At 30.2% G+C, this 72,089-nt stretch overlaps 2 pseudogenes; both read left to right on the top strand.

Annotated features, from left to right (window-relative positions):
- Positions 1 to 4,754: 4,754 nt before the first annotated feature.
- On the top strand, positions 4,755 to 44,780 carry LOC142322743 (cytochrome c oxidase subunit 3-like; annotated as a pseudogene).
- A 4,983-nt stretch (positions 44,781 to 49,763) lies between these two features.
- LOC142322744 (cytochrome b-like) lies at positions 49,764 to 50,541 on the top strand (annotated as a pseudogene).
- Positions 50,542 to 72,089: the final 21,548 nt, after the last annotated feature.

Raw genomic sequence — 72,089 nt, forward strand, 5'->3', positions numbered from 1 at the left:
AAGGACATTTAAACTGTTACAAGCTGCGCTAACCTTGAGTACAGAATTGCCAACTGACATAATAGGGAGAAATAAAATTTACCTATGCGTGACTTCTACCTTCTTAATTTTAGGGTTGCGTCCTTTTTGAAACACCTAATATAGTATATTAGATTGACTTATACCTGATAAAAGATATTCATTTTCATGAACCTATGAATCAAACGAATCAATTCTTTCAACAATTGCATTTATCACGTCTTCCTGTTTTATAGTAAAATTTTTAAATTTAATTAATTCCTTAAGTACATCTAATTTGCTTAAGCAAATTCAACATGAGCAAGTGTACCTCTATTATCTCTTAACGTGAAGATGTACCTTTTATCTAGTAATTGACGGGCTAATTCTTTATATTCATTTAATTGTTAATTTAGTATTGGATAAATAAATTTTATTTTAGAATAATAATTTTTTTTAGTACCTTTTGTATCAGGGTTAATTAATTTTTTAAATTTATTTTAATTTTCCCGAATAGTGAAGATCTATCTTAATCTGTATTTTATTGTGGAATAATTATTTATAAGTTTGGGATTGTTTCGATATGAAATTCATTTCTTTTTATATGTGGTTATCTGGTAGATTGATTTAATCGAGAATTTCTTTTTGTTAATTTTATTTTTTTTTTTCATTTTGAAATTTTATATTAAGGTGGATAAGCTCTTTTTTATATATATAATTTTTTTTTTTCTTGTTGGATTAGAATCTTTAATCATTTAAAGTTCGTTGTAGATTAAATTAGGTTTTTTTATATTTATTTTTTTACTGGATTTTAATTAATTTTTTTATTTTTAATTATGATTAAATTAGTAGATTTAAAAATTTTATTTATGAATTAGGCAAGAAATAATTTCGCCTGTTTATCAAAAACATGTCCTTTTGTAATTTATTTAAGGTTTGGCCTGCTCAATGATTTAAATAGCCGCAGTATTTTGACTGTGCTACGGTAGCATAATAATTAGTCTTTTAATTGAGGTCTGGAATGAATGGTTTGACGAGAATTATACTTTATTTTTGAAATTTAGTTTGAATTTTATTTTTAAGTTAAAAAGCTTAAATTTAGGAGAGGGACGATAAGACCCTATAGATCTTTATTTTATTTTTAATTTTTTTTTAGTTTATTTTTAAAATTTTTATTAATTAAATTTTGTTGGGGTGACAAATACAATTTTAATCTTTATTTTTTTTTTACATTTTTTTATGGAGTTTTGATCCTTTATTTTGATTAAAAGATTAAGATACCTTAGGGATAACAGCGTTATAAATCTGGAGAGTTCTTATTGATAGATTTGTTTGCGATTGATAAATTAGGATAAATATTATTGTAATTGTAATATTTATTTTATATATTCTAAAAAATTTTCTTGTTGATTTTTCTTCAGTTATTTCGGTTGTCATTTCCTTTATTTCATTAAGTTTAGTAATTATTTCTGTTGTTGGATCTAAATTTCTTATTATAACAGAAATTAATGCAACTAATATTCAGATTAAAAAATTTTTGTTCTTGGTTTGAATTTTTCATTTGATGCAATTCTTGATATATATATATATATATATATATGAATATAATTATTAGTCCTCCTACTGTTGTTAAGAATATAATATAAAGATATCATGATGATTTAATTATTATTGAATTATTTCTGCACATTAGGGCTGTTTGGAAAATTAGTATTGATCCTAGTGATATAGGGTGTTTAAGTATTGGAGATATAATAATGTTTGATAAAATTAAATATTTTGTGAAAATTCAGTAAGTATTTTAATATAAAATATTAGTTTTGGATACTAAAGATGATTTTTTCTTTACTGATTTTGTTTAGATAAATTTTTTTTAAAATTATGATTTACAAGATCATTGTTTTTTTTAAACTATCCTAAACTTTACTTATGATAATTATTTATTTTTTTGGTTATTTTTTTAGATTAATTATTTTTTTATTTGTTCGTAGGCATTTTCTTTTATGTCTTTTGGGGCTTGAATATTTATTACTTTATTCTTTTTTTAGCTTCTATTTAGCTTCAGTTAAATTGAGTATGAGGATTATCCTTAAAATTAAGTCGAAATTAATTGTAATTTTACTTCTTTACACTATTTAAGAGAAATTGATTATTCAATAACTTTTATTTGCAAAGTAAATGTTATATTTAACTATTCTCCTTAATTTCTTCATTCTAGTATTCCTATTTTTCATTCATGTATAAGTCCTATAATTAGGATTAAGATTGTAACTGTTGATGAAATTAGTCATTCTTCTATAATTATTATTTTTGTTGAGAATATTGGTATGATTATTGAAATTTCAATGTCGAAGATTAAGAAGATTGTTGCAATTAAAAAGAAGTGAGTAGAAAACGATTTTCGTGTTGATGATATTTTTGAAAATCCACATTCAAATGGTGAATTTTTTCTCGTCTTATTTTATTTTTTTTAGAGATTAATATTGTGAATATTATCATTATAATAATGATTGATCTAGTGAAATTATTGTTATTGTAATTTTGATTATCTTTTTAATTTTATTTAATCTATTAGTTGGAGGCTAATTATACTTTTTGTACTAAAAAGATTATTATTATTTTCCTCATCAGTAAATTGAAAGATATAGGAATAATCAAATTACGTCTACAAAATGTCAGTATCAGATTGCTGCTTCTAAGCCTAGGTGATGATGTCTGGCTGAAAAATGTATCTTTATGCATCGTACCATTGAGATTATAATGAAGGTTGTTCCCACAATTACATGAATACCGTTCAGGTAAAAAAGATACACGAAAGTCGCAAATTTGCTCATCTATTAGACGCACAGGAATGAAAAATTGTAACCGCAAAATGGAGGCTTCCAGAAAACTATTATTCTTGATCGACAAATTATTTTAGGTTAAAACCACAAAATCAAACTATACGGACGATTCCCTCGATATATTATGTAATTAAGACGAATCTGAGGTCATACTCGGCTTTAATTTCTTTGTCGTATAGTATCCGCATTTGAAATTACTTTTTACGGGTGAAGACAATCCTTTATATGCCCGCTGGCAAATAAATTAAATATTAATAGAATTTTTTTGTTACTATTATTAAATAATTCGATTTAAAGTAATTTAATTTTAGACTGAATTAATTTAAAAATTTTTTAATTATTTTCACGGCCTTCGAAACAACTAAATAATTAACCGGTATTAATTTGTACTCATATTAATACAGTAAAATAAGCTTCAACACGATCGCCCCCTACCACTCTAGCAAATCTATAAAAATGATTATTCTACTGAATAATCGTGAAAATTTTTCCGTCAAATCTGATACAGAAAGAAGTATAACAAATAATTTGATTTTATCAAATATTATTAGTTTTACGCTCTTCTACACGCTTTTGTTTCTGCGCTAATCTTTTCATTTCAGAGTCCTTACAGTTTCTAGATCTACCTTGGCATATTAACTACATCTAATGCGTTTACGGAAATACGCAATAGAAACTAATCGACAGCCTGCCTACGACGACTGTTCGAAGACTAATACGCTAAATTTTCAAACGGCATGAAATAAGCCTGTCAAGTGTAGGGTAAATTGTTCTACAACCGAAGAAAAAATTGAGATTTTTTGTTGGTTTTTTTCTCAGTCGATAATAAATACAAAACTCGAAAGCTTGTGGATGGTAGTGAAGAATGGAAAACATTTTAGCATATTCCGGCGGCTAATATATATATATATATATATATATATATATATATGTTTGTATATTATTGAAAAATGGAACAAACTAAAGCTAGAAAGAAATGGCCTATTTGAATTCGATTTAAATTGCGATAAAAAAAATTCCAAAGGTTTATGCACGTATGGACTGAAAAAATATTTTTAAGTTAATTACTTTAACAACGAACTATTATTTAATTTCTTTACATAAAACTAATTCTTTAGCAATATCGCGCGCGCGCAACACACACGTAATCTCACTCGATAGATTTAATAATTTTTTCTTAATGTTTCCTTTCCCCTTATATTTATGACCGTTATTACGAAAAATACATTGACGTTGCGTAATTTCTTTGTAATAAGAATTTATAAAAAAATCACACGGATATGTTATAAATTAATAAATGAAATAAAAGGTTTTCTTTTATTTAATAATAGAAAAAATACATTTTGACACATTAGGTCATCGTAAATAATTTATGGCTAACAACTACGCGTTTTTGTTTTGTTTTTTTTTTTTGCTTCATCTGAAAACAAACTATCATTCTTTTGATTATATTTTAAACTAACTTTACCAATCGTACGTATATGTTATAAGGAGATCTATAGATTATCAACTATTAGTGAAGTGAATAAAAACCAGTATTTACTTTTACTTGCAATTATACAAGTGTTTACTTGCAGTTCTGTGAATAAACAACGGTAAACCAAATACTTGACAAGTATTCTCTTTACTTGTAAAATAGGGAAGTGAATAACCTTTACTTATCAAGCGTTTACTTGTAACTATACGCAATTACTGATTCCGGTCAGACTTTACTTAAAACGAGTGAATAAAATCCTAAGTTCGGAAGAGTATTCAAGTATTTACCGGTAGAATTTCAAGGTAGCTATTTAGTAACCTTATCAAACTTTCTAGATTAACTTTTTAGATAGGGAATCTTGGAGAGCTGCATCAAACCAGTCAAATGACTGAAGACAAAAAAAAAATCAAACTTTCATTTAATTTTTTATACTTGGTATGGCTGCCTTTGTCAACATTCGTCAACCAAAAACTTACAAAGAAAGGCGAATATTGAGTCCAAGAAGATATGAAGAACTAATTCGTTTTACAAAAGAATCAGTTGAATTTTTGACGAACGCTTTTTTGGAAGAAAGTAATGAAAAGCGAGGAGGTGCTCTGTCATCGCAACAGAAGATAGAAGTATTTTTGCGGTACTTATCAGACCCTGGATTTCAAAACTGTGTCGGTGAAGACTTCGGGATTCACCGTTCTACAGTATGCAAAACTTTCGATTACGTTCTGAATAAAATAAACGAAAAGGCATCTGAGTGGATTCGTTTCCCACAGAATGCTCATGAGTTAAATGAAGCCAAGAGAAAATGGAGTTCTCGCTTTAAAATGCCGAGCGTAATAGGTGCTGTGGATTGCACGCACTTAGAAATAAATACGTCACTTTATTTGAGGTCTATAAATATCTTTTCTGACAAATGATATCGGTGAACATGTAACACATAACGATTCGTAATGAATAACAGTTTACAGTAAAAATGGGTTTTTGTCAATATGAATAGCCTTTTGAGTGGTGGGAATTTTTATAAAACGTAGTTTTCTGAATATACGTTCACTTATACTAACATATGTTACTGACAACTACGAATGTTACAAGTGTTTACTTATAAGTATAAGTAAAAGGTTATTCACTTAGTCTCAAGGGTTTACTTTACTTGACCGGTATTTATTTTAAAGTAAAAAGTATAGTTTATTCACTTCACTAAATATCTGTAATCGGTTCAATCGATGATATAATAGGTAATTTCTCCACTATCTTAAGTACTTGTTCTGTTCCGTCGAATAATAATACTGTATTTGCATTTTTAACAAAATATTTTCTTAAAATTATGCGTATTAATTTGACTTTAGTATATCAAATATTATCTACAAAAGAATAAGAGGGAATCAGCTTAATAGCATTAGAAAGAGGAAACGTAAGCTTTTACACGACACTTTTTTGAAGATAAAACGCAGGATATTCAAAAGATGATTTCAAAATTAAAAAAAAAAAAAACTTAAACGAAGAAGCAGTAAGAAAATGAATCTTGATAAAAAAATTAATTAATTAAAAGCGATTGAATATATCCGTCAAGAAAAAAGTACAGATACTTTGATAAAATGCTAAAAAAATATTAAAAAAGTGAAATTAAATAATAAATATTAGAATAGCAGTAGTAAAGGAAATATACGAACGGAAAAAAGCGTATCCTAAAAAAAAATCGTGCGATTTGAATCTTTTACATTTTGAAAAATATCGAATATAAAAACTTAAGCTTAATTTTATATTACGTGTTATTCGTGAAGTTTTTACGTCCCCCCTCGGGATGCACAAGGTTCACTGCTAGCACACGGTGGTGGTTATGCGGTTCCACAGTTCGACCGCTGTAGCCTGAAGAGGAGGCGCTTACACGGATTCTTTACGATATCCCACACAAAGAGATCTGGCGATCTCGGAGGCCTCTAATCGAGAGAAAAAAGCCGGTTTTCACACATCGAGATCGGTTTGTTTCCGTAACGGTGTTCTCTAAAAACAAAAAGAAGTGGACCGTACTTCTCCCTGGAAATTGCAGAAAAACATTATGTTTGGAAGAGAAAAACAATTCAAAAGCGGTTATTCAAAAATATTTTAAGCGTATATTTATGTATAGACTGAAAGGAATGCGGAAAATCATTTGTAAAACTTCATCGACAAACAAAATTTTTTGATTGTATTTTAATCGAATCGGTGGGATATTTTAAGTCTTTCAATTTATTAAAAAAGGCAGTAGAAACGTAATACGGCCCTTCTCATAAGCCGTCTTATTACAAAGAAATTACGCAACGTCAATGTATTTTTCGTAATAACGGTCATAAATATAAGGGGAAAGGAAACATTAAGAAAAAATTATTAAATCTATCGAGTGAGATTACGTGTGTGTTGCGCGCGCGCGATATTGCTAAAGAATTAGTTTTATGTAAAGAAATTAAATAATAGTTCGTTGTTAAAGTAATTAACTTAAAAATATTTTTTCAGTCCATACGTGCATAAACCTTTGGAATTTTTTTTATCGCAATTTAAATCGAATTCAAATAGGCCATTTCTTTCTAGCTTTAGTTTGTTCCATTTTTCAATAATATACGAACATATATATATATATATATATATATATATATATATTAGCCGCCGGAATATGCTAAAATGTTTTCCATTCTTCACTACCATCCACAAGCTTTCGAGTTTTGTATTTATTATCGACTGAGAAAAAAACCAACAAAAAATCTCAATTTTTTCTTCGGTTGTAGAACAATTTACCCTACACTTGACAGGCTTATTTCATGCCGTTTGAAAATTTAGCGTATTAGTCTTCGAACAGTCGTCGTAGGCAGGCTGTCGATTAGTTTCTATTGCGTATTTCCGTAAACGCATTAGATGTAGTTAATATGCCAAGGTAGATCTAGAAACTGTAAGGACTCTGAAATGAAAAGATTAGCGCAGAAACAAAAGCGTGTAGAAGAGCGTAAAACTAATAATATTTGATAAAATCAAATTATTTGTTATACTTCTTTCTGTATCAGATTTGACGGAAAAATTTTCACGATTATTCAGTAGAATAATCATTTTTATAGATTTGCTAGAGTGGTAGGGGGCGATCGTGTTGAAGCTTATTTTACTGTATTAATATGAGTACAAATTAATACCGGTTAATTATTTAGTTGTTTCGAAGGCCGTGAAAATAATTAAAAAATTTTTAAATTAATTCAGTCTAAAATTAAATTACTTTAAATCGAATTATTTAATAATAGTAACAAAAAAATTCTATTAATATTTAATTTATTTGCCAGCGGGCATATAAAGGATTGTCTTCACCCGTAAAAAGTAATTTCAAATGCGGATACTATACGACAAAGAAATTAAAGCCGAGTATGACCTCAGATTCGTCTTAATTACATAATATATCGAGGGAATCGTCCGTATAGTTTGATTTTGTGGTTTTAACCTAAAATAATTTGTCGATCAAGAATAATAGTTTTCTGGAAGCCTCCTTTTGCGGTTACAATTTTTCATTCCTGTGCGTCTAATAGATGAGCAAATTTGCGACTTTCGTGTATCTTTTTTACCTGAACGGTATTCATGTAATTGTGGGAACAACCTTCATTATAATCTCAATGGTACGATGCATAAAGATACATTTTTCAGCCAGACATCATCACCTAGGCTTAGAAGCAGCAATCTGATACTGACATTTTGTAGACGTAATTTGATTATTCCTATATCTTTCAATTTACTGATGAGGAAAATAATAATAATCTTTTTAGTACAAAAAGTATAATTAGCCTCCAACTAATAGATTAAATAAAATTAAAAAGATAATCAAAATTACAATAACAATAATTTCACTAGATCAATCATTATTATAATGATAATATTCACAATATTAATCTCTAAAAAAAATAAAATAAGACGAGAAAAAAATTCACCATTTGAATGTGGATTTTCAAAAATATCATCAACACGAAAATCGTTTTCTACTCACTTCTTTTTAATTGCAACAATCTTCTTAATCTTCGACATTGAAATTTCAATAATCATACCAATATTCTCAACAAAAATAATAATTATAGAAGAATGACTAATTTCATCAACAGTTACAATCTTAATCCTAATTATAGGACTTATACATGAATGAAAAATAGGAATACTAGAATGAAGAAATTAAGGAGAATAGTTAAATATAACATTTACTTTGCAAATAAAAGTTATTGAATAATCAATTTCTCTTAAATAGTGTAAAGAAGTAAAATTACAATTAATTTCGACTTAATTTTAAGGATAATCCTCATACTCAATTTAACTGAAGCTAAATAGAAACTAAAAAAAGAATAAAGTAATAAATATTCAAGCCCCAAAAGACATAAAAGAAAATGCCTACGAACAAATAAAAAAATAATTAATCTAAAAAAATAAATAATTATCATAAGTAAAGTTTAGGATAGTTTAAAAAAAAACAATGATCTTGTAAATCATAATTTAAAAAAAATTTATCTAAACAAAATCAGTAAAGAAAAAATCATCTTTAGTATCCAAAACTAATATAAAATATAAATCCCAACCGTCTAAGAGTAGAAAAAGCAATATTCTTCATCAAATCATTTTCTAAACGAGCGGCACAAGTATCGCAAAAATAAATAAAATAATTAAATCGAATAATTAAATAAACACCAGAAGTCACCAAAGTAGAAACAGGGGTAGGAGCTGCCGTCGCCGAAGGCAACCAAACACAAAAGGGGAACCGAGCGCTTTTAGTAAAAGAAGCAAATAAAACCAAATTAATAAAATCACCGTCAAAAAAATATAATGAAAAGAACCAAAATTAATAAATAAACCGATACACAAAATTAAAAATACATCGCCTGCACGATTTATTAATAAAGTAATAAGACCAGAACATAAAGAAACTCTATTTTGATAATAAATAACTAAACAATAAAAAATTAACCCGAGACCATCTCAGCCTAATAATAAACAAATAAAATCAGGAATTAAAATAAAAAAACCGTACTTAGAATAAATAAAACAACCAAATAATAAAACCGAACTAAATTTAAATCACCAAGACTATAAAATAAAACACAACTTCTAATTAAAAATACAAGACATAAAAAAACAAGAAATTCAATCAAAAAAACATAGAAAAAGATTTTTAAAAAAAACCACTCAAAAAAACGAAATCATATTCAAACAAATAAATACCAAAGAAAAAAAAAGATTGTAACAGAAAAACATAGCCTATTCTCAAAAAGATCTTTGACATCACAAATCAAAATTTTAAATTAAAATAAATCAAATATTATATAAAAAAATTAGGAAACAATGAAGAAGCAAAACATAAAATTCACGAACATAACAAGAACTAATTAAAATTAAATCACCGGAATAAAGACCGTGCTGAGTTAAAGAAAAAATTATTACTTTATAACAAGCAGGAAAAATAAAAATAAAAAATAAAATCTTCATCTTAAAATAGAAATAATTAAACTAATCTCAGAAAATAAATTCAATCTAGGAGGACAAGAAGACGCAAAACAAAAATCAAAAAAAAACTTAAGTAAAGGTAAATAATTAAGCAATCCCTTAACGAGAAAGAATCTTTGTCTTCCCGATCGATCGTAAATAACCCCGACATATGTAAATAACAAAAGCACGAGCGACCATAAAAGACGATGAACCGATTAATCCCAAACCAGTTATAGTAAATAACCAGACTTATGTGACAAACAGACGAAGAATAAGCAACAAGAACCTTTAAATCTCTTTGAATTATACAAAATATTCTAACGACCAAATAAACAAATACTAACAAAAAAATAACCGTAATTAAATAAAAAAAATAAATATAACCTAATCGACGAATCCAACCATACCCCCATACTTTACTGGGGGTAAAGCCCCCCCATACTGGGGGTAACCATACCCCCCAACTTTAATATTACACCGGCTAAAATTATAGAACCTGAAGTAGGGGCCTCTACATGAGCCCGTTAATACCCCGACTAAACCTAAAGTCAAAACAAAGAATTCAAAATAGATAAAAATAATCTTAAAAGCTAACAATTTAAACCATCAAAATTAGAACTTAAAGCTACCCCTAACCTTAAATCAATTTAATATAAAAAACAAGGGTTCAAAATATAAGAAAATAAACTTAAAAGCTAACAATTTAAAGCATCAAAACCAGACCGTAAAGCTACCCCTTATGCTAATTCAATACAACAAAAAAAATCAGGAATCCAAAATAGATGAAAATAAACCCGGAAAGCTTAATAAAATATTCTCAATTTAAATCATAAAGATTAACTCTTATAATAATAAATTTGTTTTTAAGAAACCAAATATAAATATTTAAATAAGCGCATGTAATTATCTTATTAAACTGAAACTTAAAATTAAAGTTAAATCATGAGGGTTTTTTTGTATAAAAAAAAATTGGTAAGAATTGACTCAACGCTTGGAGTCAAACCAAAACCGTCATGTTAGTAGGTTGTTTGATCCAGCAAATTGATGTTTTTGTGCCTTGTAATAAATTTAAAACAGAAAAATTCAATTAAAAAAATTAACGGTAAATATTTTTTAAATGTTACGAAGAAAATTTAAACACGGTGAATAATTATTTATTTTTTTAAATTAATGAGTGTAAATTCGGGCTATTAACATTTTTAATTTAATAAATTATTTGAATACATACATAGAAACAGAAAACATCTGCAGATTATTGTTTCAAAAATTGTAAAAAAAATTAAAAAAGTAATTACTCACCTTAATCAGTAATATCTCGACAAAAAGAAGTAAACTGGATGACGTTCCCTCGAGTCAGTAACAAGTCTTACAAATTGAGTCTACGAACACACGTACTACACTTTCCCGTACACTTACACAGCAGAACTGCGGGACACACATATTTCTCTGTCATCCCCCACTATGGCAACGAATGTCACGACATCTACAACAAAATTATTCCATCTAAAATTTTTTTTCGCTTATACGTTGTCCATCCATCAAACGTCCTCTAATACCAAATAAGTTATTTTCAATCTTGCGGAACTTATAATTACATTAAATATTAACGAAAATAAATTTCCATTTTAACGATACACGAAAGAGTTATAACAAAATTTACGCTTATTTAATTAACCTATTACTACGTAACTAACTTATTACGTAATCATGCTCAACATACAATACATGTAAATGCAGACCCGCACGCGAGCGCACATAAAATCTTGTTATTAAGTATTATTATTACATTTGATGGAGGAAATAGAAACGGATAAAAACGCGTACTGCCGGGTTCATTGTGTACTCGATCGTTTGTCATTTTATTCAAAATAAAAAGCTTAATAAATTAATAGGTAAAGATGTTTAATTTTTTTTATTTTGTAAAATAAAAATTTAGATTTTCCAAATTTAATTAATGTAAGTTTACCCGTTTCTGAGAAATAATTTTTTTTGTTGAAAATCACAAAGTAGCGTCCAGAAGGAAAACAAAATAATTAACCTCGGTTCTACATATATTGACATCTTTTCGTTTGTTCCCGATAACCACAAAACCTACTGAAACTGGAAGGTTACCAACCGCAGTTTAAATAATCAATCTCACTACTATGTAAATCATAAAACAAAAATAAAAATCTATAACTTCCTTTAACAAAATTTAATGCGTTGTATATATTAATATCGACTTCTTCAGACAGTAATTATGTGATTTACTAAATTTAATTCGTTATCTATAAAATATCAATTTGTATTAGTATCATAATATACGTAAAAGTAAATTAATTTGATAATAAAATTATAGGAAATGACGACCGTTACAATTCACCGGTGCTAAGTAGAGGATAAAAAAGATTTCGACCATAAAGTTAAGGGGTAGTGTGCACGAACGTATATACGTATACACACTTAATAAAATCTTGTGGAACCTGTTAGCGAGCCCGACACTGCCCAGGCGTCCATAAATGGGGTTCCTCCACCAATAGAGATTTGGACGGTGAACACAACTTAACCTAACTAATAATAATGTTTATGCAGTTATAATATAAATTTAGTTGAACCTGAAAAAATACACGACAAGGAGATATGTCTACTGATAAAAAATCTAATCAAAGTAATCTTAATTAAAATTTTTATATTAATCCTGAAACTGAAACGCACAAAAGTACACAGAAAAATATAACCTACTAGGGGAAAAATAGCAAAAAATGGAAAAAGTAATTAAAAGTAGTAGAAATAACAAAGATGGACCACTGAATGTGAAAATAGGAGGAGAAAGGATTATCGAGGTAGAAGAATTTTGTTATTTGGGAAGTAGAATTACTAAAGATGGACGAAGCAGGAGCGATATAAAATGCCGAATAGCACAAGCGAAACGAGCCTTCAGTCAGAAATATAATTTGTTTATTTCAAAAATTAATTTAAAGGTCAGAAAAAGATTTTTGAAAGTATATGTTTGGAGCGTCGCTTTATATGGAAGTGAAACTTGGACATTCGGAGTATCTGAGAAGCAAAGATTAAAAGCTTTTGAAATGCGGTGCTATAGGAGAATGTTAAAAATCAGATGGTTGGATAAAGTGACAAATGAAGAGGTGTTGCGGCAAATAGATGAAGAAACAAGCATTTGGAAAAATATAGCTAAAAGAAGACACAGACTTATGGGCCACATACTAAGGCATCCTGGAATAGTAGCTTTAAAGCTCCACTACTATATGTAGTGGAGCTTTGAAATAAGCAAAGTAGGAAATAAGTATTAATTCTTGACAATGTAGTGGAGCTACATATAGCTCCACTACTATATGTAGTGGAGCTATATGTAGCTCCACTACATATAGTAGTGGAGCTTTGCTGATTGAAGCAAAAACTTTCATGAATTGAATTAATGAACTGTGAGTCTTTACTGTGTGGGTTGATTTTGAACTAAATGATTTTATTCAATCGAATGAATAATATTACAAAAATAATAAAATAAAATTTACATTATATAAAATAATATTAAATAAATTTAAGAAATTTTGTTTAACAATAATGAGCTTCCCGTGGAGATCGCCTGTGAGGTTGGAGTTGTAAGGTACCTCGTTGCAAGCTAGACTTATCATCACCATCAACTAATAATAAATGGGGTGCTCCTGTGGCGCTGTTTTGGGAGCACCTTCAATGTGCTGTCCACTGTCACAACATATTTAATTTCTAACTTGTTCAGTACAAACAAATAACATACCCTGTACTACATCAGAGCATATCATATTCCCTAAGCGCTCAAAAAACCTGAATAACACATCATTAACTATGTCATAGCATATTAAATTTTCTAATTTTTCAGCAAAAATAAATAATACATCCTGAATGTATTACTACTTGCTCAATTCCTTGCCCAAATCCTACTTGCTCGACAAAAAATTAAATACAGCACGCAATACGATAGCTTACAAGATATGCTGCTAAATCAACAAGAAGCTTGATAATGCATCCGTAACTGTGTCAAAGTATATAGTATTTGCTGCCTCATCAATAAAAGTAGTTAGTACACCCTGTACTATGTGAGAGCAATATAACATTTTCTCTCGTTCAGTAAAATCATAAATAATATATAAATTATTTATATAACAGTTACCACTTACCGACAATCTTTAATAGTAATGTTCCAGCGCTTTCAGATTATTAATCCATCCTCAGGAACAATGATGTGTTATACTTTATTTACGTCACATATCATTAATTATACTGAATTGAATTTTATAAAACTTTGAATATTTGTTTGATTAATATTATTCAAACATATATTAAACAATAATTTTAATTCTCAGGTCGGTAATACTGCTTCATACTAATAAACATAACAATTGAGACCTTCATACTGACATGATGCATAATGTTGACTTTATTTTACCTTTTGACGATCGATTGTTATAATTACATTTTTATAAAATTTAATTTAGTATAATTAATGACATGTAAAGTAAATAATTATAGAGCATAACACATCATTGTTCATGAGGATAGATTAATAATCTGAAAGCGCTGGAACATTACTATTAAAGATTGTCGGTAAGTGGTAACTGTTATATAAATAATTTATATATTAATACCAACGGGTTAATAAAATTCATATAAATAATAAACTCTGTACTAAACCTAAGTGAGCTTATTACGTTTCTAACTTTTTTTGTAAAAATATAAATAATATACTTTGCAATATGTCAGAGAATAAATAGGATGTACTTGCTGCTTGAACTGCAAGATTTGAAAGAATAAATCCTGTAATTTGCCAGAGCATACCGTACTTCCTACTTCTTCAAAAAAGTTAAAAGAAAAATTAAATACTATTTAATTTTTCTTTTCACTGTGTCGAAATATAACATGTCGATTACCAAAAAATGTTAGTAATATACTTTGTACGATATATCTAACCGCAAGACAATTTTAACTTGTTTAATAAAACCCTACATAATAACCCTGCACTGTGAAAAACTAACTGATTTACCAACGACAAAGAAAACAAAACTCAAACTCAAAGTAAGTAACTTTCAGAACCACTCAGGCTAAAATCAGAATTCAATTACTAAGCGAATTTGCAAGCAAATTGGTCTTCAAATTTCTTATGAAAAAAAACTAATTAATTTTCCAAAGAAAAAGAAAAAAAGAACTAAATTCCTTAAAATTTCTGACATCAACAAAGTAAGTAGAGTACAAAAATGATTTGCTATTCAGTACCCGCTATATATGTATTGTTACAAAACTTAAAATCAAAACAATTCTCATAGGGTCATTTAAAAGAATAAAGTATTTTGTTTTTTAGTTCTCAAAACTCATTGCAGTTCCTATATAAAATTTAATTTTATAAAAATAACGCCGCCATATTGGTTAATCAAGCTAATGTAAAATGCATTATATTTTTACTAAATAAAATGTATGTCTGAAAATTATTATTAAATAAAATTAAATGTTAGAATAGACCTTAATAAAATATAAAAATCATCCTACATATCAATAACTCTTACAAAATATAACAGTTTAAGAATCCTGATAATAAGCTTTATAAAATTATCCGATTACATTTTCAACTCGTTTAACTAAAATGTAATAACTTATCTTTAATTAAGTATTATTAGCTTAAAAAAAAATTACCAAATCTATGTTTCATGCATATATATATATATATAAGAGTAATAAAGTTATTACTTACTTTAAATAACGTCCTAAATTGTGTTCAACAGTTATTTTTCTAGAATATTCTATAAAAAAAAAAGTTCATCATTATAAACCCACGTACATACACCAAAACGTTATCGAAAGTGAAATTGAGTCGGTAGATGGCATCATAAATACTTTAAAAGAAATTATTCATCATTTTACATATAAGAAATTTAATAATAATAAAAAAATGATATAGCTTGAAACACACATGTTCATAAAATATTTATGATAATTAATAAATAAACAGAATAAAATTGTTTCTAAATCTTATTAAGAGATTGAAAAATTTATATACATTTTTAATTATGATGTGTTTACAACAAATTATTCCTTCAATTAAGATTATCTTAAGTCAGCTAAAAATGTTTAATATCAAACAAAAACAAGATCGATAAGTAATAATGTATTAGTTGTCAGCTAATTAAAAATATCGTTGAATTTAGCTTGGGCATAATTATAACAATTATTTACTAGCACAGTAAAAGTAAGAATCTGTAAATTTTTTGATTTATTAATCATGAGGTTTAATAAATTTTTGAATTTCACTCATTAAATTGCCGTTCAATAAATCTTAATAAAAACAAACTTGGTTTTGTTTTTCTAGGTTAAAAAATTTAATCACTATCTTCCGTACAACTTAATCTTGAATTCTTAGTATTTAAAAATGCATTCACAAAATATACAAATTATTATAGTTAATTTTTCCTAAAGTGTGTGTGTGTGTGTGTGTGTGTGTGTGTGTTATACTTTTAAAACTGAGTAATAAAAAGTCCTATTCTATATCGTAGCAGAATTGAAACTGTAAAACGGTTAAAAGTTGAACCTTCAACACGCAGCAATTCTTCCCTCTCCATGTCTAACCGATGTATCCTTTTTCTTCTCTGCGTTCATTGCACGTATATCTTATATAACACACTTTTTGCCCTTGAAAATTAACTAAGCATTTTTTTCATTACCTCCACAATGTGGAAACCGGTAAAGAAAATACCTCCTGTTTAAATAATATACCTCAATGCTATATTAATGTTTTTTTCTAAGAGTAAAACGTTCTGATATTTTATCCGAGGCTACTCTTCCATTTAAAACAAAAAAAGCTACTTTAACACATTTAAATTAATCTATAAAATTTAAAATAAACTGTAACCGATCTTATATCATGCGGTCTAATTTTACGATTCAGCGATACGGTCTTCTTATAATGAAAAAAAGGAATTCTAATAAAATTTATTCAATCGTCTAATTTATTTGTTTCAGACTAAATAAAAATAAGATAAAAATAGAAGCAGAAATGATATCGCTACAGATAGAAATAATTACGTGAGGCCAAGATTTGAAATTTTTGTCCGATTTATTAAAAAATATTTTTTTTAAAACTATTTTTAAAATAATACAGAACTGACCGAACTGTTTTGAATCAAGTTCGGACAAAATACAGACGGAAATTTAAACACGGTTGAAAAATAAAGCACGATAATATTTTAAACAAACTGTTATTTTAGTAGAAGAAGTTTCTTTTATACGCATCGAATGTAAGGGCAACTAATGCTAAAACTGCTAGAAAATCTTTCTAAATGGAAATAATTGTTTCTCGATAAGGAAAACCAATCGAAGATAATTTCCCAATTTCGTATTACTGATAATAACCGAAACCTTATCGACCAGTGATTCCCAAACGGTATGCTGCGGCCTCTTCATAGGGGCGCTTCGAAATATTGTAAAACCTCCATTACAAAGATGCTTAACAAATATTAATGCGATTCGCCTATCCGAACCTGAGATAAATTTTTGATATAAGAATAACAAAACGGTGGACAGGAGCGAGAACGAAGGAGAAAGTGTCTCCTTCGTTCGAAGGAGCAAATTGAAATTAATTTTTATCGCAGAATTCTTCAATTCTACGATGAATCGTATTCATTTAAAAAGGATAGTTTAATTTATCATAAAGAAATGAATTTGTTATTTTGATTATATTTTTTGAGTTGACAAATGGAAAACGTACTCATACTTCAGCAATATTTCCACTGTTCTGTCTTATACGAACGAGTTGAGTTACTTATAATCTAAATAGATTTGATAAGATAGGAAGTAGTGGGGCTACTGCTGTCCATAGATATTACCTCCTATCCATAAATAGATAGATTCATCTATTTTGTAGAGGAAATTCCTCTGGTAATCCTGAGAAAAGTTTTTTTTATAACTTATGTGAACGGAAAATTATTTAGTCTAAATAAACGATTTGAAGGGTTGTAGAGTGATTTAATGTGATTCTTTTATTTAAAGGATTTTGCGCAAAACTCGTTAATTAATTTGTTTTACATATCATTTCTATTTCTTCTAATGACTGTACGCAAAATATCTTATAAACTAATATTACTTATTAAGAGTAATATTTACGAATGTAATGATGTTTAATAATTAGACAATCCATTTAGCGATCGTAATAAACATTTTGAATCGGTATATCGATATATAAAATATATATTCGTTTTTTGTGAAGACAGGAAAATATTTCATTTCTCATTGTATAATTCCTAGTAAGCCTGAAAAAAGGATTTCTTATTGAATTTTTTTTTGTATTTGTTCGTACAAGAGTTATGTATATAAGATAATACGTACTGTAAAGTAAAACTCTTTATCATTACACTGCCGCTTGCTAAACAAAAAAGAAATTTCAGTTAAAACTGGCAGTGTAGTCAAAACAAAAATACAGACGCTATTATATGTAATGTTTTCAAGGTCAATAGCATATAAAAAAAACTATACAACAAATTACTTGTACGTGACCACTGTTCATACTTATTTGATACTAGCAGAAGCGGCAATGCTTTTATAGAGAGAGAGAGAGAGAGAGAGAGAGAGAGAGAGAGAGAGAGAGATATTGATAGAGAGAGAGAGAGTTTAAATGAACGCAATTGAAAATTTGATAAAACAAATTAAAAAACTGAACTTGACAAATTTACCTTTCACTTATTCTCCTTCCCCTTTTCCCTTTCCAACTTTTTCCTTTGACCGTTTTCCCTCACCCCTCTCCCAGTTTCCTTGTATAACGTTAAGTCAATGCCCCTCCCATTATTTTATGTCATACCTTATCGGACCTTCCTCTTCCTGTTTATTTGTTATTATTCACAGTATTTATCTTTTAATTTTATTATAATATAAAAATATATACCGTATTTATTCGAGTACCCCGCGCCACGATTTTCTATCTATTAATTTTCATTACCCGTTTTCATTTGACGATGAAAAAATATAATTGACAACATTTTGTCGTCGATGTCTATCTTTTTACTAGTTGGAGGGTTTTAAATAACATGTAAATCAATACCGGATAAAAAAAGACAAATAAAAATGATTTGTTATTAAAATTTTAAACAATTTTTTTTTCAATAGACTTTTCTGTTCCACACCTATGTTAAAATTGTACAATTTGAACATTCCTCAAATAGCACATTTTAATAGGTTAATATTAAAACCGGTGGGTAATATTTAGGAAAAAGGGTAAGTTACGTCAGACTTCAAAAAGAGTGTTGTAGTCACGATACCAAAGAAAGGAGGAGCAGATAAATGTGAAGAACACAGAACAATTAGCTTAACTAGCCGCGCATCAAAAATCTTAACTAGAATTCTGTACAGAAGAATTCAGAAGAGAATGGAAGAAGTGTTAGGAGAAGATCAATTTGGTTTCAGAAAAAGTATAGGGACAAGGGAAGCGATTTTAGGCCTCAGATTAATAGTAGAAGGAAGATTAAAGAAAAACAAACCGACATACATGGAAAATATAGTTAAAAGAAGAGATAGACTTATAGGCCACATTAAGGCTTGCTGGAATAGTCGTTTTAAAATTGGAGGGAAAGGTAGATGGGAAAAATTGTGCAGGCAGGCGACGTTTGGAATATGTAAAAGAAATTGAAACGACTGGCAATAAATAGAGAATATTGGAGAGCTGCATCGAACCAGTCAAATGACTAAAGACAAAAAAAAAGATATTAAAAGTAAAAATATAAAATAATAAATAAATAAATAATAAATAAAGTATAAAATATTAAAAGTAAAATCGGTTTCATATATTAAATTGAGGGATATTAGAGGGAATACAGAAGTGCGGATCTATATAAAATTTAAATTATACCACTCCTTCGGTCACATGTCGGAGTAATAGTGCGTCTCAGCCATTTATTCGGAGGTCCCGGGTTTGAATCCCGGCCACATAGTCTACAAAATTTCCGTTTTATATTCCCACGCAGAAGTTTCTATCTTATATGGTGAATTAATCATAAAAAATCTGATGCGGACACTACATGACTTCCTTGTTCGCCTATTGAATTACATATACACAGTTATTTAAATGAAAAGTACGTAAAATTTTATTTCATTAATAACTTTTGAAAGGTTTTCTTTTTTTTATTTTATTGTTATTACTGAATTATTATTTATCGTAATTTTATTTACAATCAGATGTTAATAATTATTAACAAATCAATTTAAAAAAAATGATAAAAAAAGGAGACGAAGTCGGATTCGTACCGAATTTAATTATTTCATTAATTAAAATTTAATTTTTCTATAACTCTGGAACCGATGAAAATAAGTACCACTTATCATATATCATTGAAAAGCTATCGATGAGGGCTTTTTACTGGAGTTAAGAAAAAGTCCAAAATTCAAATTTTATTGATCTTGCGTTTTTTTGAACGCTTTTGGTCCAGTCGACTGCAATCAAAAGAGGAGATAGACAACTAGACGTTACACCAGTCCTAAATCCAAAACTTCAACATCCTACAGCTAATCGTTTTTGAGTTATTCGAGATACATACGTACGTAACTAGTCAAACACACCGAAACTAGTCAAAATGAATATTTCCGTTGAAATATGAAAACCGAAATTTGTTCTGATCGTTATACTTCCTTTACTTCGTACAAGGAGTAAAAATTAGAAGGACGACACCTATGTGTCACGATAAAAAATGATTCTGGTCAAACTACTTTAACTTTGCAACCGACAGGTTTAGAAAGGCGAATAAATAAAAAATCAAAGCATGAATAATCTACTTCTTGACCGTATACTTCAGATTTTAAAAATCATCAAATTATAAAAAAGATCGGCGAGAAAAAACATTTTAAAAAATTTTAAAGTATTTCTCCGTGTTTGATCGAGCCCATAGGGGAAATAAAGTTTATCAGCGACTGCAATAACCCACCGGTTTGGTCTAGCGGTGAACGCGTCTTCCCAAATCATCTGATTTGGAAATCGAGAGTTCTAGCGTTCAAATCCTACTAAAGTAAGTTATAGGTTAGGATTTGGATACCGGATCGTAGATACCGGTGTTCTTTGGTGGTCGGGTTTCAATTAACACATCTCAGGAACGGTCGAACTGAGACTGTAAAAGACTACATACACTTGATGTACACTCATACATATCATCCTCATTCATCCTCTGAAGTATTATCTGAAAAGTAGTTACCGGAGGCTAAACAGGAAAAAGAAAGAAGTGAACTGCAATAAAATAGTTTAAATCTTAAAATTTTACATTTAATTTCTTTTTTCCGATTTTGCTAAACGGAAATGTTCCATTTTAAAGGTAAAAGGCCACTTTTGTCTTTAACGCTGCATATCTCCCTATCTAAGCAACGTAGCGATAAAATAAATAAAAAAAAGGGTTTTCATCTAGACGATTTAGCTTTAATGATAAATTGTGAAGTCTTTAATGTAGCGTCACAGTTTTTGGCTTTTCTTCATTTTGTGCCGAGGCATTGAAATCTATTGAAAGACTGTGACCGGACCGAGTATCATCCGCTCTCAGCTTAACCTAAGATATGCAATGTTTAAAAATAATAATTGCAATTGCCGTTTAGAAAAAAAGCATCTTAAAAACAGTAATTGTAATTATTGTTTTTAACAGATGGTAAATTTAAAAATTTTAGGAGGCTCTCTAGTAACACCGGAACGGCCAGCAAAGCGGTTCCTGACCGTCTTGTTATATTTTTTTATGTGCGATAACACTTGCATCATAATTTTTCATCCTAGTAATATATTTATATAGCTTCGTTTCCTTCCCGTAAAGATTTTATTACAATCTATTTTTTTTTTATTTTAATGGATTTATTTTTAATAAGTTAAATAAGAATCTTTTTTTTTTTTAAATTACTTTACAAAACAGATAAACTTTATCGTAATATTTAAAAAAAAAAATTATAAATATTAAGGGAGATTAATTATTATTTTAAATAAAATGTAATAAATATAAAATAATCCACAAATCTTGATTTAATTTAATTATATCGAACGTCTATATAAGAAATGTCTTTATAAGAAAACGTCTATATTAACGTGTTACTCGCACAGCAATACTCATACGTACGCACACACACATGTACACATGTTTACGGTTGTATTTGAATTGTACAACGCTTGACCAGTACTGTCTGACGGTAGCCAATCAGAGCGAAGGAAGCCACCTGTGTTTGTTCCCGTCCCTCTCTCCCCCTCGTCGCATTAGTTAGACTGACAGAAGTTTTTACTTATGCCTCATCCCAAAAAAATTAAATAAAAAAAGATTTACCTCTAAAATTCCACTTAGCAAAAGTCCTCTGTCAACGTATAAACTATACAATTTTATAAATTATGTTATGGTATTATTTTATCATTAACTCTTGAAATATTTATTTTTCATCTATTTATTTTTTTATTTATTTATTATTAAAGCATCTTTTACTATAAGAAATTTATTTGATTACATTTATTTATCATAAAACATTTCGCTTTAATCAACTGATTTTTTTTTAAATCTAGCACAAATGAAGTATTACAATAAATAAATATACCTTCAAAACTAGATACGGTGATACAGATGGGGTTGATGAAGCTTTCTATTATTTAATCAAATCTAATGTTCAATCTTGTGTAATGTCTTTATCAGTAATGCAAGATTTCGCACGCACACACACACCGCGAGCAAATGAAATCTGTTACTCCATAATTACAATTTTTGCTTTTTAATTTTTATTAAAATACCAGTAGACCCGGCAATGCTTCGCTATTGCTATATATATATATATATATATATATATCTAGATATAGAGAATATCTAGATAGAGAGAATCTATCAAATTCTCTCTCTCACTCTCTCACTCTCTCTCTCTCTCTATAGAGAGAGAACACAATTGAAAATTTGATAAAAAAATTAAAAATCTGAACTTCACAAATTTTATCTTTCACTTATTCTCCTTCCCCTTTTCCCTTTCCAACTTCTCCCTTTCGCTCTTCTCCATCATCGCTCACCCAGTTTCCTTTTTAGCCTTTCCCGTTTTCCCCTTTTCTCTTTCCACCTTTTCCCCGTTTTCCCGCGCGTAAATCAGTCCATTCGTTTTTTTATCTTTAGCGGACACACATACGAACATGCGTTTTATATATATATATATATATATATATATATATAGAATAAAAAAGTCTGTTTAAATATTTGTTTGTTTCGTAAATATGTCGACACCGGCCCCACCTAGCGGGTACAGTTTTTGCAAAAATATTTATTTTCACGTAACTAATATTCATATTCTGAATACGAACCAAATCGGTCCATAAATATATTTTTTCTAAATATCTCAACCCCGGCGCCAACTAGCGGGACCATTTTTTGCGGAGATAATTCTTTCCATTTAAGTAACACGTATTCTGAATACGAGGCAAATCGGACCATAAATACAATTTTTCAAAATATCTCGACCAAAGCGCTACCTAGCGGGTCCAAACTAATTCAGAAACCTTCCCTGGCATGCGTCCAACCGTTCCCTAAATTTTCATGCTATCGGATGAACGGTTTAGAAAGGCTTAAGAGACACACAGACAGACAAACATTCATTTATATATATATATATATATATATATATATATATATAGTTTATTAAGTAAGTCATTATATATATATATATATATATATATATATATATATAATGACTTACTTAATAAACTTCTTATCAAATGTTACAACCCTCAGTATCGATGAACTGAAGGCGAACGTTCGACAGAAATCAATGCCGTTGACAACAATGTGCAAAACGTTGCTGTCAAAGTTCTTGCGACACCTGACGCAAATTCAGGTGAGACAGTCAGTATCATCGCTTGGAACATTTTTTACAAATATAAAACATATATTACAAAAATATAGTATATATCCCCAACGGCAAATATTTTCCAGCGATTCATCTCAAAGCTACCTCCAAAAATTTTAATAAATAATATTACCTCTAACATTTTTTTTCTCTATTTTCTTTTTATATGATCTCTTTTAATCATTATGTAATTATTTCAACGAATATTACGCTACTGGCTTTTTTCATCTAAAATACTAACCGGTCACTACACCGAATACTTCCCGTCTAGCCCTACTGCGTTTATTATCCTTCATGTGACAAATAACAATCAAAATCTCTTCAATTTTTAAAAATGTCACTTATTGTAATCTCTGCAGAGCCACAGTTTGGTCAGTACAGGATTCGAAACTTTTAATAATTTGAAGTATACGGGTTTCAAAAAAGTCGGTTTCCATCTTAAAAATAGTAGTTATAGTCGGTTACCTGTCCTCCGTACGGGTAAAAAAATATTTCCTACTATTTGAGATATTTCCATGCAAGAAACTTGCAAACTTATGGACGGAAGGGCAAGAAACGAAAAGGACCTAATCCGGTTGTTACCGTAAGTTAGTTAATCCCCCACAATTTTGAAACGGTGAAACATTCGTCCTCCTCTATGAATCATGAGACCTTGCCGTTGGTGAGGGGGCTTGAGTGCTCAGGGATACAGAGTAGCTGGACCGAAGGTGCAACCATATCGGAGAGGTATCTGTTGAGAGCCAGACTAAGGAATGATTCCTGAAAGAGGGCAGCAGCTCTTTCAGTAGTTGATAGGGGCGTGAGTCACAATGACTTAAACGGCCGTATCAACATCACTCAGTCCTCTGAGTACTGCGCAGCTGAAAGCAATGGAAAACTACAGCTGCTTTTTTTCCAAGAAAATGTGGCTCTCTGCATTTTCACATAGCAATAATGGAGGCGCCTTCCTTGGTAAAATATTCCGGAGGTAAAATAGTCCCCCGTTCGGATCTCCGGGTGGGGACTACTAAGGAAGGGGTTACCAGAAAATTAAAAAATAACATTCTACGAGTCGGAGCGTGGAATGTTAGAAGCTTAAAAAAGGTTGGTAGGCTAGAAAATTTAAAAAGGGAAATGGATAGGGTGAATGTGGATATAGTAGGAATTAGTGAGGTTCGGTGGGAAGAGGAAGGCGACTTTTGGTCAGGTGATTTTAGAGTAATTAACTCAGCGTCAATTAATGGGCAGGCAGGAGTAGGTTTCGTGATGAACAAGAAGATAGGGAGGAGAGTATTTGTATTTTTATTTGAAAATCCTTACCCTACCGATTGATGTTTTTTCCATATGTTAGGGGTGATGAGGGAAGCTTAACCCAAATTTTTAATTAACGTTAAATTTACAAATTAAATATGTTATTCTCCAACATTGGAGGCGATTAATCAAATTCCCCGCATATATAAATAATTTAATCAAATTTTCAGAATTTTATAAATTGAAAGGTCCAGTCGCTATCAGTATGCCGGAGTCAAGCTATCAGTTTTCAAATATGTCTTCTATCGATAACCTGAATATAAATTCCCTCTTTTGCAAATATTATTATGTATAATAATGTTTGATGTGTTTTTTCATTACATGTCAGTTAATTTTTTTTTTAAATTTAAACTGAACATTTTCATTTTTGCATCTATATATACAGCGATTTTTTCATGTCATCCCCTTCATATTCATCTAAATGCAGTTTATTTTTAATTTATCACATGACAGAATATATTCTACAAATATTCACTTAACTTCTCTTACAATCCTCATTCAAGTAAGAATAGTATGTATTTCCATTTCCTTTACTCATCTATCTTTCTTCTGATTATTCTTTTCTTGGTTTTTTTTAATAATTCTTTGTTATTACAGAAGTTCTTTTAATTGGATACTGGATAAAATTTTTCTTATTGAGTCTTCTAATCCCTCCTTGCATTTAAAGACTGAAATCACTTAATTTAAGAAAATTACACTTGTTATTATAACTATTTAATTCATTTTCTTTTCTTTTATAACATTTAGATATTAAAAACAATGAAAACTTCTTATGAATAAAATTTACATCGTTAACTTGAAAAACTATGCGACCTAGAATATTGAATTTTGTATTCTTATCTAAAATGACAAATTATTATATACAACTATAAACACATTTATTTAGTGTATACAAGTATAACTATTAAATAAATTTTTATTCCTTAAACATAGAAAAATAAGATTTAGTTATTGCTTTTCCTCAAAACAATTCAGAATAAGACCATCACGCCTTGAAGCACCCAAGGGGCCTAGGATTTAATCAAAAAAACTTTAATGGGAAGGGTAGGTTATAATGTCTCATTTTAAAGAGCATTAAAAAAATAATTTAAAAAATGGCCGTAAAACATCAGGCTACAGAAATTCTAACCAAAATTGCTAGCCATTTTTTTTTTAAAGTGGCCTACAGTGTAATCTATTTCTGTGGTATGAAACCACCACTTCTTATGTTTATAAGCTACTATTGAAACTATCTGTGAAAGGTAGCCCTTTTTCTTTTCATTAAATTTTTTCAATTATCCCAAATGCGGGTAGAGATATGGTTTATGAAAAGTTATTTAAAGTTTGTTATAATTTATGAACATATGTAATATATTTTTATTGTGTGTGTGTGTGTGTGTGTGTGTGTGTGTGTGTGTGTGTGTGTGTGTGCCTATGCATGTGCATTTTGAACACAATAAATTTTGTGAGTGTATGTATGTAATTAAAAGCAGCCTATACATTCATATAAATATGTAATGTTTATATCACATACGTATTTAAATGTAATAAAAGCAAGTATTCTCTCCCCCCACCAAAATAACACATCGTTGCTAGCTATTTTAAAATCAGAATGTCTATTTAAACATTTCTATCAGTATAATTATCTTCTATTACTAAATAGTTTTCTTCATGAAAATCTTTTTCTTTTCTTATTTTTCTGCTTGTGATTGGACCTCCTAAAGATTACGCATCCTGTCCTGACTTCTTTCTTTTCTAAAATTATTTCATTCTTTCCTTGTTAGGTTCATCCACTCTTTCCTTTTCTGTTTCATTGAAAATTTAGATTCATCTACTAATTTTATTTGTCAAAAATCATTTCATCAGAAATATTTGATAGTTTTAGATCTTTTCCAATTTCTTTGAACTAGCTTTAAAACTTAAAAATATCTAAATTCAATAAAACGTGTTTCAGTAACTACCGATATTTGGTGGACCGATGGCAATAAATCGTTTGTTACATTTTACACGCGGTAACAAACTTCATTCAATTGTACCGGCGACTCGCGAAATATCAGTCGCTCAAACGGGAGTGGCAATCGGCTATATCTTAAAAACTATTTTCGAAGAACGCAATATCACCGATAAAATACTGACAGTAGTTGCAGACAACGGATGAAAAATAAAGAATGCGATTAATGAACATTTAAATTTGCATTACCGTCCGTGTGCGGCTCACAAGCTTAAGTTAGCTGTACAAGATGATGATAAAAAGAACAAAGAGTTCTCAGATTTATTGAAAAAATGCAGGTGTCTTGTTTCATATTTTAAACGTAGTGTTACGGCAACTAGCAAATTAATAACCGATCGTGGGATAACCTGTATTAAAACTTAACAGGATGTCTCTACCAGGTGGAATTCTATTTTAGTGATGCCGGAAAGGCTATTTAAAGATCCATTGTCCGTTACTATATCCGAAATTCCAAAAGCACTTCGATGTTTGGATGCCTTAGAATGGAAAATCGACACCGATTGTATTGCTGTTTTAAAGCCTGTTCGGCAAATGACTATCGAGTTGTCAGGAGAAAAATATCCGACGATGGGGTTTAATTGTCCCCTTAGTAAGAGGGTTGCGACAAACATCGATTTTTTTATTCCCTAAAAACAAATGTCGGAGTTAATTTAAAAGAAAATTTAGTTGATGTTACCGGCAGAAGTTTTGGTCGTTTGGAAGATAATAAATCAGTAGCCAAAGCTACTTTCGTTGATCCGAGATAAAAAAAAAACCGCATTTGACGTAGAAGAAAATGGAAAGAACGGGTAGCCGATGAGGTTACAAATGTAATCGATTCAAAGCGAATGGACGTCGATACTCGGCCGTAAATAGAAATCTTAGAATCTCAGACACAACAAATCCTAACGATTGTCTTTGGAGTTTATTTGAAGAAATATTACAAAGGTGCAAACAACAACTTCCCCTGGAACAACCGGAATATTGCAAATACGACGGTATTTGGAAATGCCACGATTAAATAGACGGAAAATTCCTTTGGAATTGTATAAAAATTCATTACCTGAATTATACGAGATAAATTTAAAATACTCCTGTTTACCTGCAACATCACTTCTCTCAGAAAGAGTGTTTTCCAAGGCCGGGCGGTAAACCAATTTGCGTAGAAATAGACTATTTATAAAACATCCTGTACGAAATAAATTTTTTAAATTTAAATTTTATAGCGGAATTTTAAACCGATATATCTTTTCCTGTTTTTAAGTATAATAATTTTTAAATTCAGAACAAAATTAAAACCGTAATCTACTGTGTGTTTTTGTGAAAAAAATTAATTAAAATATTAAATAGATTGTAAGCTAATTTATATATATATATATATATATATATATATATATATATATATATATATAAATGACATTTGAAATTGATAAGAGGACATCCCTATTTTGTTTATTTTTTATTCTATTGGATCGTCTTGATATAACGTATTTTCTGAAAGAACCCGAATTAATAATTATTATTGCGGTTAAGAATTTAGCAGCGCCCCATCAATTTCTTCCCTTTTTAAGCGACAAAGAATTAATATGTAATTCTGGCATTTTATTTTAACGATATCTTTTGAGTAATTAATAAAAGCGAAAGCGGAACGATAATAGTGTGGCGATCTGTTAATTCTTAGGACCGGGAATTTATAACGTAGAGTTTACGGTGATTACGAATCAAAACGTATTTTTCCCCAAATTATTAAGTAGGAGTGGCGATAGCAAAGCGAACGAAATACCGAGAAACGACTTAAGAAAATAAATACGTCTTGTTGCTGGAATTAATAATCGTGTTTTAAAATATTTACTCGAGCGAAAATGAAAAGCAGCAGTTGAGATAATCTCATCGTTCGTATTCTTATTAGCAGTCGGTATTCGGCCTATTCATCTTCCAAATCCGAACGATTGACGAATTAAAAGCAGTAGTAAAATTTGTTAGTAGTTCGTAACAGTAGTATATTCCAGGCGAGAACCGCATTGAATGCGGTCGGTAATTCGAGAGATCTCGAGATATTTCAATAATCGAATCGTTACCGCTTTTTCATTAGAGATCCCATCGCTACTCTCGTCTATTATTGTCAGTTGTTCGTGCTTTGTGCCGTATAGTTTCGTTACTTGCAGTCGGATTTTTCTAAAATGCCTATTCGATCGAGGAAAAGCTCGTTAAAGGGGAAGCTTATGTGCATTCTGGATCCTTTCGAGAAACGCGTCAAATATTCGCGAAAAATTTCCGATCGCCAGTTTCCCGGCAGAATAGCGTACACGGTTCGGTTAAAAAATAATGAAACGATCGAGCGATTACATCATCCGTTTAACTGATTTATAGATATATTTAACGTACGTGAGAAGTCGGTTGAAAATAAAAACAAGCGAATGACGGTTTTATTTTTTTATATAAGCAAAATAAGAACCTTTTAAATAGACGGCCGTAAATTGTTTAGAATTTCTCTTCGAAAACCTTTGAGTTAGCCTCTAATATGTCAAAATATTATTTATTATGGAATAAAAGAAGACGGTTAGTATGGATTAATTTTTATATCGTGTAATTTATAAACATTACAGATCGATTTATGTCGGGTTTTGTTTTCCTTTTATTATTAATATTAAGTCTTGCTGACAAGTAAAAAATTATCTTCCCACACATTTTCTTATTTCTTCACTTAATGTTTCTATTTAATGATGTGTCTCTCACTCTCTCTCTGCGCGCGCGCGCGCGTGTGTGTGTGTGTGTGTGTGTGCAAAACAGTTTAACCTTTGGTTTTTTTTGTGAGATTACGGGCATCGACTACTATCGTCATTTAGCCCCGACCGAAATTTGTATCGTATGAAAAATGCCATACCTGACCGGGATTCAAACCCGGGACCTCCTGAAGATTGATCTGTACATTTTTAAAATTACAATCGGGCTTGAAATTGGAAAGTAATAAAAGTACGGTATATCTATATTGCGATTCTTTGTTTAGCGTAAGTACTGAAAAAATAATTATGTAAATTAATTTTTCGAAATTTTTCGTTTAACTTATCTAACCTTAAAAATTTTAATTCGTTAAATTTTTGTAACTAAAGTTTTAATTTATCGACCGAATATTTATACGAACAGAAATGAATTTGTTGTTTAAATAGTCCAAATTAATTATGCTATCAAAACTACGTTTTATAGAATTTTACGATGCCGTTCATCGGAATAAAATGGAGTTATAATATTTTATCGTAAAACGAAAAATATAATTAAAAAAAAATTGTTTGTTACATAACATTCTAGTTAATAATATAATTAAATCGATTCAATTATTTAATAAAATTAAGGTTCTGCTCGCGATTTAAATTTAGCTTTTTATTTCGATCGGATTAAAATATGTGTTTGTGTCGATATATTATTTCTACGTATGAGTAGCTGTGACTAGAGTTATCGACAAAAATTATGAATATTTATGCATATATATATATATATATATATATATATATACATGGTAATCTATTACCGGAAAGGTGAAATGACATCTCCGCGACGAACATCAGAACGTCTCCGCATCTTGAATTGAAGAACAAAAAGAGACGAAGAGAATCTCGGTCGGACAAAAGCCGGTGCCAACGAACGTGGAGCGATTAGGAAGAGGGAATCCGTATCTTAAACCGTCGTCAGGATGTCGGTTAAGAACACAGAATTAATGTTAACGTCCCGTTCTGAATTCATGGATAGAAAATCTTATCTGGTCGGTTGTCGTATTTCAGTTAACGGAATTCGGGATCTTAGGAAAAAAACTTGGCTGCGATACGATAGAAAGACACTTTCGGGAAACTAAATTTAAATAGTTTTTCGATGAAGCCGCCTTTATATTTAACTTATTACTTGATTTGCGCGCTAAAAATAAACATATTTTATAACTTTACAATTATACTACCTTAATCGCTCGGCTTTCCTTATCGTTAGTGTGAAAAGACCACCACTCCGATCCATATTTAAAAAATAAGTCGTTTCAAATTTTCATATCGTATTTACTTTTTTTTTATTCGACTAAAGAGAGAAGGAAATCTCGTTTGAAATAAAAAATGAAACTAGTTTCTTTAAGTTTTTAAACTACATTCTGAGCGGTAAACCGTAAAATAAAATCATTTTTGAATGGAGTCAAAATTTCTACATTTGTCGAAATTGTTGATCAGAAATATCGTAAACCGTTCGTTACCGTATCTGTAATTATATTCTGTGTACGTTTTGATCCTAGATATCTTTTAGTAAAATCCACCGTGCGCTTGTAATCCCCGGTCCGACGGAGATAAAATCTCCCGTAAAAATTATCAAAATGTTAACTACAAAAATTTTATCGAGTTTAATTTTGCCGTATTAACTATAATGAAAATAAGTCGTGAACAAGAACATACTGAAAACATAGGAGCGCGCAAATTATGTGTAAGTAACCTTTGCGTACGACTTACATATCGATCACGATTTTGCAGAAAATCATCCTATCGATTATTTTTTTTCGGCCAGTTACTTTTTATTTCTAATCGAACCAGATGTACAGATAAACTCGTAAATTCGTTTACGGTACGGATGTAACCTGTACGGATTTGCATATCGGTATTAAATAAATAAAAAATCAGATTTTTATCTCACAAAGTGTCATACAGCTCTAAGATTTCGTTTGGCGATGTAATTGTAACACCGATAATATAGCGACCACCTCCGAAATGTTTTTCATATTCGAAACACTAGCCGCAGTTTTATAGCTTATATATCGTCAGGACTTTTTTATTTAAGCGATGACAATTTTTTGACATCGCTCAGTGAAAAAAAAAAAAATTTTAATTATTATAAATGTGGACTAACGACACTTTCCAAACGATTTAGTTCGACAGCGGACCGATCAATAGCGAATTTTACTTCCTACTCGCGACTCGGGGAGAAACTACATCGATAATACAAATTACGTACATAAATCGGTTTTAATCCTACATTTAGAGCGGTTTTTAATAATAAAAAAGTGGTATATGTTTTTATCCACCGGCTTGACGCAATTCTACAGGATGTTTTAATCATTTTTATCGAAATATATAATTTTATATTATTACTGTCGTGATTTTTCGAAATTTCTATTACGAGGTTATAATTATATCGGTGGATTTTGCTTTAGAACACGTAATACTCTTTATTTTAAAAATGGTATTATATAGAAAAAAAAAATTTATTCTGTAAGTAAAATTGACGAGCGATTTTTGATTTTTGTTACGGAAAAAGCCATACGATGCCGAATATTTAAAGGTAATTCAACAGCTAAGACCGTCATCCGTACGAGGAAACCTGGAAGGTGTTAAAATTGCACTTGAAGAAGATATTTCATATAAAACATTTATATAATTATATGTCGGAGAATAAAGTACAGTGGAGTATCTTCCGACAAAACGATGAGAATATTCTTTAGAATATCTGTATTTTTAGTAGTTTTAAGAAATGTACTATTACTAGTAATATTTTGTAAAATAAGGTTTAAATTGTTTTATTGCGGTAGGCTTAGGCCTAGGTAGGCACATGGTTGTCAACGTAGTCGGGATCCCAGGACGATAGGGGTATCATAAAATTAATAAGGAAAAGGAAATATGCAGTAGGTATATTATTTGAGAATATGGAGAAAGGGTAGTCTTGCTTTGGAACCCAGATCGAACAGACGTCCTGGTGGTCGCGAATTCGTTATTTCCCTGAGCCTCGGTCTATCGCAAGTTGTTTTAATATTATTTGAATTCTAAATTGAATTAATCTTATATTGTAATTCGTGTGCTACTGAGTTATTGATAAGTGATAATTATCATTTGTAATTATTTCATTGTAAGAGTTATCTACTCATTTTTATTAATTGAACTTTATTGTAATCTTATATATTCTCCACTTGTAATGGTGGGAATGAGTGAAGCACAAAACGTTGAATCCCTGACAAATCTCCTCGCCTCTCCGATATCAGAAGTGGGATCGTCTCCATCTGGTCCATCACCTGATCAGTGGAATACATTGTTTGAGTTTATGAAGTGTTGTATGCAAAAGCCATTGTCGACAAAGAAAAGTGTTGCGTTACCACGATTTAATCCAGAGAGTGCGGGATCGGATTCTGTTGCTTGGTGCTCTGCAGCAGAACTGTGTCTATTAGAAAATCCTCTTCATCGCGCAATGTGACGTGTTTCAAATGTGGGGTAGCTGGTCATATTGCGCCAAACTGTACGGCTCCAGGTAGCAGCCGTAGCTGTCCAGGGAACAACAAGGAGAATGGTAGCGTCGAACGCCGTGTGAATCTTTGCACAGTTGCAGCTCCTACTGGTATTCTAAACCATCTTGGTGAGTCGTTTCCATATTGTTTTGATTCAGGAGCGGAATGCTCATTAATAAAGGAATCGATAGTGATTAAGTTTTCTGGACGTAGAATTAATGAATTAAAAATTTTGAAAGGCATCGGAAATGTTGTAGTAAATTGTAGCATGCAAATTTTATCTATTGTAATTATGGATTTGTTTACATTAGAGATTCTTTTTCACGTTGTCCCAGATGAATATTTGAGTTATAATATTTTAATTGGTCGAGAAATTTTGAGCTGATCCCAGGACGATAGGGGTATCATAACATTAATAAGGAAAAGGAAATATGCAGTAGGTATATTATTTGAGAATATGGAGAAAGGGTAGTCTTGCTTTGGAACCCAGATCGAACAGACGTCCTGGTGGTCGCGAATTCGTTATTTCCCTGAGCCTCGGTCTATCGCAAGTTGTTTTAATATTATTTGAATTCTAAATTGAATTAATCTTATATTGTAATTCGTGTGCTACTGAGTTATTGATAAGTGATAATTATCATTTGTAATTATTTCATTGTAAGAGTTATCTACTCATTTTTATTAATTGAACTTTATTGTAATCTTATATATTCTCCACTTGTAATGGTGGGAATGAGTGAAGCACAAAACGTTGAATCCCTGACAAATCTCCTCGCCTCTCCGATATATAAATAATAACCGTAATAATACAGAAGATAATTTAGCGAATTTCAAAATAAGATCAAGAACGATCGATTCTATTTCTTTTACGATTAGAAGTCTAAAAGCGACGAATTTACGTTAATAATAACGGAAATAGTCGAGTAAGACTTAAATTTAATTTACATAAAGGGATTGTATCTGTTACGGTTCCAGTGAGTTTTATGGACGGGCACCGACAGAGAACAGAAATATTATCCGTGGTCGATTGAAATGAAGGTAACACAGGATAGGCGGTCGGTAAACATAATACGTATACTGCAGAAAATAAGTACCGTAAATAAACGTCGAAGCACTCCTGTGTACTAGTATTAGGACTGTGTACTAGTACTCAGAGGACCCGTATGCTTAGGTGTACGGGTACCTGTGAGGGGACGGGGACTCCATAGGAAAGCCTTCGCGAGGGGTTAAGATAAGACCGAGACCCGGCCGAGGGTGTTGATTTTCTGGGGGTGCTTGCGCCCTTGGTGCTGGGACCTTTGGTTTCAGGCAAGGCATAATGACCGAGCCCCGATTAACCGGGGCATAAAAACCAGGACCCCGGTTCCTGGTGGGGGGGGGGGAACGGCATAGCCGGACCCTGTTTCCCCCGCCGGGGATTAGAAGCAGGCACAAAAGATCCAGAACCGGGGGGGTTGACCAGTCGTGCCGGATGTTAAGCCGGTGGATGGGGAGACCTCCATAGAGTCGGAAGGACACGTTCCTGGGCCGAGTATACTTAATTGGATGTCCGGCCCAGGGATGTAGGGATTAAAAAAAAAACCGCTGTGTACTAGCTCGATTCGGACTCGCTCAAGATCGACTTCAACCAGGAGGGGCACACACCGATAACTGATAGCAAGACTATCGTTATTAAGGCTGAGGGAAAGACTTATGCCGACCTGTTAAGAACAATGAAAAACAAAGTCACCCAGGAAGAGGCAGGCGAGGTCCTTTCCCTTCGGAAAGGACCTAATGAAGAAGAATTAGAGGTGAGGATAAAAGGGGCACAGAAGGCAGAAGAACTCACCACTCTTCGGAGTGGTGAGTTCTTCTGCCGATCGGACAGCAGCAGCGGGGACTCCTGGGGTTCGATAGGTGTGAATGAATGAAAATACCGAGACCCGGCCGGCGGTTTGGGTTCCCAGATACACTTTGGCGGCTTCGGCTCCTGCGCCGTCGGTTTGAGGCTGGCAAAAGGAAAGACTGAGACCCGGTCTCCGAGGGGGGCTGGGAACGGCATAGCCGGACCTGGTTCTTCCATTGGAGATTAGAAGCAGGCGATTAAAAGATCCGGAAAGGACACGTCCCCGAGTCGAGTAATACGTTCCGTTTCGCTTATTTTATTTTTAGCTCGTCGAACGTTTTGAATCTGAATAGAAAAAAGAATCCTCTCGCGAGAACATCGTCTTCTCTTTATTTTATTTTCTATCTTTTTAAAAATAACAATTCGTTCTAATCAATCGAACGTCTAACTTGCCCCGCTCAAATTTTTTCGCCCTTAAATTGAATGTAACTCAAGAACGACTCGACTGATTTTCATCAAATTTTCACACGCATAACTTCAGATACGCTACTACGGCGTATCTAAATTTCAATAAAATTTATATAGTCGTTTTGAAGATTTTCGAGCCACAAAATTTTATACGTAGGCCTAAAAATATATATAAATAAAATAAATATATAAGGAAACCGCAATTTAAGGGAATGGTATTTTTGTACTCAAAACGTAAAGACAATTCACTTTCACCCCGACTCCCACCATGCGACCGAAAATAATACCTTATTTTTCTTCGAAAAGTCGGTAAAAGTTTAAACTTTGATTTCGAACCTTGCATAGTTTACTTGATGTATTCGCGTTGTTGTTATTATAGTTAAACTCATACGATTATTGATTTCACACTCTCAGTTTTTTTCGTATTAGATCGTAAAGAGAAACCGATTCCGAACGAAAGCCGCCGAGTGACCGAAAGTCTCGACCGGTAACAGCGATCCACTTGAATTATCGCCATAGACTTCATCGAGTGTAATAAGCGTTCTAAAAAAAAAATGTAATACAGTTTGCAAGTCAAGATTCAACGCTCTGACAGTTTAAGTAAGTCATCATTCGTTTCGTTTTGCCGTTTTTCAAAAGCGATTAACGTAAGCGACGTATCGGCGTGACGTTTTGAAGAAAATTCGGAGAAAAAATTACAGAAATAATAAACCGTAAATTCTCATTTACAACTATAATTTTTTACGCCATGCAGAGCGTTTGAATGGTTAATACGATTTAAAAACTGGATACGACCGGTTCGATCATGTTCTGCTCGCCGCTCTACAAAAGTGAAAGAACTTGCGCGCAATAATCGCTGTTTAAACGGGCGGGAAATAGCGAACGGGGATATAATTTTAATCGGGTCAAGCAGTGAAATTCTCACTGAATGATAAGGGGTGGGGGTGATTACGCGTAGAATTGCTACATAATGCACGCCGCAGTCGATAACAAAATATAAAAACTTTTATTTATACTTTTATAAAAAAAAATAATAAAACACTCATTATATATATATATATATATATATATATATATATATATATATATATATATATATATATATATATATTGAAGGTACTATATTTTTTCACTATATTTTTAAAAATTCAGATTACGTTTAAAACGATATGTTCAATAATAAATAAACGTAATAAAATATTTTTTTTTATAGTAACAAATATTTTAATAAATATAAAAATTGTTCAATAGCCGATGATAAATATAATTTATAAAATTGTATCGGGGTCATACGCTGATGGAGGACTTTAGGAAAGAGGAATATTAGAGGTAGTTAGTTATTTTTTTGTTTAATTTTTATGGGATGACATCAAGTAAAAACAACTGTCAGTCTAGACAATGCGATGATGGGTGTCGGAGTGAGGGGTGTTGAAAACGCAGGTGGCTACTTCTGCTCTGATTGGCTGCCGTCGGACAGTACTGATCACGTGATGGTACAATTAAAATACAACAAAATACATGTAAAGTTGCTTACATGTGAGTAACAACGTTAATAGCCTTTTTTCTTATATATACATCCGACATAATTAAATTAAATTATGATTGGTCGATTATTTTATATTTACATTTTATTAAAAATAATAATTAATCTTCTTTAATTTTAATAAATATATTAAAATTATTACGATAAAATTGATCAGTTTTGTACAGTAGTTTTCTAACTAAACAAAAACTTTAATGTTAAATAATAACAGATCAAATTTTTCCAGCTTTATTTACAGTACGACCTGTAATATCCTACACTTGTATTTTAACGAGCGTGGAATAAGAGGTAGATGAAATTAGTGAGATATTTAAAAAAAAAACACAAAATTCTTGTCCAGAATCAAACCCGAGACCAGCAGATTTAGAAGCTAACAATTATATCCACTGATCGACTAGTTTTTAATACGATAGAATGTTATTAACTAATTTATAAAATGAAATAAAGCATTAAAGGATAAGAATAATCAGTAAAACTTGTAATTAACTCGATTAAATTTCAGGTTCTAACAAGATGGCCAGATAAATACAACAACGTTGCGTTAAGACTAAAAACAACCTACATTCCTACATTTATGTAATCCTTTTATGTTTATAAGTACAGAAAATATAATGTTATTTAATACTTCTACAAGCATCAACTAAACATTTTGCCGACCGACCTCGTAGGTGGGATCTTTCGTGGGTTCGAATCTCAGACACGGTTGGAATTTTTTATTCCAACCGTCTATAATGCATATTATAGATTTGTTTAATTATTTATCAAAATATGAGTTTATATTGCAGCGTGTAAGGCATGTGTTTATAGAAGGCTGTTTAACGCTCTACTATTAGTTTGTCAGCGGGTCTCCGACAGAAGGGCGGTATTGTCTCCATAATAACGCGGCTACTAACGGTTATTAGTCATCTCATATTAAATTTATTAATGCTTCTTATATATATTAATATCAAATACGTGTTTTTATATATTTATTTGTATCGACAATATACCGACATCCAGTTCGTCATTTACTTTTATTTTGTAAATTTTAATAAAGCGGATAAAAAGCCAATTCAATTTTTACATTATTTTTTTTTTGTTTTTTCATGTTATGAATTCTGATAATAATGTAAGATAATGTCCACCGTAACCGGAAATCGAACCCAGAATTATTTACTGTACAAAAAGAACGGAATTCAGACAAACTTCAAATGCAATATTACCCTCACACTGTTTTAACAATATATACGAGTAAGAGTTAAATAAAAATATTGTGTGTACGCGCGCCCTTCAATATTCTTTAATTTCGCAACACTCAAAACTTAAAATATTTTTTGTAAATCACGGATCCATTCTTTTGCATTAGAAATTTCAGGTCAACTGACACACGCTTAACTAACACAGTCGACGTATAATACGTATTAAAATGGCAACAGGACACAATTTTCAGTTTCAGTAAATCTTATTATCTCTTATAAATAATATATTATATTATTTATTTATTTGTATACTCACACACGCACGCACAATTTTCAATTTTAATTATATATAAATACTGAAATATACTTTTCTAAATAAATATAATTTTTTTTCTCATTCAGAACGGGTTATATCAAAACCTTTGCTATAACAAATTTTACTAGATAATAAAAATGTATTTTTATGTTTTTATTCTATCTCGCCCTGTCTTTTACTCTCCATCACCTCCTCTCGCTCTTCCCTCTCCACTCCAACCCCCACACTCAACCACCTATCACCCGTCTCTCAATTCCTCTCCATCAATCCCCAACTCGCTCTCCCACCCATTCTCTCTCTCACACACTCCCCCCAATCTCTCTCACTCACCCCTTCGCTATCCCAACCCCTCTCTCACTCTCCGTCTCCATCACTCTCTGTATGCGGTGGGCTACTTAAACATGTTTTGTTTTTTTATCAATTTTCTCACTCAAAGTGCGTTTTTACAAAAACTTTGTAATAAAAAATTGACTGTTAAGGTTTTCGACGCTTTTTAATTCGTTCGTGAAAAAGCATTAAAAAATTTCTCGTTGGAATTATAACAAAAAAAACGGTAACGACAAATTAAAAGTTTACGTAAAATTTAACCTCTGATCCAAAGATTTTTCCCGACGAGAAGAAAAGTTACAACGTCGTTTGTAGTAATAAAAAATTACGCGTATAGAATTTTATTTCGAAAATACGAGTACATCGTTAAATTATGTTACTTCAATTTTTTTTTAAATTTCAGTGCTCCTTTGATCAGCCAAATAAACATAGGGTTTTTTGTAATTTCTTTATTTTGCGTCGTTTATAATTGTACTTAAAGAATTAGATGAACTGTAACCGATAAGGAATGCCAAACGATGCCGAGATTCCAACCTAGGATTATCGGTATATCAGTCGCTTAATTTATCAACCGATCGATCTAAGGAGGATCGTTATATCTTTCTTAAAAATCGTTTTCCTCTAAAAGAACGATCGACTATACATTTTCAACAATGTTGTGATTTTTTTTTAATTTAGCTTAAAAAATATAAAGTAAACACGGGAAATGTTAAATATAAAAATTTGTAATGAACTGTTTGTTGTATATATGTCGTACTTTTTACGAATAATTTCTGCTTTAAATACTATGTACGCATAATTATTAAGATATATGACAATTACTCGGTGTCGAACTCAGAACCTCACATAAATTATAAATATCGGTCGCCTTCTATAAACTCGCTACCGATGTTTTTTTTCTTTTCTTACGATTAATTATTGTTAAATATATATGTTAAATAAAAAATACTATAGATTTCTAAAAATATTTTTACGAATTTATTAAAATGATTATTTGTAGCTTTCTTTCCTATCAAAAATTATTTTTTTCAAATTTTTGTGTTATTCCCGAGAATACATTCATTTATGAATATTTAACGACATTAACCGAGATCGGTGAAGAAACGGTAAGCTATTTTGGGTGTCGAACCCAGGAGCTCGACTAAATCGAATTATTTTCTCGCTTAGCACGATTTATTCTCGTTACCAGACTTAAAACTTAATATATCACTCACGAAATACCCTTTGCTTATATCAGTTTAGTTAAATATATACACCGTTAATGGCCAAATAACCTAAAATACAACCATAAACTTGTTTCTCTTTATTTACTTTTTTCGATAGTGTTTACCCGCCATTTAGTACTTGGATAAATTATTAATTGATAAATACAACAAATTTATTTATTTATTATTTAAATTTAGTTTGTAAAAATCAATCGGCGTTAACTGGAATCTAACATTTTTAATCTAATAAATAATTTGAATAATACATACACAGAATAAAACAACTGCTAATTATTGTTTAAAAAATTGTAATAATATTAACAAAATAAATAAAACTACCTTAAATCAGTAATAAGGAATATCTCAATAAAAAGATGAAATTTGGATAACGTTACATGTGGATTAGGTTAGACTAAACAACACTGTTATATGAAGACAATTTCACTGCGTATTCAGTCGCCTATCTACCGATAATTCCCGCCAATAACTAACTACAAGACAAAACATCTCTGTGAATTTCGTTAGTTTACACTCATGATGCGCTTCTCCATCAACCCCCCCCCCCCCCAAGGCAACGGAATCAACCGTCATCGATAGACCCATCGAAAGACACAACCACTTACTTGTTTTAAACAACAACAAAATTATGAAAAATTATTACATCTAAAATTCGGTTCGCAAACTGTTTCTTTCACCGTCAATTTTTTTTTAACATCAGACCATCGGTTACACGTCCTCTAATATTAAATTGTTTTTAAAATTTACTATCGATCTCGCCCGACTTATAATTAGATAAAATATTAAAGAGAATAAATTTTCACTTAAAACTATAAATGGACATATACTACAACACAGCCAACCGTACACAAAGGGGTTATAACGAGATTTTTACTTATTATTTAATTGCATGTAATAATCATTTTATATACGTAATCAAGTTCAATATATAGTACAATACAATTTTGTTATTAAGTGTTATTATATTTTTTAAATATCAAATCAGGAATTAAAAAAAAACAGTGTTAATCTTTTTTAGATGTAACATGACTTCCGTGCTATTAGAGAGGTAGCTACTTTACCTGCTAGACTAAAAGTTCCAGATTCGATACCCGGTTACATCTAGAAAATAGGACCTCAGAAATGGTCGGCCTGAGACTGTACAAGACTACACTTCATTTACACTCGTAAATGAAGTGAACATCCTCTGAAGTATTATCTAAACGGTAATTACCGGAGGCTAAACAGAAAAAGGTTAACCCGATTAAAAAAAACTGTAGGTACTGGGTTCGGCTCTTTGAATTAACGTTTTTTTTTGTTTTTTTTTTAATATTTCATTCTTAATTTGCACATAAAAATAATTCTTAACCCGACAAGAAATTCAAAAACAAACAAATCAAAAACCATCAGACGGTGAAAGCGAACACAAAGCTTAAAGTTGCTTTAAGTTGTTTTATTTTATATTTTTGACTTTATTTCCTGCCACTGGGTAAAGGGATATATAAAAGCGATAAGACTCTGTTAACCTTGAACGTGCGTGATTGGAGTGAAAAACGGTTACATAACTGTGTACAGCAACAAAACGCTGATGAGACAGGGCGGCAGGGAACTTTTATCTTCATCACGCATTATAAAAACAAATATTCATAATCTATTTTATCTTAAATAATTTATTAATATCAATTGACAACATTAACATCCAGTTATTTTTTCTTTTTAATTATGAAATAAGGATGGCAGTTAACGGTTTGGAAAGAAACATAGTTATTATTACTTCTTTTTTTTTAACCTCCGGGATCACCGTTAGGTATTACTTTCAGAGGATAGGATGAATGATTTGTAGCGTGTGTGAAAATGCCATGCCTGACCAGGATTTGAACCCGGGATCTCCGGATGAAAGGCCGAGACCCTACCACTCGCGTCACGGAGGCCGGTTATACTTAGTATACTTGATTACTTTTTTATAATCGTAATTTATTTTTCTCGGAAAACCACAAAAAAAATTCACATAAAATAATGTAATTATAAAAGAAAATAAAAGTTTATAGCAAAATTAAAGCATTTTTTTTTTTTTTTTATTATTGATTACATTTAAAAAATACGTTTACAATAAATTATATTGAAAGTAGTTTAAAAGTGTTATAATATTAAAAAAAAAACCCTTTCGGCACACCGGAAGGCGAAGGTAGATTTCACCGGTGCTAAGTATGGGATAAAAATGATTTCCACCTTAAAGTTAAGAAAAACTTCATATTTACTCGATACAAAAATAACTGCACGTGAAAAAAAATTTCACATGTTTAGCGTACGACAATTTTAGCCCATCTTACAATTCCGGTAATATTTTGGTCATCCTTGCCGTAAGGGTTGGTCATATTAAAAATTGTTTCAGACAAAAGCTAAGGTAATGTTTAGAGGATTAACGATCACTTTAAACAGATTCGATATTGTGCCTATTAAGGGAGGTATGATTTTTTTGTCTTCAAAACCCCATTTTTTCCATCATTTCCATCAATTAAAACTAATGAATGCAGTAATCTATATTATTAATATAAGGAAGTAATAATAAATAAAAAAACTAACATTAGTAAAATAAAAAGATGGCTCTGAACAAAATTTACTTCCTGTGATAACTTTGTACGTAGTTATGATTGTGTGAGGGAGTGTGCACGTGAATGCGACAAGATAGCAAAATTTCTGGAATGTTCCGACTCTCGTCCTCCATCGGATTCGCGCCATAATTCGTCAACAAAAAAGAACTGCGTGTGTCAAAATGTGTTACGTTGATGAAAAATTATATTTGTTTATAATATTATTACCTGTTCCATTACATAAAGCAATGTAGAGAAAATAAACCAAACTTATATATATATAATCTAATCTTTTCTTTCTGATAATTTGTTAAATTAGTATTACTGTTATTAACGATTAAAGTTGTCAAATACACCAAATAATATTTCTTTACGATTTGTAGCGTCGTTATTAAAGCCGTATCAAATTTTGTTTACTTGATTATTTGTATTTGGCGAACATTATTAATATTTAGGAATATTTTAAACGAATCTAAACGACCGTTCAGAAAATAATTCAACATGTAAACCAGGTAAGTTCTTTTAAAATTCTTATAAAATTTATATATAGATTACTTTATACATAATACAAATAATTTGCTTTCAAGTAAGTTATACATTTCTCTTTTAGTATACACTAAAAGAGAGGTTTCCGATTCTTTTGTAGACTAAATTTTTTGTATTTAATTTCTATTTAAATGTCCTCTAATAATTGCTACTTATTAATTATTTCGGGTGTCAATATTTTATTTAAATTCTGTTTTTTGTTTTTAAAAAAAAATTAGATTTCTGTCAATAACAAAATCCTTTATCTGTGATCTGTGTCTGCATTTGATGATTAATAAATTAGCTATATATTTTAAAAAGGTAAAATGGCCTTTATTGTTACAACAATAATTTTACCAAGATGATACTGAACCAAAAAATCTCGAATAAATATAATAATAAAAATAATAGAAAAAAAACTAATAAATGAATTTAAATTAATAACTCACCAAAAAGAAATTTTAATCATACTAATATCAATCTTTATATTTATCATAATCAGAAATATAGTAGGATTAATCCCTTATGTATTCACATCCACAAGTCATTTAGTAGTATCAATTTCAATTGCATTACCAAGATGAATCATAATTACAACATACAGATGAAAAAACTTCACAAATGATATATTCAAACACATACTTCCAAAAGGAACACCCTCAGCCATTTCACCAATAATAATTCTAATCGAAACCACAGGAAATCTTATTCGACCAATCTCACTAGCAGTTCGACTAACGGCTAATATAATTGCAGGTCACCTACTAATAACCCTATTAGGAAACACATCATCCATTAAAATCTTACTATTCATTATACCAATTCAAATAACCTTAACAGCATTTGAAACAGCAATTTCAATAATTCAAGCATACGTATTTGCCACACTTGTAACTCTTTATTCTAGAGAAGTACCTTATGAAAAAAAATCATTCATTTCACATAGTAACAAAAAGACCGTGGCCAATTATGTTATCTATAAACGTAATAACAATATTAACAGGAACTGTAAAATGAACTCGAACAAAAGAATATAACTGAATAATATTAGGATTAACCTTATCAACAATGTCAATAATATTATGATGACGAGACATCACACGAGAAGCAACATTTCAAGGAAATCATACAAATAAAGTAAAATCACTAATAAAAATAGGAATAATTATATTCATTGTCTCAGAAATAATATTCTTTGTATCATTTTTCTGAATACTCTTTCACTCAAGACTAGCACCATCAATTGAAATCGGAATAAATTGACCACCAAAATCTATTAAACCATTTAACCCATTAGAAGTTCCCCTATTAAACACAATTATTTTAATCTCATCAGGAATTACAGTAACATGAGCACATCATAAAATCTTATTAAATAAACTATCAATATCAAACAAATCATTAATACTAACCGTCATTTTAGGATTATACTTTACATTTCTACAAAAATGAGAATATCAACAATCCACCTTCACAATAGCAGACTCAATTTATGGATCATCATTCTTTCTAACTACAGGATTCCACGGTATTCATGTAATTGTGGGAACAACCTTCATTATAATCTCAATGGTACGATGCATAAAGATACATTTTTCAGCCAGACAACACCTAGGTTTAGAAGCAGCAATCTGATACTGACATTTTGTAGACGTAATTTGATTATTCCTATATCTTTCAATTTACTGATGAGGAAAATAATAATAATCTTTTTAGTACAAAAAGTATAATTAGCCTCCAACTAATAGATTAAATAAAATTAAAAAGATAATCAAAATTACAATAACAATAATTTCACTAAGATCAATCATTATTATAATAATAATATTCACAATATTAATCTCTAAAAAAAATAAAATAAGACGAGAAAAAAATTCACCATTCGAATGTGGATTTTCAAAAATATCATCAACACGAAAATCGTTTTCTACTCACTTCTTTTTAATTGCAAAAATCTTCTTAATCTTCGACATTGAAATTTCAATAATCATACCAATATTCTCAACAAAAATAATAATTATAGAAGAATAACTAATTTCATCAACAGTTACAATCTTAATTCTAATTATAGGACTTATACATGAATGAAAAATAGGAATACTAGAATGAAGAAATTAAGGAGAATAGTTAAATATAACATTTACTTTGCAAATAAAAATTATTGAATAATCAATTTCTCTTAAATAGAGTAAAGAAGTAAAATTACAATTAATTTCGACTTAATTTTAAGGATAATCCTCATACTCAATTTAACTGAAGCTAAATAGAAGCTATTCACTGTTAATGAAAAAATTGATTATATCCAGTTAAAAGAATAAAAAGTAAAGGAGCCGCTAACTACCTTTCAAGTGAAATCACTTTATTCTTATTTATATAGTTTAAAAAAACAATACACTTTCAATGTATAAATAAATAAATTTTATAAATGTCCAGAGAAAAAATTCATAATAACAATTTCAATGTTAGGATTTTAATTAAGCTATCCGAACAAAAAAAAATAAAAAAATAAAACCTAAGAATATTTAAAGTAAACCTATCAAAAAAAAAACCTAACCATTGCAAAAATCCAACTAAACCACCCGAAACAAAATATTCTAATCAACCCGAATCAACTAATCTATAACTAAAATAACAAAAACTAAAAAACCGATTTAAAAAACCCTGAAGAATAAAATCTTAAAAATCACATAGAACTGAAAAAATAAAAATAAATTAAACCAAAATAAAAATATAAAAAACTCAAAACATCAAAAAACAAAAAAAAAACAAAAACAAAGGAATCAACTTAAAATCAAAAGACAAGACAAAAAAAAAATCATCCTCAAATAACCAAAACATAAAAGAGCCAACAAATAACTAAGAAAAATATAAAAAAAGAAGAGAAATATTTATAAAAAAACTGTAACAAAAATTAATATAAGGAAAAAAAAAGAATTGGAAGAAAATAAATAATAAATTAAACGTAAACTGTAAATAAAAGTAACACCAAAAAAAAAAAAAAAAAAAAAATTCTATAATCAAATAAAAAAAAAACTCTAAAATAAAATCCTTCGAGTAAAATCCAGAAAAAAAGGGAAACCCACATAAACAAATTAAAGAAACAAAAAATGCTGAACTCACATAGGGACATTGCTTTACCAACCCAACTATAAATCGAATATCTTGACTACCTAAAAAACAATGAATAAAACTTCCAGAACACAAAAAAAGTAACGACTTAATTAAGGCATGAATCAACAAATGAATAAAACAAAGAGTCAAAGAACCTAAAGAAAGAGTAAAAAATATAAATCCTAATTGTCTAAGAGTAGAAAATGCAATAATCTTTTTTAAATCATTTTCTAAACAAGCAGCAAATCCAGATAAAACTATTGTAACCAAAGAAATAATTATTAAAAAATAAGTATCACAAAATAAAATAAAATAATTAAACCGAATAATTAAATAAACACCAGAAGTTACTAAAGTAGAAGAATGAACCAAAGAAGAGACAGGAGTAGGAGCTGCTATAGCTGAAGGCAACCAAACACAAAATGGAAACTGAGCACTTTTAGTAAAAGAAGCAAATAAAACTAAATAAACCAAAATAATAAAATCATTATTAAAAAAATTAATATAAAAAATATAATGAAAAGAACCAAAATTTATAAATAAACCCAAACACAAAATCAAAAATACATCTCCAATACGATTCATTAATAAAGTAATAAGACCAGAATACAAAGAAACTCTTTGATAATAAATAACTAAACAATAAGATACCAGCTCCAAACCATCTCAACCCAACAATAAACAAATAAAATCAGGTATTAAAATAAAAAAACCATACTCAAAATAAATAAAAAAACGAAATAATAAAAACGAACTAAATTTAAATCACCCCTTATGTAACCTAAACTATAAAATAAAACACAATCTCTAATTAAAAATACAAAAGACATAAACAAACAAGAAATTCAATCAAAAAAAAATCAAACTTATAGAAAAGGAATTAAAAAAAAAATAATCACTCAAAAAAAAAACAAGATCATACTCAAACAAATAAATACCAAAAAGATTGTAGCAGAAAAACATAGCCTATCCTCAAAAAGATCTTTGACATCACAAATCAAAATTTTAAATTAAAATAAATAAGCAAAATAAAAAAAAAATAAGTCAAACATTATATAAAAAATAGGAAAACAATGAAGAAGAAGAACATAAAATTCACGAACACAACAAGAATTAATTAAAATTAAATCACCAGAATATAAACCATGCTGAGTTAAAGAAAAAATTATCACTCTATAACAAGCAGAAAAAAATAAAATAAACATCAAAAAAATAACTGAAAAAAATCTTCATCTTAAAATAGAAATAATTAAACAAATTTCAGAAAATAAATTTAATCTGGGAGGACAAGATATATTTATAACACAAAACAAAAATCAAAAGAAACTAAGTGAAGGTAAATAGTTAAGTAACCCCCTAACAATAAAAAATCTTCGGCTTCCTAACCGATCATAAATAATACCAATTAAAAAAAAAAGACCAGATGAAACAAAGGATGAGCAACTATAAAAGATAATGAACCGATAAATCCAAGACAGGATATAGTAAATAATCCACAAATAAACAAACTTATGTGACAAACAGAAGAATAGGCAACAAGCACCTTTAAATCTCTTTGAATTATACAAAATATTCTTACAAAAAAACAGCCAAATAAACAAATACTAACAAAAAATAACCATAATTAAATAAAAAATAATAAATATAACCTAAACAACGAATAAATCCATAACCCCCCAACTTTAATATCACACCAGCTAAAATTATAGAACCTGAAGTAGGTGCATCAACATGAACCCTAGGCAACCATAAATGAAACCCAAATAAAGGAAACTTAATCAAAAAATAAAATAAAATAATAAACATCAAATAATTATTCAGTAAAAAATCAAAAAATAAATAATTAAAATAACCATAAAAACTATTTAAATAAAAAATTCTAAATAAAAAGGGGAAAGAACCAAAAAGAGTATAAAAAAATTAAAAAAAATCCTGCGCTTAAACGTTCAGGCTGATATCCTCACCCAAAAATCAACAAAAATAAAGGAATCAATCTACACTCAAAGAAAAAATAAAAATAAAAAAACCAATAACAATAAAATCCAAAAATAAAAAAAATAATAAAAATGAAAACAAAAAATATAAATCTTAGACAACAAATCAAAATAATAATGTAAATAAACAAATAACAAAACAACAATAAAAATTCAAACACTTAAACAACAAAAAATATATGAAACCCTATCAATTATAAAAAAATAAGAAATAGAAACAAAAAATCAAAAAACAAACCCACTAAATACACAAATCAATTATTTAAGACACAAAAAAGGATTAAAGAAAACAGAAAAAAAATAAATTTTAACATAAGGTCAATCTATCTAAATAATCTCTTCTAGAATTACGAATTAAAAAAACCAATAAAGAAAGTCCTAAAACACCATCACAAACCCCAAACACCAAATAAATAACTAAAAAATAATAATCAAAATCAAAATAACCTATAAACCCAAAAATAAAAAAAAAGAATAAAGTAATAAATATTCAAGCCCCAAAAGACATAAAAGAAAATGCCTACGAACAAATAAAAAAATAATTAATCTAAAAAAATAAATAATTATCATAAGTAAAGTTTAGGATAGTTTAAAAAAAACAATGATCTTGTAAATCATAATTTAAAAAAAATTTATCTAAACAAAATCAGTAAAGAAAAAATCATCTTTAGTATCCAAAACTAATATTTTATGTTAAAATACTTACTGAATTTTCACAAAATATTTAATTTTATCAAACATTATTATATCTCCAATACTTAAACACCCTATATCACTAGGATCAATACTAATTTTCCAAACAGCCCTAATGTGCAGAAATAATTCAATAATAATTAAATCATCATGATATCTTTATATTATATTCTTAACAACAGTAGGAGGACTAATAATTATATTCATATATATATATATATATATATATCAAGAATTGCATCAAATGAAAAATTCAAACCAAGAACAAAAATTTTTTTAATCTGAATATTAGTTGCATTAATTTCTGTTATAATAAGAAATTTAGATCCAACAACAGAAATAATTACTAAACTTAATGAAATAAAGGAAATGACAACCGAACTAACTGAAGAAAAATCAACAAGAAAATTTTTTAGAATATATAAAAGAAATATTACAATTACAATAATATTTATCCTAATTATTACTATAATCTCAGTAAACAACATCGTAAGAACATTTGAAGGACCACTTAAAAAAACTTATGTTTAAATCAATACGTAAATTAAGACCAATTAATTCATTCTTAATTTATTTACCAAGACCATCAAATATTTCATTATGATGAAACTTTGGATCACTTCTAGAAATATGCTTAATTCAAATTATTTCAGGATTATTCCTAGCAATACATTATTCACCAAGAATTGATAAAGCTTTTAAAAGAATTGTACATATTACCCGAGAGAAATAATTCGGATGAATAATTCGAAATAATTACGGATGAATAATTCGAAATATTCACGCAAATGGTGCATCATTATTCTTCATTTTAATTTTTATACACACAGGACGAGGAATATATTATGGATCATTTAAATTAAAGAAAACATGAATATCAGGATCATTAATTCTTTTAACATTAATGGCAACCGCATTCATAGGATATGTACTACCATGAGGTCAAATATCCTTCTGAGGAGCAACAGTAATTACAAACTTAATTTCAGCAATTCCTTACATAGGAGAAATAGTAGTACAATGAGTATGAGGGGGGTTTGCTGTAGACAATCCTACGCTAAATCGATTCTTCACATTCCACTTTATTTTACCATTCATCTTATCAATAATAGTTAAGTTACACCTAATATTCCTACACGAATCCGGATTCATCCAACCCACTAGATATGAAAAACAATATTGACAAAATTCCATTTCATCCCTACTTTACAACAAAGGATATCTTAGGAATAGCAATAACAATAATAATTTTTATAATAATAATTAATTTAAATCCATTCCTCACTGTAGACCCAGAAAATTTTACACCAGCAAATCCACTAAGAACACCTCCACACATTCAACCAGAATGATACTTTCTATTCGCATATGCAATTCTACGATCTATCCCTAGAAAATTAGGAGGAGTAGTAGCACTAATAATATCAATTATAATTATTATATCGATACCATTCTCAATAAAAATAAAATTCCAAACAAGATCATTCTACCCAATAAATAAAATAATATTTTGAACTATAGTAAATACATTTATTCTACTTACATGAATCGGAGCACGACCAGTTGAAGAACCATACATTATTACAGGAAAAATCTTGACCACAATTTACTTTTCATTTTTTATTATTTACCCCATGTCCGCAAGGATATGAGATAAATTATAAATTAATAAGCTCAAAGCAATATAACTTGAAATTATAGGAAAGTATAAAATACTATTAATTTTTTTATCACCTTAAAATAATGAAAAACAAAAAAATCCTAAAAAAAATAAAAACCAAAATGTAATTTAAACTAACAGGTAAATAACTCCTTCAACAGATATATATCAATTTGTCATAACGATAACGAGGAAAAGAACCACGAACCCATACAAAAAAATAAATAAGAAAAACAACCCTAATAAAAAAAAAAAATTATACCATTACCCCCTAAAAAAACTAAACAAGTAAAAAATCTCATAAATATTATATTTCTATATTCAGATAAAAAAAAAAATAAAGAGAATCTAAATGATCTATATTCAACATTAAATCCAGAAACCAACTCTGACTCACCCTCAGAAAAATCAAATGGAGAACGATTAGTTTCAGCTAAAATACAAGAAAGAAAAATTATAAATAAAGGAAAAGAAAAAAAAAATAAACCAAACATACAACTGAAAATAACAAAAATAATTCAAATTAAAAGACTCACAATATAAAATAAAACAAAAAATAACTAAAAAAAAAAACAACTTCATAAGAAATTCTTTGGGAAATTCTACGTATACAACCCAATAAAGAATAAACAGAATTAGATGACCAACCAGCAATTATAATAAAATAAACCCCCAAACCAGAACAACAAAAAAAAAAGACAATAAGAAAATCCAACAAAATTATAACTAAAAGGAAATATTAACCAAAAAATTAAAGAAACAGAAAGACCCAGAATAGGTACAAAAAAATAAATCAAATAATTTCCAAAAACAAGAAAATAAAATTCCCTTCTAAATAACTTTAAAGCATCTCTAAAAGGCTGTAACAAACCGAATAAACCAACCCTATTAGGACCCTTACGGAATTGAATGTAACCCAAAATCCTACGTTCAAATAAAGTAAAAAAAGCAACACCCAAAAGAATAAAAATAAATAAAAAAAAAGAACTAAGAATAAACATTTACTAACTGTAAAAATACATTATTAAATTCTAAATTTAAAGCACTTAAATCTGCCAAATTAGTAAATAAATTATTATATTACCAAAAATCCTTTCGTACCAATTAGAATAAATTTAAAGAAGATAGAAACCAACCTGGCTCACGCCGGCTTGAACTCAGATCATGTAAAATTTTAAAGGTCGAACAGACCCAAAACTGTAAAACCTACCCCACAGAAACTTTTAATCCAACATCAGGTCGCAAACAAATCTATCAATAAGAACTCTCCAGATTTATAACGCTGTTATCCCTAAGGTATCTTAATCTTTTAATCAAAATAAAGGATCAAATACACATAAAAAAATGTAAAAAAAAAATAAAGATTAAAATTTTATTTGTCACCCCAACAAAATTTAATTAATAAAAATTTAAAAAATAAACTAAAAAAAAAATTAAAAATAAAATAAAGATCTATAGGGTCTTATCGTCCCTCTCCTAAATTTAAGCTTTTTAACTTAAAAATAAAATTCAAATTAAATTTCAAAAATAAAGTGTAATTTTCGTCAAACCATTCATTCCAGACCTCAATTAAAAGACTAATTATTATGCTACCTTAGCACAGTCAAAATACTGCGGCTATTTAAATCATTGAGCAGGCCAAACCTTAAATAAATTACAAAAGGACATGTTTTTGATAAACAGGCGAAATTATTTCTTGCCTAATTCATAAATAACATTTTTAAATCTACTAATTTAATCATAATTAAAAATAAAAAAATTAATTAAAATCCAGTAAAAAAATAAATATAAAAAAAACCTAATTTAATCTTTAAATGATGAAAGATTCTAATCCAACAAGAAAAAGAAAAAAATTATATATAAAAAAAGAGCTTATCCACCTTAATATAAAATTTCAAAATGAAAAAAAAAAAAAAATTAACAGAAAGAAATTCTCGATTAAATCAATCTACCAGATAACCAGATATAAAAAGAAATGAATTTCATATCGAAACAATCCCAAACTTATAAATAATTATTCCACAATAAAATACAGATTAAGATAGATCTTCACTATTCGGGGAAAAAAAATAAATTTAAAAAATTAATTAACCCTGATACAAAAGGTACTAAAAAAAAATTATTATTCTAAAATACCTCCTCTATGAATCATGAGACCTTGCCGTTGGTGAGGGGGCTTGAGTGCTCAGGGATACAGAGTAGCTGGACTGAAGGTGCAACCATATCGGAGAGGTACCTGTTGAGAGCCAGACTAAGGAATGATTCCTGAAAGAGGGCAGCAGCTCTTTCTGTAGTTGTTAGGGGCGTGAGTCACAATGACTTAAACGGCCGTATAAACATCACTCAGTCCTCTGAGTACTGCGCAGCTGAAAGCAATGGAAAACTACAGCTGCTTTTTTTCCAAGAAAATGTGGCTCTCTGCATTTTCACATAGCAATAATGGAGGCGCCTTCCTTGGTAAAATATTCCGGAGGTAAAATAGTCCCCTGTTCGGATCTCCGGGTGGGGACTACTAAGGAAGGGGTCACCAGAAAATTAAAAAATAACATTCTACGAGTCGGAGCGTGGAATGTTAGAAGCTTGAAAAAGGTTGGTAGGCTAGAAAATTTAAAAAGGGAAATGGGTAGGACAAATGTGGATATAGTAGGAATTAGTGAGGTTCGGTGGGAAGAGGAAGGCGACTTTTGGTCAGGTGATTTTAGAGTAATTAACTCAGCGTCAAATAATGGGCAGGCAGGAGTAGGTTTCGTGATGAACAAGAAGATAGGGAGGAGAGTGGAGTATTTCAAAACGCATAGCGATAGAATCATTGTAATAAGGATAAAATCAAAACCTAAACCGACAACGATTGTTAACGTTTATATGCCTACAAGCGCCCATGATGATGATGAGGTAGAGTGTGTATACGAAGAGATTGATGAAGCAATTAAACATGTAAAAGGAGATGAAAATTTAATAATAGTTGGAGATTGGAATGCAAGCATTGGAAAAGGCAAGGAAGGTTAATATAGTGGGTGAATACGGGCTGGGCAAAAGGAATGAAAGAGGGGACCGACTTATAGAGTTTTGCACGAAGTATAATTTAGTAATTGCCAACACCCAATTTAAAAATCATAATAGAAGAATATACACTTGGAAAAAGCCAGGCGATACTGCAAGGTATCAGATAGATTATATCATCGTTAAGCAAAGATTTAGAAATCAACTCGTTGACTGCAAAACTTACCCTGGAGCAGACATTGATAGCGACCATAATTTGGTGATAATGAAATGTAGATTGGGGTTTAAAAACCTGAAGAAAAGGTGTCAGATGAATCGGTGGAATTTAGAGAAGCTTGAGGAAGAGGAGGTAAAGAAGATTTTTGAGGAGGACATCGCAAGAGGTCTGAGTAAAAAAGATAAGGTAGAAAATGTAGAACAAGAATGGGAGAATGTTAAAAAGGAAATTCTTAAATCAGCAGAAGCAAACTTAGGCGGAATAAAGAGAAGTGGTAGAAAACCTTGGGTTTCAGACGATATATTGCAGCTGATGGATGAACGTAGAAAATATAAGAATGCTAGTGATGAAGAAAGTAAAAGGAACTATCGGCAATTAAGAAATGCTACAAACAGGAAGTGCAAACTGGTGAAAGAAGAGTGGATTAAAGAATAGTGTTCAGAAGTGGAAAGAGAAATGAACATTGGTAAAATAGACGGAGCATACAGGAAAGTTAAGGAAAATTTTGGGGTACATAAATTAAAATCTAATAATGTGTTAAACAAAGATGGTACACCAATATATAATACGAAAGGTAAAGTCGATAGATGGGTGGAATATATTGAAGAGTTATACGGAGGAAATGAATTAGAAAATGGTGTTATAGAGGAAGAAGAGGAAGTTGAGGAGGATGAAATGGGAGAAACAATACTGAGATCTGAATTTAAGAGAGCATTAAAAGATTTAAATGGCAGAAAGGCTCCTGGAATAGACGGAATACCTGTAGAATTACTGCGCAGTGCAGGTGAGGAAGCGATTGATAGATTATACAAACTGGTGTGTAATATTTAAGAAAATGGGGAATTTCCATCAGACTTCAAAAAAGTGTTATAGTTATGATACCAAAGAAAGCAGGGGCAGATAAATGTGAAGAATACAGAACAATTAGTTTAACTAGTCATGCATCAAAAATCTTAACTAGAATTTTATACAGAAGAATTGAGAGGAGAGTGGAAGAAGTGTTAGGAGAAGACCAATTTGGTTTCAGGAAAAGTATAGGGACAAGGGAAGCAATTTTAGGCTCTCTCTCTCTCTCTCTGCTTGCGGATGTGTGTGTGTGTGTGTGTGTGTGTGTGTGTGTGTGTGTGTGTGTGCGTGTGTGTGAGATAATGTATATGTACAGTAAATTGTCAATTGTCAATGTCTCTCTATCACACTTTCTCGCATTCTCTCTCTCTCTCTCCGCTTGCGGATGGGTGTGTGTGTGTGCGTGTGTGTGAGATAATGTATATGTACAGTAAATTTGTCAATTGTCAATGTATCTCTATCGGCAATGTCTCTCTATCACACTTTCTCGCATTCACTCTCTCTCTCTCTCTGCTTGTGGATGTGTGTGTGTGTGTGTGTGTGTGTGTGTGTGTGAGATAATGTATATGTACAGTAAATTGTCAATGTCTCTCTAACGGTAATGTCTCTCTATCACACTTTCTCGCATTCTCTCTCTCTCTCTCTGCTTGCGGATGTGTGTGTGTGTGTGTGTGTGAGATAATGTATATGTACAGTAAATTGTCAATTGTCAATGTCTCTCTATCACACTTTCTCGCATTCTCTCTCTCTCTCTCCGCTTGCGGATGGGTGTGTGTGTGTGTGTGTGTGTGTGTGTGTGTGTGCGTGTGTGTGAGATAATGCATATGTACAGTAAATTTGTTAATTGTCAATGTATCTCTATCGGCAATGTCTCTCTATCACACTTTCTCGCATTCACTCTCTCTCTCTCTCTGCTTGCGGATGTGAGTGTGTGTGTGTGTGTGTGTGTGTGTGTGTGTGTGTGTGAGATAATGTATATGTACAGTAAATTGTCAATGTCTCTCTAACGGTAATGTCTCTCTATCACACTTTCTCGCATTCTCTCTCTCTCTCTCTCTGCTTGCGGATGTGTGTGTGTGTGTGTGTGTGTGTGCGTGTGTGTGAGATAATATATATGTACAGTAAATTGTCAATTGTCAATATCTCTCTAACGGTAATGTCACTCTATCACACTTTCTCGCATTCTCTCTCTCTCCTCTCTCTGCTTCCGGATGTGTGTGTGTGTGTGTGTGTGTGTGTGTGTGTGCGCGCGCGTGTGTGTGAGATCATGTATATGTATAGTAAATTGTCAATTGTCAAAGTCTTTCTAACGGTAATGTCTCTCTATCACACTTTCTCGCATTCTCTCTCTCTCTCTCTGCTTGCGGTTGTGTGTGTGTGTGTGTGTGTATGTGTGTGTGTGTGTGTGTGTGGGATAATGTATATAAACAGTAAATTGTCAATTGTCAATGTCTCTCTAACGGTAATGTCTCTCTATCATACTTTCTCCTATCCCCCCTCTCTCTCTCAGCTTGCGGATGTGTGTGTGTGTGTGTGCGCGCGTGTGTGTGAGATAATGTATATGTACAGTAAATTGTCAATTATCAATGTCTCTCTAACGGTAATGTCTCTCTATCACACTTTCTCGCATTCTCTCTCTCTCTCTCTCTCTGCTTGCGGATGTGTGTGTGTGTGTGTGTGTGTGTGTGTGTGTGTGTGTGTGTGTGTGTGCGTGTGTGTGAGATATTGTATATGTACAGTAAATTGTCAATTGTCAATGTATCTCTATCGGAACACGCTTATCATATTGCGCATTATCATATAGAACAGTCGCTTTAATATTGGAGGGACAGGTAGAAGGGAAACATTGAGCAGGCAGGTAACATTTGGAATATGTAAAACAAATTATTAGGGATGCAGGATGTAGGGGGTATACCGAAGTGAAACGACTGGCACTAGATAAATAATCTTATTAGATAGATAATCTAACCAATCAAACGATTGAAGACAAAAAAAATTTTTATTAAAACAACTCGGTCATTAATCTTTCATGTGGTTGTACTGTACTGTAAGTGCAATGGCAATGTCAAACAAATTTGTTTGTTTGGTGTTCTCACAACAGTGTTGAAATGAGTAAAGCTCTGCCTCCCCCCTCCATTTACTTTTAGATGTAGTTTGCAATGAAGATAAATTTTAAATATTTGCACTATATTATATTTTATTTGAGTACCTACTCAAATAGAAAGATGATAAATAAAAATAAATAAAGCTGTACAAGGTGAAGATAAATCAATAGACTTAAATAATTACCTGTACGTTTTTATAACATGTTCATTATTATTATTATTAAATATTTTCAAACAAATTTGTGTTGTAATTTAACAAATATTGTTTGATATTCTGATTAAATTATAATATGAACACAAAAAAATTAAAGCATAAACCATGGAAGCAAAATGAACTGTTCTGGCATTTGCCTTACAACCAAGGGAAACCATGGTAAAACCTTGGTCAGAACATCAAAAATATTTTAAAACATTCACCTTTACAAAAAAATAAACGTTACAATCAGAAATAATTATAAGTTCTTCCAATTATATTGCATTCTGAAATGACATCAGTTAAAGAAAACTGTCTTTTTTTAACATATTCTTGTCAAGAAGGAGTTTACACATTCATGATTATAAATATAAATAAGAACAAACCCTTGTTTTGTTATACAAGAAATTAAGTTTCATTACCTTAACATATTATTTGTTGGGCAACATGAAAGTTTTTCTTCATAATATTTGTAATTAACACTTTAAATATTTTTAGTTTCTTTTGTAAAAGAAATAACAATTAATGTAATTACATAAATAAATAGTATAAAAATTAATAAAAGTAAATAAGTTAATAATAGTTTTTCAGTAATAAAGTATTTCTTAATATAAATTTAACACACAACAAAATCAGAAAGAAATTAACCAAATAAATATAAAAAAGTATTGTTCCTGCAATAATAATTAACAATATTACTTTCAATGGAGAAAGAAAGATTAATTTTATATAATATAAAACTAAGTATTATAATCTTAATGAAAGATTTCTCCACAATATTTCCAAATAAGGATTTATAACATTATAATACATTTAATAATGAAACAAAACATAAATTAAGATATTTTTTCTTTTTACTAGGAACACTGACTTACTGTATTAATTTTAACAATTATTTACCAATAATTTTATGTTTAAATAATTTCCTAATGTTGTATACAATTATGTTAGGTCAAGTAATTTTCAATATATCAAAAACAGTATTCGAAAGAATCAATATTTTCAAATATTAATAATATTACTGTATTATGACTCACTCGAATTTACACAGTATTCTTAAATTAATGCATCTTCTTAAGTTAGTTATTTTGTAAATGGTTTTTATATTTCAAACGCTTGTAAACAGCGTTTTAGTTAATCATTAAGATCTTTGATATTTACACACTGATGAAGGTAACAAAAATAATCATAATTTGATGAAGTTTACAACTGTGATAGGGAACAACTTAACAGATAAATCATGATGATCCCACATTTGATGAAATCTGCAAAAATATATAAATAGGCATTTAAATACCTGCATTACAAAAATAAATAAACCTAATGCATAATGTATCCATCATTTCCCTAAGAAATGGAGCGGTCATGGAGGTTCATATTCCTGGCCACCAAGATCACCTGATCTAAAACCTTTTAGATCTTTTTGCGTCTGGGGATGGGTGAAAAATATTGTACAAAAAACAAAAATACATTCTCGTGAGGAATTAATTGTTCGCATTATGGATGCTGCTGACATACTTAAGGATAGCCCTGAAGAACTATAAAGAGCTACAAGAGCAGTACAGAAGCAAGCCAAGAAATGTTTTGAAGCTGCTGGGTTTTATTTAATATTTTAATAAACTAGTAGGTAAAATCTACTGTACTGTTTAAATTTTTTTGTTTTGTTCGATTTATCTTGCACAATTTTGTTCAGAATTAAATTCTCTACAAGTTTTATTTAAAGGTTTTAGGTGTTTATTACCCATTTAACAAAGTTATTGTACATCAAACATAAAAACGGGTTTTTTACTGTAATTCATTGATTTTCATCACAGATTACTTAAAAACTACTGTAGATACAGTTTTGGTAGGTACTGTATTCAATTTTTAAGGTAAAAATCCATAGCAATCACTAATTCTGCCCCCTAATTAATGCCCAAAAAATTTCAGAATGACCTCTTTCACCGAGGTTGCTGAAATCTTGAGTGAAATCTGTCATTAGCCGTTACTCACAAACGAAGCATTTAAGGGTGTATGTTTATTTGAACTTTTTCCATTAATTTCACATGTGGAATATGTTACAAAAATCCTGGTTGAACTTTGTTATACACTCTGTATATAACTTGATTTCAATTTCTTTTTATACAGTTTTGCTAACAGGAATCACAGTCAGGGATTACTTCAGAGGATGATATGTATGAGTGTAAATGAAGTGTAGTCTAGTACAGTTTTAGGTCGACCATTTCTGAGATGTGTGGGTAATTGAAAACCAACCACCAAAGAACATCGTTATCCACGGTACCGATACCGGTACCGACACAGATTCAGATACCGGTATCGTTACCGATAACAGTATCGATAAGGGTACCGTTAACCAGATAACGGTACCGTTATCTGGTTAGCGTTGATAACGGTATTTTTTATACCTTTTTTCTAATATTCAAATCTGTGTTAAAGTAACTGCCTTTACTAGGATTTGAATGTTGGAAAACTCGCGGCTTCGAAATCAGCTGATTTGTGAAGACGCGCGTTCGCCGCTAGACCAACCCAGGGGGTGTAATATCAATTTCAAAAAAAAATAAAAATGATGTATTTAAAGTTCTATTACTTTTTAAGTTAAATATTTCAAAAAATTTAAATTTTATAAACAATAGCGATTCTACTAAAATAATAAACCCCAAATAAATAAATATCTTAGACAAGTTGGCTATAGTTTAAAACGTGAAAACTACCGGCCAGAATATATGTGTAGGTGCAACCGTTCTTTTTCTTTTAGAGCTAAAGAACAATAATAGAAAGTGCAGGTACACAAAGTTTTAGTGGATAACAAAGTAAATTATTTACTACTATAATTTACAGGTAAGTTGCAATTAAAAATCACACCTGAAAGTGAATTAATGATTTAAAGGGTTTTCGTCTCTGTGAGCTTTATTCTCTTAACACTTATTCAAAAAAAATAAAATATAAGTGATCTTTGTATGGTTTGAAAATTATAATACAGCAGATTTTGTAAATTCTGCAAAAGAATATCAGTGGTTATAAATATCATTTCCCAACAATGAAAGTGGAGATGTCACTCTTACCCCAAAAAACATAAAAAACTTTCTCATGAAAATTAAACATAAATTTTTTTGGTAGATACATTAAAACCTCCACAATATGCTTCATTTCTTTTATGAAGTAATTTGAAAGACAACCTGGAACTTTAGATGTTATCCAAATTAATCGCTTCATTACTAATATTGTATTGATTATAAAGACAAATTGTTATTCATACAATGGAATTTAATTACATTCATAAGCCTTTACATAGAGTTAAGCCTTTAAATATTATAATATCGAATCAAGAATCGATGAGTTAATCCCAAGTTTTCCTAATTTTTTTAATGTTTTCTCTCAACTTAAAAAAACCTATGGAACTTTTTTTTGTCTTTTTGCTAGAGCCCTTCTAGTCTTTCCTTACACATGTCTTCCCCTTTGTAAGAGCTGCTGGACATTCTTAAATGTACATTGATGTTACCGCTTGCTACATAAAATTTTTAATGGTTTTTACTTATTGCATTGCACGTTTTATATATTGTAATAAATAAATTGAAAACTCACAGATTACTGTTTCCTCTCCAATCTAATTTGATGAAAATGACAATTCTATTTATGTTAAATTCTGGGATAAAAGTCCTCCATCTGACATTGCTGAAAAAGAAAACTTACCAATTTAGTTATTATTAAATTACAAATAAGTAACAAAGTCTATAAGTTGTATTGGTATAATTTTTTTGTTTAATGATATTTAGTTAACACAAAATTCAATTCACCTTAAAATTATAAAATTTAACTTTATGCTTTTTGTTATGAAGAAATTTGGTGAATTAAATTATAAGAAGTGTAAATTAATTCATCAAGACATCTAAGTTTAGTCTGTTGTGCTTTTAATATAAAAATTTGCCTGCGATATAAGTCTCATAAGCAGACAGATATCACTCTGTTAAGGGGCGATTAAGAAAGTAGCTATTGCCTCAGCCTAAGAGATAAATCCAGAATTTTATCCAAGACAAACCTCAAAGACGTAATCGATATTCATGGAATCTATTTGACGAATAAGGGATTCCAATCGACTCAAGGAATCTAGTTCACAATAATTAATATTTTTATGTCTCTGAAGCAGTCATAACTCAACAGATAACCTGACATGAACACATATCTATTTCCAAAAAAACGCTGAGCCAATCTTAATAAAAACTGAACATCAATAGTTAGGCTTTCTGAGGAAAATGGATATTTTAATGGTTTTCCTGATGGCTTTCCCACAAAAATTATTGCATACCAGCATGAAGCTGACTAAACTATAGCTGATATTCAGCCCTGAAATTGGTCCTTTCACTCTGTTCATCACATTGACTGGTTGTATAGTGTCATAATAAATTTAAAGAAATCAACTTTATATGGTATCACTTGTATCTCGCATGACTTGTATAGCACAGAATTCACAGATCAGGAATTTACAATGTAATGACTTGTTCAACCACTCCTTCAATCTATTTAGTGCTGGTAAAGGAGCAATTGATGAAAGATATGATATTGCTGTTTCCAACTGTGAGATTTGTTTTGTAATTCATTTTTTGTGAGCAAACTTACAGTTAAACTAAAATCTGTAGATTATAATCTAATGATTATACTAATATTATGAGTGACATAGTCATGGTGCCAGAAAATCATGAAGAACAGCTGAATATTGATTTGTAATCAAGAATTACCTTAAACCTGATTGATATTTAAATATTTATTTTAAAAAACGATAGAGGAACCGGAACTGTTATGATAATTTTTTTTTATTTCTAGTTACTTAGGAAGAAATTGTACTTTGAAAAAATAAATCAATAAAATAATTATAATCAGGTATATATATGTCATTTGCCGTAAACAAAAGATTGAATGCGACAAGATACGAGATGCATGTCCCACAAAATAGCATTGGCATTCTCAAGAAAAAAGCATTTCATGCCGGGCTTAGTAAGGAAAGTGAGGACTGAAACAATTGCCCATCATCTTCTACACAGAGTAGGCCAAGCCCACTAAAACGCAGAAAATCTTTCAGCTCTACAAGCAACACCTTCACTCCGTTCACCACTGGGACTGGTCGTGTATGAAAATCATTATTCTTAATGAAATAGAAAGAAATTGTACCTCTTACCTCTTTTGTGCTTTATATGTATCAGTACATTGTGATTGCGACAGATTATGTAATTCAACAACTGAAGATAAGACTTCTGCTAGGTCAAAGAAAATTATTCACGAAATGTACCTCACAGTTGGGAACAGTAACATCATGTGTTTCATCGACTACTCTTTTACCTATTACCTATTAAATGAATGAACATGTAATTAGATTACGCATAGCTGATTGGTGTTAGCACATTATATACTTTGCTTCTACTTACTAAAAATGTAATTAATTCTTGTATTCTAATATCATTGTAGATGTAAAATAGTTAATAAAAATTATTTGTTTTAAATAATTAAAACATTTCTCCTGACATTAGGTATTCGTGTGTGATCCTCGTATGTCACAACCGTAACCGGCATAGGACAACTTCCTCACGACGAGAGTTTCTGCAAGAGGAGCCCCATGGCAACACTTAATCCGTTGGAGTTTATTATCGATGGTAGCCGTCCAGTCACTTTGCCACCTCGCTCGCAGTGATTGTTTTATATGATTGATAAAATCAAAGGTACTAACTCGGGTGGTGAAAGGAGGCTGAATACATGCTTCCTTGGCAGCAGAATCTGTTCTTTCGTTACCTAGAATTCCAACGTGGCTGGGGATCCAGCAAAAACCTACCTCCCTGTTGCGTTTATTTAACTCAGCGATTTTATCATAAATGTCAATGACAGGATGTTTGGAATAAAGGTTTTCCAATGTCTGGAGAGCACTGTACGAGTCACTGCAAATAAGAATGCTCCTATATTTAGGGCCAACGATACTTAGAGCCCTATCCACAGCGAGTAGTTCTGCGGTGAACACACTCGTAACACCGGGTAGGCCAAACATATAGGACTGTTCATTGATAACAAAAGCACAACCAACGTTACCGCCATGCTTCGACCCATCAATATATATCCCCACGCCTGGGTTCAACTTGGCGAGGAGAAACTGAAACATCTGCCAAAAAACAATAGGTGGCGTGGAACGCTTATATTATGTTGTAAGATCAAACGTAAAATTTACATGGTGTATTCTCCACGGGGGGTTCGAGCACGGACATGATGGAAAGAATGAGGGAGAGTTAACACTCATATGCTGCAGCAGACGTCGTGTACGGACACCCACAGGCGCAGTACAACGTGGATGGTCCTCATACTCCCTCATATTAGGATTCTTAAGAACTGGGTCAAAAGCTGGGTGATTCGGCTGTCCGCTGAGACAGCCAAATCATACAGACATCTGTTGTTGCCTACTACAGAGCTTAAAATTATATTCAGTCAAAACTTCAATTGTCTATACTGTGTGTTGTGTTCACACAGTTATTAGTGTTTTGCTATATTTTCATAAATTCTTTATAATACTGAAGAGATTTTTTTCTCATTTTTATTTGCTACATGGCCTCTAAAAAGTTGATGGATGCTCAAATCATCCAGACAATTATTGTTACATTAGAGGTAAATGTACGCATAAATCTCAAAGAAAAACTTATTTCTGGATTGCGCACTCAGGGATCAAGATAAAATCTGGGTGCCTCGTGTTATTTTTATATGATGCTCAGTAACTGAACGGTTCAACAGGAAACGACGAGCCCTGTTATTTATCATGCATTAGCTGCATGGAAGTCCTTCAGAGACATTGTTGCTGTTTTTTAGGCAACAGAAAAGATGAAAACTATGTTTATGGTTAATAAGCTGTTAAAAAACTACAAATATTTAGTACGTAGGATGTCATTAAAGATTCATTTCCTACAGTCTCACCTAGACTTTTTTCCTGAAAATTTGTGCTCTGTCAGTGATGAGCAGGGAGACCGTTTCCGTCAGCATCACTACCAAGGAAGATGGGACGCTAGAATGATTGATGACTGTTGTTGGTTTTATTTAGAGAAACTGATAAAACATCGTATAAGCGAGAAAACATTTGTAAACTTATTTTAAAAACTTAGTTCCAATGATTTAATCGTTTAAAAACTCAATTGAATATATTTCAATTCATCTGTATTTGAATAACAAAAACTTAGCTGATTTGAACAAATTATAAATGAATACATAAAAATAATAACTTTTTTGAAATATTGGTATGACACTGATTATGCATTTATTGGTAAATAAATCGTATGTATCTAAAAATGCAATGTATTACACAAAATTTTATAAGTTTTGAATTCAGCACCCAATATTTGTTAAAATACCATGCCCAATTCTAGATGTGATTTTTATATTTTGCTGCGTTTTAAAAATTCTATTAGACATTTACAGTACTTACTTTTTATTCAATCCAGATTTGAAACTACGGTTGATAGTCACTTTAACTAAAATTTTCTTTTATCTTCCATAACCATTTTCCGCTTTCAATATTATATTTGAGAATCAGTAACCATTTTTTTTGTCACAGCTTCCATGAATTTAAAAGTACTCCCAGTACAGCACCTACAACTCAAAATCACTTGGCAAAAAGATTAGTAATGCACTTAATATGAACTGTTAATTTTTCTTTTTTTTTTTTTTTTTTTTTGTTTTGCGTAGGAGGAGGAAAAGCTCTACCAGCCACCGTCTGCGCCCGCAACAGACGGTAGTGTCGGGCTCTCACCGACTAAAAACCTCCCCCTTAGGGAGGAGGACCCTATTAGGGATTGGGATCGTGGACGCGACTTAACTAACTAATAATAAAATAATATCTACGTTGTACCTGAAAAAAAATACACAGCATATACAAAATTTAAATCTATTTTCATAAAACTTAATTTACACTGCTTATCTAAGTAATTTTAATGTAAAATTTACGTTGAACCTGAAACAGAAACATACACAAAAATAGACATAAAAATTTCCTACAGGAAAGTTCCTATCAGGGGACCCTACTGGGACTAGGCATTGGGATCGCGGACGCGACTTAACTAATAATAAAATAATATCTACATTGTACCTGAAAAAACATACACAGCATATACAAAATTTATATCTATTTTCATAAAACTTAATTTACACTGCTTATATAAGTAATTTTAATGTAAAATTTATGTTGAACCTGAAATAGAAACATGCACAAAAATAGACATAAAAAATTCCCTAAAGGAAAGTTCCTATCAGGGGACCCTACTGGGACTAGGCACCTACCGCGATTTTATAAGAATATTATACTATCAACTTAAAAACTACACAACTTATTTTTAATATGAAAATTTATAATATTAAACAATAATAACAAAAGTAAGTACCTTTAGTAGAAAATTATCCTACAATAAAAGGGAGTACCACAATGTAAGGAGGGCCACTTACATGGCAGCTCTCCCTTAGAATATTAAATGAACCGTTGAGTTACCTGAAACAAAAGAAAATAAGACAAATTCAATTAGCGGTTGTGAAATTAAATAGTTTTGTTTTAGTTATTTAATTCATTTCATGTATGATAGCACTTAACTTTTTCTAACAAAAATATTTATTAGGAATGATTAGGTGGTCCATTTTTACTTCTTAAATATTTAACCTGAGGTACAAGTATTTATATAGACATTTTTTACAGAAATAGAATCACTAGCTAGGTAGGTACACAAGAAAAGCTATACCTTCTTCCAGACTAGATAGATACAAAGAACACTGAATTTTTTACGGACCCCGCATCGGGTAGATATCCATTGAGAAATCATTGAAAAACACCCTTTTAATAGATCAAGGTAGAAGAAAATAAAGGAAAAAAGTTGAAGTTAGAAGGTGAGAAAGGAAGATTGCTAAACAAGACAACTCGCTCAAAAAAATTCTAAGCCCCTTTTAAGGCAGCAAGGATTCCTCTCGTACAAGATCAGAGCGCTTTACCAAGAATAAATACAAAAACATTATTCTGAATTAAGGTTCACTGATGTAGATGGTAACAAATCTATATCGCATCCAGGAATGTGTGTTATATGAACCTACTTGGCCGAGCTAAAATTTTCAGCTAAGAATAATGTTGAATGGTAACAAAAATCGATACAGGATATCAGTATACCACCTGATCCTTTTACTAATTTTTATATTATTTTAAAAAAATCATATTTAATATTTTTATAGAATGAAATGCATCATTTATTTTCTTATTATTTTTTACAATTTTATATAGGTTTCCACTTGCTTTGATTGCTCTGGTATTTAAAATTCATGAAATATTTATGTGCCATCTACTTTATAAGTATATTCAAAAAATTTTGACAAAGAGGTGCAAGCATGGTTTCATTAAATTTTCAAGCCCCCGTCAGGCAAGAGATTCATTGTCAAAGCAATTAAAACAATAAAGGACTAAACAGAATTTCCATTATCAAAAACAAAAAAACTTGTGAAATCACTTCTAAATTTTTACACAGTATATTTTCTATTAAAATAATACGTTAAATGAAGATATTGCTTCGTTTCATCTATCAAAACCCATTCTCTATCTGTAAACATATATAAAATTCATTTTTATTATAATTAAGGAGGTATCTAAGTGAAAAGATGACTGTCACGACAATAATTTGATTCTTATTTCATTTATTTTACACATGAAATCAAACAAAATCAGTTGCTTTTCATGGCTATTCTTTACATTATAAAAGAATAATTGTCTTCTACAAAAAGAATAATTGAGTTAAATTATAAGTACATGTTGCATTTCAATTTTATTAACAATGATGAAAAAAAATCAAATGATGTACAGTTGTTAACTGATAAATACTCAAAATATTCTTGAAATATTGTAAGCCAAGAAATGTACATAATAAGTTATTAAGTTTAATTGCTGTAACAAAATTCATAAAAATTTGTATATACATATATATATATATATAAAATTTAACATTATATGAAATTTAAATCACCTAAACACAGAAATTAGATTATTTATACTTATGTTCCAATAACCGGTTTGTGCAGTATCTTACACCTTCACTTGCTATTATATTCTATCTTATTCTTTTTAATTTATTTGTATTATTTTTGTGTAAATTATAAATATTTTATTTAATTAAATAATTATAAATTATAAATTTTCACAGTACATTTATGTTCATTTTTTTGTCTTAGGTCATTTGACTGGTTTTTGATGCAGCTCTTTAAGATTCCCTATTTAGTGCTAGTCGTTTCATTTTGGTATACGTTGTACCTGTACAATAGGGTATGTTGTATACCCTAATTATGTTCGTAATATCATTTAAAATTTCACAAAAGATAACATTATAATTTATCATAAAAAATAGATATCATTAAAACAAATAAGTTTTAATGTAATAAAAATAGAATTTAATACATACTGGAGATGCAGGGTACTGCAAAAAAACAGTCGGTGGAAATTAATATGGCAAGTGTAACTTATCTAATTACTGTGTTTTGGTGGTTTATATTTCAAATAAAATATTTATCAGAGACAAATTAGGCATTGACCAGATACTGGCATTTCTTGATATGTAACACTATTAAGTTTCTTTTCTTTATTATACTGTTTTTTCCTTTATTGCATTATGTTGTAATTTGCCACACAAAATTTCTGTGTTTCGCATGACATTTAATGACAGATCTACCTAAAATTTTTTAAAAATTTAGAAATAAAAGTACCTGCAGTATCAAAAGAGAAAGTTACCTATCAGTGATATAAACTGGAGTCTAAACTAATGGACTGACCCGCTCTTTTTCTGTTTAGCCTCGGGAACCACCATAAGGTATTACTTAAGAAGATGATATGTATGAATGCAAATTAAGTGTAGTTTTGTTCAGTCTCACATCGACTATTCCTGAAATGTGTGGTTAATTGAAACCCTACCGTGAAAGAACACTAATATCCACAATCTAATATTCAAATCCATTTAAAAGTCTTTACTAGGATTTGAACCTTAGAACTCTCGACTTTGAAATCATTTGACTTGCAATGACGAGTTACCACTAGACTAGCCACAGTGGGCTAATGCCCTGACCTTGGCCCCTGGTACAAGGCAAGTGATAATGGCCGGTTGAATTCACAGAGTGAGTATCTCCAATACTTGGTTGCTCTAACTGAAGCTAAACATTACATAAACGGATGGAGTCTTAATAAATACTAGTATTATCATGAAATTATATGGTGTAGTAAAGAATTAGTAGTACCTTAATATTTTACCATTTGGTAACACAGCTATACATTTATCGCCAAGGCTAATCCAAAGATCAAATCCATCGAGCAGCTGAAAGAATCGGTCGATCTGGTAGTCTGAAGAAATAGGATGCAGCATGAAGTGAAGAGTTGAGATGTGGAATGTAATCTGGCAATCTGTATTATTTCTAGTCTCATTTTTATTTATAGTTTGTACATTTTTGTAGTGAGGAAGATAACGTTAATTTCTCACTTTGATATTGATCGCACTTTAATTTCACACTTTATTTTCACCAATCACTTTATTTACCCCACAATTTCAAAATATGTGAAAATAAAATAATTACACACTAAAAACCAGAATCAGTACACGCCTTTTTAATATGCAAGGCAAATATATTACATAAAAAAATTATTAAATTTTGAAGTAATTTGGATTACTGTTATGGTAGATGGATTTTTTTCAAATAATCATTCTACTTAGGTTTTTACCACAAAAAATTGGTAAATTTTGCAACTAAGTTAATTGTTTTAATAAAAAAAAAAAGCAAATAAAGTGAAATAATTTATTATGGCACCTCTAAAATCAGCTGACTCTGGTTTGAAAAAATTAAACTAACATGCAAGCATGCATCTTCTCTGAAGCTGGTTGGCTGAATGCAGATTGGGGAATGCAAAGGGTATTCAAAATTTAAAATATTTCAAATAAAATAAAAAATAAAAAATTCTTAAAACTGTAATTAGATATAAATATGCTCTAACCTTCAATTTGATTAACACCTACCAAAAAAATTTAAGAAAAAGCTTATGTAATATAATATATATCAAATAAAAAAAAAAATTAAAAATTAACATTATATCCTACATGAACCAGATTTAAAAGCTGCATTTAATTAAGAAATTGCCTCTATATATTTACTTATTTTTTTAATTTCTTGAACTTATTTAAATGATTAATTTTGTCAATGAAATGAACAAAATTTAAATAATTTACAAAAAAGGTAACTTTAAAAACCCACTCATTAATATTTCAAATAAAATTTTATAAAGCAATTTAAACTAAAAAAAGGAATTTTTATGCGATTAAATTTAAAATTAAAATAAAAATTTTAATTATTAAACTGAATTTTTTATGAATTTAAATTGATTTAAGGAGGACTTCAGCCACTGGTAGTGAAGTGATGAGCTGAAAACACAAAGAAACATAATAAACATAGAATAACTAAATATCATGAATTATATGAATAACTATTTCTAACATTAACATATTTATATATCACCCCCCAATATATAGACACATTTATATACACAGCACCCCCCAACCGAACCCGATGAACGATATCGGGATGATGAAGTACGGTCGCGACGCGGTTGACGCGGCACGAATGTTTATGTACCCGGCACTTGCGAAAACTATTCATTGCATACAACATAGATATTTACAATGTCAATATGTAATCAAGAATTATAATTAAAAGTAATTGTGTATCATATTAGGTAACTGATAAGCTAAGATGAGAATAATACACCCGGAACTGTGCAAGAGCACATTATTTTTTTTAATCTCCTACCCGTTAAAGAAAACGTTGAAATAATATACCATGAACTGTCACAGCATATAAGATTTGCTTCGTGTGAAGCAACAATCTAAAATAATACATCCTGAACTGTTTCAGAGCATATCTGACTTGCTAAGTTGATAAAAAATTTATAACAATACACCCTGAAGTGTTTCAGAGCATATCAGACTTGCAAAGTTGATCAAAAATTTAAAACCATACACCCTGAACTGTTTCAAAGCATATCAGACTTGCTAAGTTGATCAAAAATTTATAACAATACACCCTGAACTGTTTCAGAGCATATCAGACTTGCTAAGTTGATAAACAATTTATAACAATACACCCTGAAGTGTTTCAGAGCATATCAGACTTGCTAAGTTGATAAAAAATTTATAACAATACACCCTGAACTGTTTCAGAGCATATCAGACTTGCTAAGTTGATAAACAATTTATAACAATACACCCTGAAGTGTTTCAGAGCATATCAGACTCGCTAAGATGACCAAAAATTTAAAACAATACACCCTGAACTGTTTCAGAGCATATCAGACTTGCTAAGTTGATCAAAAATTTATAACAATACACCCTGAAGTGTTTCAGAGCATATCAGACTTGCTAAGTTGATCAAAAATTTATAACAATACACCCTGAAGTGTTTCAGAGCATATCAGACTTGCTAAGTTGATAAAAAATTTATAACAATACACCCTGAACTGTTTCAGAGCATATCAGACTTGCTAAGTTGATAAACAATTTATAACAATACACCCTGAAGTGTTTCAGAGCATATCAGACTTGCTAAGTTGATCAAAAATTTATAACAATACACCCTGAAGTGTTTCAGAGCATATCAGACTTGCTAAGTTGATAAAAAATTTAAAACAATACACCCTGAACTGTTTCAGAGCATATCAGACTTGCTAAGTTGATCATAAATTTAAAACAATACACCCTGAACTGTTTCAGAGCATATCAGACTTGCTAAGTTGATAAAAAATTTATAACAATACACCCTGAAGTGTTTCAGAGCATATCAGACTTGCTAAGTTGATAAAAAATTTATAACAATACACCCTGAACTGTTTCAGAGCATATCAGACTTGCTAAGTTGATAAACAATTTATAACAATACACCCTGAAGTGTTTCAGAGCATATCAGACTTGCTAAGTTGATAAAAAATTTATAACAATACACCCTGAAGTGTTTCAGAGCATATCAGACTTGCTAAGTTGATCAAAAAGTTATAACAATACACCCTGAAGTGTTTCAGAGCATATCAGACTTGCTAAGTTGATAAAAAATTTAAAACAATACACCCTGAACTGTTTCAGAGCATATCAGACTTGCTAAGTTGATAAACAATTTATAACAATACACCCTGAAGTGTTTCAGAACATATCAGACTTGCTAAGTTGATCATAAATTTAAAACAATACACCCTGAACTGTTTCAGAGCATATCAGACTTGCTAAGTTGATAAAAAATTTATAACAATACACCCTGAAGTGTTTCAGAGCATATCAGACTTGCTAAGTTGATCAAAAATTTATAACAATACACCCTGAACTGTTTCAGAGCATATCAGACTTGCTAAGTTGATAAACAATTTATAACAATACACCCTGAAGTGTTTCAGAGCATATCAGACTTGCTAAGTTGATCAAAAATTTATAACAATACACCCTGAACTGTTTCAGAGCATATCAGACTTGCTAAGTTGATAAACAATTTATAACAATACACCCTGAACTGTTTCAGTGCATATCAGACTTGCTAAGTTGATAAAAAATTTATAACAATACACCCTGAACTGTTTCAGAGCATATCAGACTTGCTAAGTTGATAAACAATTTATAACAATACACCCTGAACTGTTTCAGTGCATATCAGACTTGCTAAGTTGATAAAAAATTTATAACAATACACCCTGAACTGTTTCAGAGCATATCAGACTTGCTAAGTTGATAAACAATTTATAACAATACACCCTGAAGTATTTAAGAGCATATCAGACTTGCTAAGTTGATCAAAAATTTATAACAATACACCCTGAAGTATTTCAGAGCATATCAGACTTGCTAAGTTGATCAAAAATTTATAACAATACACCCTGAACTGTTTCAGAGCATATCAGACTTGCTAAGTTGATAAACAATTTATAACAATACACCCTGAAGTGTTTCAGAGCATATCAGACTTGCTAAGTTGATCAAAAATTTATAACAATACACCCTGAAGTGTTTCAGAGCATATCAGACTTGCTAAGTTGATAAAAAATTTAAAACAATACACCCTGAACTGTTTCAGAGCATATCAGACTTGCTAAGTTGATCAAAAAATTATAACAATATACCCTGAAGTGT

The sequence above is a fragment of the Lycorma delicatula genome, chromosome 4 (assembly GCF_047948215.1).
Source record: "Lycorma delicatula isolate Av1 chromosome 4, ASM4794821v1, whole genome shotgun sequence".
Lineage (NCBI taxonomy): Eukaryota > Metazoa > Arthropoda > Insecta > Hemiptera > Fulgoridae > Lycorma > Lycorma delicatula.